General features: G+C 50.3%; 1 protein-coding gene across 1 annotated transcript; it reads right to left on the reverse strand.

The window, feature by feature from the left end:
- Positions 1-26644: 26644 nt before the first annotated feature.
- On the reverse strand, positions 26645-27631 carry LOC126231822 (uncharacterized). The gene has a single exon (XM_049942420.1). The coding sequence runs from the start codon at positions 27629-27631 to the stop codon at positions 26645-26647; it is 987 nt and encodes a 328-aa protein (XP_049798377.1).
- Between the last annotated feature and the right edge of the window lie 44458 nt (positions 27632-72089).

Raw genomic sequence — 72089 nt, forward strand, 5'->3', positions numbered from 1 at the left:
ACCTATCTCGCTTACCAGCTGTGTCTGTAAAGTGATGGAGCGAATGGTTAACTCTCGATTGGTTTGGCTGCTCGAGTCTCGACGCCTACTTACCAATGTACAATGTGGATTTCGAAGGCGCCGCTCTGCTGTCGACCATCTGGTTACCTTGTCGACCTTCATCATGAATAACTTCTTGCGGAAGCGCCCGACCGCGGCTGTGTTCTTTGATTTGGAGAAGGCTTACGACACCTGTTGGAGGGCGGGCATTCTCCGCACCATGCATACGTGGGGCTTTCGCGGTCGCCTCCCTCTTTTTATTCGTTCCTTTTTAATGGATCGACAGTTTCGGGTACGTGTGGGTTCTGTCCTGTCCGACACCTTTCGCCAGGAGAATGGGGTGCCACAGGGCTCAGTTTTGAGCGTCGCTCTCTTCGCCATCGCGATCAATCCAATAATGGATTGCCTCCCAGCTGATGTATCAGGCTCCCTTTTCGTGGACGATTTTACCATCTATTGCAGCGCGCAGTGTCCACGTGTCTTGGAGCGCTGTCTTCAGCGTTCTCTTGACCGTCTTTACTCCTGGAGTGTCGCCAATGGCTTCCGTTTTTCTGCCGAGAAGACGGTCTGTATTAACTTCTGGCGCTACAAAGAGTTTCTCCCACCGTCCTTACGACTCGGTCCCGTTGCTCTCCCACTCGTGGAGACAATCAAATTTTTAGGCCTTACCTTTGACAGGAAACTTAGCTGGTCTCCACATGTGTCATATTTGGCCGCCCGTTGTACCCGTTCTTTAAATGTCCTCCGTGTTCTCAGTGGTATGTCGTGGGGAGCGGATCGAACCGTCCTACTTCGTCTATATCGGTCGATCGTCCGCTCCAAGCTGGATTATGGGAGCTTCGTATACTCCTCTGCACGGCCATCCATCTTACGCCGCCTCAACTCCATACAACATCGGGGTTTACGACTTGCGATCGGAGCATTTTATACCAGTCCCGTAGAGAGTCTTCATGCTGACGCTGGCGAATTGCCACTCACCTACCGGCGCGATATACTGCTTTGTCGGTATGCCTGTCGGCTACTGTCAATGCCCGACCATCCTTCTTATCGTTCCTTTTTTGACGACTCTCTTGACCTTCAATACGGGTTGTATGTCTCTGCCTTGCTACCCCCTGGAGTTCGCTTTCGTCGCCTCCTTCAACACCTTCATTTTTCACTCCCTGCAACCTTTCGAGTGGGCGAGAGCCGCACGCCACCTTGGCTCCAGGCTCAGGTCCGCGTTCACCTCGACCTCAGCTCGCTCCCAAAAGAGGTCACCCCCGGTTCGGTCTACCACTCCCGTTTTTTGGAACTTCGTTCGAAGTTCAACAACATGACTTTCATTTATACAGATGGCTCTAAGACCAATGACGGGGTCGGGTGTTCCTTTATTGTCGGGGCACAAAGTTTCCAATACCGGCTCCATGGCCATTGTTCGGTCTTCACAGCTGAGCTCTTTGCCCTCTACCAGGCTGTTCTGTACATCTGCCGCCACCGATATTCTGCTTATGTCATCTGCTCAGATTCCCTGAGCGCCATCCAGAGCCTCAGTGATCCGTACCCGGTTCACCCTTTCGTACACCGGATCCAACGCTCTCTTCAGCAGCTGGTGGACGTCGGTACGCCGGTTAGCTTTATGTGGGTTCCTGGCCATGTCGGTATCCCTGGGAACGAAGCTGCAGATGCCGCGGCCAAGGCTGCGGTCCTCCAGCCTCGGACAGCTTCTTGTTGTGTCCCTTCGTCCGATTTTAGCAGGGTCATTTGTCGGCGCGTTGTGTCGCTGTGGCATGCCGATTGGGCTGCACTTACCGACAACAAGCTTCGGGCCTTAAAACCTCTTCCCGTGGCTTGGACGTCCTCCTCACGCCCTTCTCGGCGGGAGGAGGTCGTTTTAGCAAGGTTAAGAATTGGACACTGCCGGTTCAGCCATCGCCATCTGCTGACGGCTGCGCCGGCGCCGTTCTGCCCATGTGGGCACTTGCTGACGGTTCGTCACATTTTAATGTCCTGTCCCGATCTTAAAACACTGCGCCTCGATCTTAACCTGCCTACTACTTTAGATGCCATTTTAGCGGATGACCCACGAGCAGCTGCTCGTGTTCTTTGTTTTATCAATATGACAAACCTCGCTAAGGACATTTGATGTTTTTTAATCCTATGCCTGTCAGTCTGTCTTTTATTGTGTTTTCCCTTTTAGTTGTTGTTGTCAACTTGTGCCTCGCGGTGCATTCTTAGTCAGGGCGCTAATGACCATTGAAGTTGTGCGCCCGAAAACCACAAAAAAAAAAAAAAAAAAAAAAAAACAGCTGAGCTCTTTGCCCTCTACCAGGCTGTTCTGTACATCTGCCGCCACCGACATTCTGCTTATGTCATCTGCTCAGATTCCCTGAGCGCCATCCAGAGCCTCAGTGATCCGTACCCGGTTCACCCTTTCGTACACCGGATCCAACGCTCTCTTCAGCCGCTGGTGGACGTCGGTACGCCGGTTAGCTTTATGTGGGTTCCTGGCCATGTCGGTATCCCTGGGAACGAAGCTGCAGATGCCGCGGCCAAGGCTGCGGTCCTCCAGCCTCGGACAGCTTCTTGTTGTGTCCCTTCGTCCGATTTTAGCAGGGTCATTTGTCGGCGCGTTGTGTCGCTGTGGCATGCCGATTGGGCTGCACTTACCGACAACAAGCTTCGGGCCTTAAAACCTCTTCCCGTGGCTTGGACGTCCTCCTCACGCCCTTCTCGGCGGGAGGAGGTCGTTTTAGCAAGGTTAAGAATTGGACACTGCCGGTTCAGCCATCGCCATCTGCTGACGGCTGCGCCGGCGCCGTTCTGCCCATGTGGGCACTTGCTGACGGTTCGTCACATTTTAATGTCCTGTCCCGATCTTAAAACACTGCGCCTCGATCTTAACCTGCCTACTACTTTAGATGCCATTTTAGCGGATGACCCACGAGCAGCTGCTCGTGTTCTTTGTTTTATCAATTTGACAAACCTCGCTAAGGACATTTGATGATGTTTTTTAATCCTATGCCTGTCAGTCTGTCTTTTATTGTGTTTTCCCTTTTAGTTGTTGTTGTCAACTTGTGCCTCGCGGTGCATTCTTAGAGTAGTCAGGGCGCTAATGACCATTGAAGTTGTGCGCCCGAAAACCACAAAAAAAAAAAAAAAAAAAACTAACTTTTCTTCCCGATTTGGAGGCGTTGGCTCGGTTTTTCACTTCTAAAAGAATTAACATCGTTGTACAGTCAACGAAACGTGTATTGCGTACTGACAGGAAAAGTTTTGTTAAAACTATTTTGGTTTAATTTGTCATTTATGGAATTGTTTTTGATCTGACACTCAGTCATTAACTGATTGACGAATGATCACAAGATAACGTCTAGAACTTAGTTCTTCTTGGAGGATTACTGTTTTATACTGCGAACTTTACACCCATTTTCTATATAAGCATCCGTTGGCACAGCTGTAGCAGTAAAGACAGCAGTGAAAAGGTTTTCACAATCGTCACTATTTCTACCAGTGTCCTTCTGCATCCTGTATCAAATTTTAGCGTCAGATTTGGAGGTAATTGGTCAACAGTTTTGCTTCCTTATCCGCATTTTAACTAGCCAGTGCCATCAAAGGGGGGTGGCGGGGTTAGGGGGAGGAAGAGTTATCTACTTCCTTCGTTCTACTGCCCCCTGCGGGTCCGGGGATAGGAATAGGCAAGCGGTATTCCTGCCTGTAGTAAGAGGCGACTAAAAGAAGTCTCAAATGTTTCGGCCTTATGTCATGGTCCCCTCTCCGGTTTGACCTCCATCTATCTAAATTCTTCCGGAGAGCGAGCCAATCGGGGAAGGGCACATTACATAGTGCACTGTATACGTCATGCATTGAGACTTTTAGCCGGCTTTCTCGTCGTTGCAATGGTCTCCCGCTCGTTTTCTATCTCTTGGGCGAGGATACGACCCTGGGTGCGATTACCACGCTACATTTTGCAGTGTTGGTTTTTGCTGCAACGACGACCTTGGACATTTTTGCACCTAAGATCCAGCACGGTAGCCACTCCGTTGTGGTGGGGCCGCCATGTACCCTGTTGGTTGTAGCTCCCTGACAACACAGGGATCGCTCTACTGATGCCTGCGCTATTAAATCCCCACGTATGCCAAAGAGTAGATGCCTATCTGCCTGGGCCATCAGGACTCCCAGCAATGGCCATCCTGCCAGGTGGCCCTTGCTGTGGCTGGGTGGCGCCCATGGGGAGGGCCCTTGGTCAGAGTAAGTGGCATCAGGGTGGGTGACACGCAATTAAGCGTGGCACATCACCTCTAGCTGGTGGCCAGCCACCAGCAGTCTCTAAGCGTTCGAGGGCTCATTTTAAAGCTAACGTTTATGACCCCAAATCGTTACCCTCCCTGGCCACACCATGGGAGGAACGAAACGCAATGAATGACAGTGGCGTGTATTCGCCCAGGTATCTCGTCTGTACCAGAGCTGATGGTGACTCGTTTCTATCTGTGAAGCCTCAGTTCTTTGTAGAGCATGTAGAGGACAAGTCTGGGGAGATGGAGGGCTTGTCCAAAATGCGCTCTGGATCAGTTTTGATAAAAACGGCATCCTCTGCCCAGTCACGCAGGTTACTTGCTTGTGACAAGTTGGGGGATGTTAACGTTACCATCACCCCACATAAGAGTTTAAATATGGTCCAGGGTATTATTTTCCATCGGGATCTACTTTTGCAGTCTGATGACGAGCTGCGCGCCAATTTAGAGCGCCGTGGTGTACATTTCGTCCAGCGCGTTCATTGGGGTCCGAGGGACAATCCGGTAGCTACCGGTGCCTTCATCTTGGCCTTCGAAGGTGATACATTACCAGAGAAGGTCAAGGTGAAGCTCTACCGATGTGACGTCAAACCCTATATCCCTCCCCCGATGCGGTGCTTTAAGTGCTGGAAGTTCGGTCACATGTCCTCTCGCTGTACTTCTAGCCTCACATGTCGAGATTGTGGACGCCCATCTCATCCCAGTACTCCATGTGCCCCGCCTCCCATCTGTGTCAACTGCGGGGAGCACCATTCACCTTGCTCGCCAGACTGCAGAATCTTCCAGAAAGAACGCAAAATCATGGAATATAAGACCCTGGACCGACTGACCTACACTTAGGCTAAGCGGAAATTTGAACGGCTACATCCCGTGCGCATGATGTCATCTTATGCCTCCACTGTCACTCCTGCTCCAGCTCCTTCAGCTGCAAGTCATACTGTCAGCTCTCAGTCAGAGGACCTCACCTGCCCCCTTGACGATGGGGGCCCCTTCACTCGCTGTTGCTCCCACACCATCTACCTCGGGAGCAGCACCCACTAAACCACTGGGGACACAAGTCCCCGCTTCTAAGCCGGAGAAGCGTAAGTCTCCTTTGGCTTCTCTCGCTCGGAAGGGATTCCTTGCGTCACTCCCTTCCCAGGTTCCTACCAGCGGCAAAGCAGACACCAACCAGTGGCTGAAAAAGCCACAGGTCGCTGGTCGTCGAGCTTCGTGATCATCTTTGGTCCTGGAGACTCACTGCAATAAGCCCTCTCAGCAACGGCAACCAAAGGAACAGCGAGAGAAAATCGATATTGAACACCCGTAAGACCAAGGCAACTTGGGTGGCACCTACTCCACCATTACCTACAAGCTCTGCATCTGAGAATGAGGTGGAGATTCTTGCGTCCACTGAGGACCTCGATCTCGCCGGTCCCTCAGACGCAATGGATAGCACTTGCACAGATGCTCCATCGGAGCAGGGGACCCGGTGGCGTTATCTGCTTCCTCAGTCCCGTCACGCCTTTCTCCGCCATGGACAATACCATTCTCCAGTGGAACTGCAGCGGTTTCTTCCACCATCTAGCTGAGCTCCGACAACTTATCAGCCTTCACCCTTTCTTCTGCATCGCTCTTCAGGAAACTTGGTTTCCAGCAATGCGAATCCCCGCCCTCTGTGGCTATCGGGGTTATTATAAGAACCGGGCAGCTTATGAAAGGGTGTCTGGTGGCGTCTGCATCTATGTCCTTCACTCTCTTCACAGCGAGTCTGTCCCTCTGCAAACACTTTTAGAGGCTGTCGCTGTCCGGGTGTGGACGCCAGAGGCTGTTACTGTCTGCAGTCTGTATCTTCCACCGGATGGTGATGTCCCGCAGCATGTCCTGGCTGCGCTGATAGCGCAGTTGCCGCAGCCTTTCCTGTTACTGGGCGACTTCAATGCCAATAACCATCTGTGGGGTGGGTCAGTGGCAACAGGTCGAGGTGCCAACGTTGAGAATTTATTGGCACAGCTCGACCTCTCCCTTTTAAACGATGGTGCCTTCACACGTTTCAGTGTGGAGCATGGCATGTACTCTGCCATCGACCTTTCGATCTGCAGCCCTAGCCTCTTACTGTCTATCCAATGGAGAGTGCATGACGACCTGTGTGGTAGTGACCACTTTCCGATCTTTCTGCCACTGCTACAGCGTCTGGGCGTCCTTGCAGTTGAGCTATGAATAAGGCTGATTGGGACTTGTTCTCCTCCACTGCCGTTATTGTGCCTCTCTCTAATGACGACATTGATGCGGTGGTCCACTCAGTCACCACGGGCATCGTTACTGCCGCAGAATCTGCCATTCCCAGTTCTTCTGGGTCCCCACGGAGGAGTACTGTGCCTTGGTGGTCGCCTGAGATCGCTGAAGCGATTAAAGATCGCCGGCGGGCGCTGCAGCGTCACAAGCGACATCCGTCCGTAGAACACCACATCGCCTTCAAACGGCTGCGTGCGCGGGCCCGCCGCCTTATCTGCCAATGCAAGCAGGAGTGCTGGGATCGGTATGTCTCCACCATTGGCCTCCAAGTCTCTCGTTCGCAGGTCTGGGCCAAGATTCGACCCCTCTATGGCTATTGGACCCCTGTCAGCATCCCTGCGCTCTCACTGAATGGAGCAGTTCGTACTGATTCCGATGTAATTGCAAACCGCTTGGCAGAGCATTTTGCTCTGAGTTCCGCTTCTGCGAATTACCCACTGGCTTTCCACTCCATTAGAGCAAATGGAACGTTGGAGCCTTTCATTTCGGATCCGCCATCCTGAATCGTACAATGTTCCATTCAGTGAGTGGGAATTTCGCAGTGCCCTAGCCGCTTGTCCTGATACCGCTCCTGGGCCAGATGGCATCCACTGTCAGATGCTGAAACACCTTTCAATGGACTGCAAGCGACGCCTCCTCGACCTTTACAACCGTCTCTGGGTCGAGGGTGAGTTTCCGTCGCAATGGCGGGAAAGCATTGTCATTCCCGTTAGGAAACCTGGCAAGAACCCTTTGGAGGTGGACAGCTACCGCCCCATTAGCCTCGCCAACGTTCTTTGCAAGTTGCTCGAATGGATGGTGAGCCGGCGGTTGAATTGGGCACTGGAGTCTCAGGGCCTCCTGGCTCCGCCTCATGGTGGGTTCCGTATAAAGGCCGCACCGCCGCCGACAATCTGGTAAGCCTGGAGTCCGCCATCCGTACGGGCTTTTCCCGCCGACAGCACCTCATCACTGTTTTTTTTTTTTTTTTTTTTTTTTTTTTGACATGAGAACGGCGTACGATACGACGTGGCGCCATCACATCCTCTCTACAATTCATGATTGGGGTCTTCGGTGTCCGCTGCCGATTTTCATACGGAATTTTCTGGCGAATCGTACCTTCCTCGTGCAAGTCGCGGCCTCCCATAGTTCCTCCCAAGTTCAGGAGAAGAGGGTACCACAGGGATCAGTCTTATGTGTCTGCCTGATTTTGTTATTAACGGGATCGCTGCGGCGGTGGGAATGTCTGTCTCCGCTTCGTTGTATGCTGACGACTTAAGCCTCTATTATAGCTCCATTGGCATTGCCACTGCTGAATGTCAGCTGCAGGGCGCTATCCGCAAGGCGCAGTCTTGGGCTGTAGCGCACGGCTTCCATTTTACGACTGCCAAAACCTGCGTTATGCATTTCTGCTGGCGAGACACTGTTCATCCGAAGCCTGCCCGCTTTTAGCTATGGTCAGGCATACATTTTGCGCCGCCTGATACGCACCCTGCCCTTTTAACTAATGACTCTGCTATGGCAGGCTTAGTTTTACGTTTTATTCGGGCAGAGGGTTTTTATCAGTTGCTCTAAGTGTTTATCTTTAGTATTGAGTCTGGCTTTTGGCCTACAGTTTTAGCCTGAGTTTTTAATGTTTCTCGGTGATTGGTTTTTCCTTTTTTTCTCTCTGGTCGGCCAGCCACCGTCACACTGTGTGATTTTAATTCGTTTTGTCTGGTCTTTGTCTAAGTTTCTCTTGTCATATGTCGTCTGTCATCTTTTCCTTATTCGCTTTTATTCTGTGTGGGTGTTTTCAAGTTTTGGAACACGGGACTGATGACAATAGCAGTCTGGTCCCTTTAATCCCACAAACCAACCAGTCTTTTTTAGATCATCTGAACAAGGCCTCAGGGCTCATCATACTTGTATGACATGTTGGACGATGCCAGTTGAATGCTGTCCACGTCTTCAAAGACGGCAATGTGCTACTGATACCACACGCATGCCCAGACCGCACAAGTTTCCTAAGCGTGACCGTTATAGATATGGATCCACGGTCTAGAAGCTTTTATGACCTCATCACACATGCAGTAATTATTACTTAGTTCACAAGCATTATCTGCTAGATTTCTAACAGAGGATGAGCGAGTTACGTTTATAGATCTTAATGTCTCTCCTATTCTGGATATATTCTGTGGTGTCACCGCCAGACACCACACTTGCTAGGTGGTAGCCTTTAAATCGGCCGCGGTCCATTAGTATACGCCGGACCCGCGTGTCGCCACTGTCAGTGATAGCAGACCGAGTGCCACAACACGGCAGGTCTAGAGAGACGTACTAGCACTCGCCCCAGTTGTACAGCCGACGTTCATAGCAAAGGTCCACTGACAAATACGCTCTCATTTGCCGAGACGATAGTTAGCATAGCCTTCAGCTACATTTGCTACGACCTAGCAAGGCGCCGTATTTAATTGATAATTAATATTACGAAGCATGTATCATCAAGAGAGATGTTCTACAGTTGTGGATTAAAGTTAAGTATTACATCATCTACGTACTTTATTTGCAATTCTCAAGATATTGTCCTGTTACAGACCTCACGCCAGTCAGCGTGTAATTAAACGCGTGCATTTCGGCCTCTTCCAGAAACACATTGTTGGCTCTTCTGCCAACACTACATATTCCTTCACGACCGACAAGCATGCGATGGATGGACTCTCTACCGACTCGACGTCTTCATTCATCTTCGCCGAAATGCTAACAGGGAGAGAACCTCTGACTTGCGGAAGTCCTGCGTTGATAGTAGTCTATGCCTTCGTTCTGCGTCCCTTTGCATCTTGTTAGGTGGTATGTAGTTGGAGATCTTACTAAGCGTTGCCATAATCGCTTCTTCGTATTTGATGCTTCAAAAACATTGGATACATAACGAACTGCCTGCCAATAGTATTAGATATACATTTTCTTTTTTTTTACAAAGGAAGGTCTGGTGGTTTCCTTGCAGTAGGTCATGTTTTTCTATACAGTACATCCTTGCTACAGTGGGCAAAACCTGAAATCTTATTTCGATCATGCATGCATGCATGCATGCATACATGTGAGTAATCCTCAGATATGGTGTATTTTGGAACTGCTACATGATGTTCAATAAATACAGTACTTTAGCAACTATATATTCTCCAAGTCTTGACTATTTGTTTTCTGATATTTTCTGGAATTTCGGTAGCACGTGGAACTGTATGCCGTTGTGCTGTTACTAACTTGAATCATAACTCTGATTGTATTACACAGTTTTGTTTACATGCTCTGTTCAGTATTTTGACTATAAACTCAGTCAGTGAGGTCATCTGCTTCCTGAAGGTCATGTAGCAGCTCCAAAATGCGCAATGTACGAGGGTTACTCACTTGCAGCTATATGTGGTACACACAAGAACTCAGATTTTACGCACTGCAGCGAGGAGTGACATCATAGAATGTCATACCGTATATTGTCTTTAAAATTAGTTTTCTGGGATGTTCACAAACTAAGTTTCCCTTAAGTTCACAAGCGAACTTCTCCTCTATTGTGGTATTGTTTAACAATTTCTCAATGCCTTGTTGTTTTTCACCTTCTACGAAGTGTGCATTTTTGCAGTACAAATTGCTTTGATTCATATATTGTCAATTTTTGGGTTAACACCCTTTTCAGAATTGTCATTGATATTTTTTTTAATATTCGCATTTACCTGGTTTCATTAATAGTATGGGTATACTTCGTTGTATATTGGCTTTAATTTGGTCTTGTGGTGTTGGTTTCGGTGCCTGTATGGCAGCAGCTGCAACATACGACGTTGGTGCTGGCCCAGTGTTAAGCGTTGGCGAGGATTTGAATTCCCGCCGCAACTGGTAGCGCTGCGCTGTTTACATTTGCGGCGAGCGCGGTCGTTTTTTCCTGAAGCGGTAGACGGACCGAGACAGAGCCGCCTAGTCCCTCCTGCTCTGCTGACTAGTGTGGAAGCGGCTGTCAGTCGACATCGCCTGCCACGTTACCGAGCCGTGTACTTTACGATTAACCGTGGACGTCGTTCGTGGCATATGTATAGGTCGTGCTGATTGATTTCCCACGTGCTGTTGGATGTAGGAGAGTGCACTTGCGGATTCAGTAGAACCAGGCATGTGCATGAAGGGTTCCGAAGGTGGTTTCGGTGGTCTGTGACTTGTGTACATGAGGTATGTTTCCGAGGTGGAGTCCATGTCAAGGCTGTTATTGCGTACTTGAGTAAGTTTTCGTCGGGCACGGTATGATCAAGTCTTCGGAAGTAGTTTGTTTAATCGTGATTTCCACAGTTGAGCTAGTTTGGTCGCATGCCAGTCGTTTTGTATTATCACGTAATGGGGGAGGGTGTGTGGCAGATATGATACGTGAGTTGGGATGGAAGTCATTAAAGGAAAGACGTTTTTGGTCGCGGCGAGATCTATTTACGAAATTTCAGTCGCCAACTTTCTCTTCCGAATGCGAAAATATTTTGTTGAGCCCAACCTACATAGGTAGGAATGATCATCAAAATAAAATAAGAAATCAGAGCTCGAACAGAAAGGTTTAGGTGTTCATTTTTCCCGCTGTTCGGGAATGGAATGGTAGAGAGATAGGATTGTGGTTCGATGAACCCTCTGCCAAGCACTTAAATGTGAATTGCAGAGTAGTCATGCAGAACTAGCTGTAGATGTGCGCGTGAGTGCATGTTCCGGAGCACAGTGAAATCATGTTTTGGAAAATCGGGTACTTTAGTTGGTGTCATTTCCACAGTTACGTGACTTGGGTTTCGGTGATTTATTGTCCGACTTAAGAATCTGTTGTAAGTTGAATTTCTCCGTTGGTCGCAGTTGTTAGTTTGTACTCTCCGCTGTTGACTACGCATCGTAGGCATTCGCATCTGAACTGTATTCTATTCCTCGATTACGGTCGCTGTGAGTACTCAGCAGGCTGCCGATCGGTGAAGAGGTATCCTGCACATCGTACAAGGGCAACGTCATGATAGTATTGGTCGTCTTTATTTCAGAAAGTAGCGACGTTGTGTTGTCACGGGACTGTTGGCAAGTGTGCTCCGGTCTGTCATCTGGGCGAGGTCCAATGCGAGTAGTATGTATGAGGTACGTGACACTGTTTGGATTCTGTTGTATCTTGGCTTAATGCCTGCATTTGTTTTATCAAATTTCACTTGTGCTGAGAAATCTTAAGAGCTGTTCAGCGCCACTGGATGGAAAAATCCGTTGTTCAGATGCGACTCTTTTATTCCTGTCCTACAGTTCTTGGTGGAATTCTTGTCTGTTGTGTTGGTTGGGTAGTGTCCAAGACATGAATTACTGTGTGCTGTATGATCACCGTGTTCGTCTCAATGTATCTTACGTAATACGCGCTTAAGTGGAAAACATTTCAATGGCAAGCAGCGTTAGTAAGAAAACTGCCGAGCTGCGACTGAAGTTTTACCGCAACAAATACTCGAGCTAAAATCTGCTTGGGAAGAGAGGGGCTAATCCCTACAAGTAACGAAGATACCAGTACAGTAGGCTAATGGTACCTGAGGACAGGCGGGAGAGTCCCAGGTGGGCTATGTGCAAACTAGCCATAAACGGCTAGTACGGCTCGTTACCAAAATTTGTCTTCAGTTAAGAACTGTGAAGTGCGCAATGGAATAAGTACTAGTTGCATCATTTTGTAGCAAATTTTTTCGTGCTGGGTGGTGATATCAGTAATTTAATTACTGCAGTCATAATGAAAAGGCTGTGCGTGAGCTAAACCTTATTATCGTTTACCTGTGTTTATTCTTGTATGGTGTTGACATGTTGGTTACATTCCCGTTTTATGGGGATACTTAATATTTAAATTTAGCCACGTGTCACAGTTACGACCTTGCTGTAGGCTAGTAGTTAGGAAGGCCATGTTACTGCTGTTTCTACGTAGACTGCGTCTCTCCTGTGGTTGTTCTCCACCACTGCAGTGGCGTCGTCGCCCACGATCAGCGATCGGGAAGCAGGAAGTTGAGATCGCGAAGACGTGAGCAGAGCTACCTTGCTGTTAAGGTTTAAAATGAAAGTATTCAGCGCAACCGTCTACCAGTCACTGAAGCACCTCTCTCCACTTCCGAGCTAATTAATATGGTGCAGTACTGCTTGCTGCTGTCGAAGACTTTCGTTCTTTTTCTTAAGTGGGCCATAGACTAATTCGTTTTAAGTACTCAGGTCAGCCCTGGATTGTTTCCATATCCTACACAGCTGTTAGGACATCATACAATTTTTTTCGAGTTATCACGTGATTACTCTCGACTCGAGCATTATGTACGGAAAGTGTTGCATGACGTTGCCCTTGTACGATGTGCAGAATTCTTCACTAATCGGCACCATGCTGACTACTCACAGTTGGGGCTGGCGCCAGCCAGCATTATCTCTTCATTATCTTCTAATGGTTGAGTTTAAAGTTTTTTCTATTCTCGCTTCCAGTTGCGTCGCATTTGTGCAGCGCCTCTCTATTCCAGAAGGCAGTTCAGCGCGAGTGCACTATACAGCTTAATGTAGTACACCTGGCTACATTAAGAAAACTGTTGTTCCAAGTTTCTAATCAAATTTTTATCTGTAGGCCTCTCTTCATTAAAGGCTGTATTCTATACAGCTTAAAAAGCTTGAATACTCAACCTTTAACTTACGTAATTAGTTTTACAACATCATGTTAGCTATATGCATTTCTAAGAATAATTCTGCGATTCATGTCCCTCTGTTGTATGCGGAACGCGATCTGTGGAGCGGAGAAACCTGAAAGCTGACGTAAAGCAGCTGACTTAATTCACTACTTGCCTATCTAAAATTGCACTGTAGCAGGATAGGGCAGAGGAGTTGTTCTTACTATGGTGTGTTAATTTCAGCAAGTAACAGTTCGTAATTTACAAATAATGGATCTGAGAATATATATATTATAGCCTACTCTCTGCTACCTCAAACTCAGTTTTTGCTTGTTTCTCCTGGAAAGCTGAAAAACAAAATATTCCGGACAGAGCATCGTCAAGAAACCATGGAGCTACCAAACGACCTCTACCTCTGATGAAAGTTTCTGGTTGTTCAACACTGAAACGAGCAACAGCAACATCTCTCTCCCATCTGAACGCTTATTCGTCCTCAGTGTAAGAGCTCCATACTGACTGCCGTCAGATGGCACTACAGCTTCTGATTATACACAGTACGTGACTCTTCAGAGAGTGAGGGTGGAGAAAATGTCTCCTTCGTAGCCAGGACACATTCTGCTGACGGTCCTATCACCTTACCTTTCATCACTAATTTTTCTTCCTTATTTGGAGGCGTTGGCTCGGCATTTCACTTCTAAAATAATTAACATTGTAGTACAGACGACGAAACCTGTTGCGTACTGACAGGGAAAGTTTCGTTAAAACTATTTAGGTTTAAATTGTCATTTATGGAATTGTTTTTGACCTGCCACTCACTGGAATTAACCGATTAACGAATGATCACAAGAATCCGTCTAGAACTTAGTTGTTCTTGCAGGATTTCTGTTTTTTACTGCGAACTGTTACTCCCATTTTGCATATAAGCATGCGTTGGCACAGCTGTAGCAACAAATACAGCAGTAAAAAGGTATTACAATCGTCACTATTTCTAGCACAGTGTTCTTCTGCATCCTGACGTTCGTATCAAATTTTAGCGTCAGATTGGTGGGTAACGGATAGCAGATCAACAGCTCTGCTTCCTTATCCGCATTTTAACCAGTCAGTGCCATCAAAAGGGGGGGGGGGGGTTAGGGCTAGGAAGAGTTGTCTTCTTCCTTCGTTCCGCTGGCGTTCATAACAGGACCTACCATTGCCGCATCAGCAATCACAAAAGAAGCGAAAGCAGATGGGTTAACCATGGTTTTCAACAATGCCCGGTTTTCAGTCCTTCGACCTCCGAAGTTTGGTCAGAAATCCGTGGCAACTGTGGAGTGGAGCAATGAATAATACACCAACTGTTTGCGTGCTTGTCTGCAGTGCTAACACCGTTCCACTACATACTACTGCCTCACTTGCACAGCACCAGTGGATCCATGCTGGGTCCAAATCACAGATGACTGGATCGCAGCAACACTACTACCATTGTATTGAAACAAAGATTTGGAGTGGTGCTGCTGGGTTCAGGGTTGTGTGCAGATTTGTAAACCCATTAATTTACACGAGAATCGAATACCACCCAGAAGGTATGTGCCCCATGGGTGAACTTCCTGCACGCACTTCAAATTGGTTTAGTTTTGCACAGTGTCCACCCATGCAACGAGGAAGTTAACTGAAAAATACTTCCTAATTCTGTACATTACAATCAGTGTCTTGACCCGCTGTAGACTGTCGCTGTCGATGCCCATCGACTATTCTCATCAACCGGCCTTCAGCCCTCTCTAGGTAACCAACGCAGTCCGCTTGATCACTGGCCTCATTTCGATGCCTCAGCAGTGAGTTTTTGTGGTATGTATTTTAGACTTCTTGACTGTGGGTCCAGGCAGCCTCCCAGGCCCAGTCGCACGAGTTACTGGCCTGTGACAACCTGGGAGATATCCCTGTCTGGTTCATTCCTAATGAAAGCCTTAACATTTTCCAGGGTCTTAGGTTCCATAGTGACCACCTCTTGCAGTCAGATGAGGAGCTACACGCCAACTTAGTGCGAAAGGCGCGTTCATAAGGGGACCCAAAGACCACAGATTTGCTACAGGTGCCTTCATCTTGGCTTTTGAGGGTGACTCGTTACCTGAAAAGGTGAAGGTGATGGTCTATCATTGCTACGTGAAACCGTACATCCGTCCTCCTATGCAGTGCTTAAAGTGCCTGAGGAGAACCACAGGAAGAAACCGCTAGGTAGGAAGGCCAAGTTTCGGGTTACCTCTGTGCCACCTGTTACTACCAGCTCTGCGTCTGAGAATGATTTCTAGATTTCGGCGTCTCCCGACGACCTCGAACTCGCATCTCCCTCAGACGCAATGGTTCTCGATTATGGCTCTCCTTCGGTGGCTGTAAATGACCCAGTGGCGTAATCTGCTTAATCGGTCGCTTACGCCTTTTTTGGCTGCTGACAGTGTCATCCCCCAGTGGAATCTCCTCCACCTTGCTGAGCTCCGACAGCTTGATAGCTTTCACCCTTTCTTCTGCATTTCTCTCCAGGAAACCCGGTTTTCAGCGATTCGAACCCCCTGCCATTCATGGCTGTCAGGGTTATCATCACGATCGGGCAGCCTATGAGAGGGTATCTTGTGGAGTGTGCATCTGCGTCCTTAACTCTCTTTACAGCGAATGTGTACCTCTTCAGACACCTTTAGAGGCTGTCGCTGTTACGGTGTGGACGCCTCAGGCTGTTACTGGCTGCAGTCTCTTTAACCAGACGATGTCCTGCGGCATGTATTGGCTGCACTGATACACCAGCTGCAGCCACCTTCTCTGTTATTGGGAGACCGCAACACCCATAACACTCTGTGGGGTGGATCAGTGGAAATAGGCCAGGTCGCATTGTTTAGCAAGTTTGGCACAGCTCGAACTTTCTCTTTTAAATAATGGTGCCTCCTCACATTTCGGTGTGGAGCTTGGCACGTACTCAGCCTTTGACCTTTTGGTCTACATACCTGGACTTTTACCATATGTCCAATGGAGTGCGCGTATGACTTGGGCGGTAGTGATTACTTCCACATCTTTCTGTCACTGCCCCAGCGTCACTCCCCTGGGCGACTCCCTGGATAAGCTATGAATAAGGCTAATTGGCACTCGTTCACCTCCATTGTCTCTATTGAGCCTCTTTCTCATGACGCCATTGATGTGGTGATTCACACGATCATCACCGGCATTGTTTCTGCAGCAGAATCTGCAATTTCCTGTTCCTCTGGGTCCCCTCGGCGGAGGACTGTACCTTGGTGGTCTACTGAGATCGCTGTGGTGATCAAAGATCGCAGGCGGGCACTCCATCGCCACAAGTGGCATCCCTCATTGGAACACCTCATCGCCTTCAAACAGCCCCGTGCACAAGCCTGCATCATTCGCCAACACAATCAGGAGTACTGGGAACGGTATGTCACCACCATTGGCCTCTGTACGTCTCCATCGCAAGTTTCGGCCCAGATTAGGCGAATCTATGGCTATCGGACCCTTGTCAGCGTCCCTGTGCATTCAGTGCTTGGAGCAGTCTGTAGTGACTCCGACACAACTGCAAACCACTTAGCGTAGCATTTTGCTCAGAGTACTGCTTCCGCAAATTACCCACTGGCCTTCTCCCTGAAAGAGCGGTTATAACGTCGGAGGCTTTCAATTCACTCGTGCCACCCTGAATCGTGCCATGTTCCATTCAGTGAGTGGGAATTCCAAAGTGCCCTAGCCACTTGCCCCGATAAGGCTCTCGGGCCAGATCGCAACCATTGTCAGATGCTTAAACACATCTCGGTTTACTGCCAGCGACGGCTCTTTGCCATTTCCAACTGTGTCTGGGCTGAGGGAGAGTTCCCGTTGCAATGGCAGGAAAGCATCGTAATCCCGGTTTTTAAACCTGGCAATAACCCACTAGAGGTGGACAACTATCGACCCATTAGCCTCACCAACGTTCTTTGCAAGTTGCTCGAACGCATGGTGAGCTGGCGTTTGAATTGGGCACTCGAGTCTCGGGGCCTTGTGGCTCCGTCTCAGGGTGGGTTCAGTAAGGGTCGCTGTGCCGCCGATAATCTGTTGAGCCTGGAGTCTGCCATCTGTATGGCCTTTGTCAGCCGTCATCACTTGGTCAGTCTTTTTTGCCATGCAGAAGGCATTCGATACGACATCACATCTTCACCAAGCATCATGGGTGGGGTCTCCGCGCCCCACGTTCTATTCTCATTCAAAGTTTTCAGTCGCTGTGTTCCTTCCGTGTGCAATCTGGTCCATCTCCAGGAGAGTGGGGTCCGACAAGGATCTTTCCTGAGTGTGTGCCTCTTAAGTTCCTATCAATGAATTATATTGTTTGCTGGTGACTTCTGCATGCTCTACAGCTCCGCTGGCATTGCAGTTGATGAACGGCTACTGCAGGGCGCTATCTGCAAGGCGCAGTCTTGGGCTATAGTGCACGGCTTAAATTTCAGGCCGCCAAAACCTGCGTTACGCATTTCAGCCCGCGTCGCACTGTTCACCTTGTGCCACGGCGTTATCTTTACCTCTTGCTGTGGTGGAGACGCATCGGTTTTTGAGATTGGTTTTTGGGGTACCCGGTTGACTTGGCTCCCTCATATTCGGCAGCTTACACAGACGTGCTGCCTACATCTTAACGCTCTTCGTTGCTTGTCACACACAAGCCGTGGTGCCGATCGGCCTATCTTTCTACGACTGTATCAGGCGTTGATTCAGTCCCGTCTAGGTTATGGGAGCCTGGCTTACAGATCGGCATCATCTACCACTTTGGAGTTGCTTGACCCCATCCTTCACAGTGGGATACGACTCGCCACTGGAGCTTTCTGCACAAGCCCTGTCAACTTCATACTTGTGGAGGCTGGTGTCCTCCATTGCGGATCCGGTGCCTACGTCTACTTGCCACTTATCTGCACACGTTTGCAACTTGCCCGGGCATCCAAATTATCGGCACCTGTTCCCCAACTCGGTCGTCCATCTTCCAGAACGGCGGCCCTGGTCAGAGTGTACGATCGCAGTTCGCGTCCCGTCTCTCTCTCTCTCTCTCTGGGTTTCAGTTTTTACCTCTCCCAACTCTCTTTTGGGCCAATGTATGTATATCCCCATATTGTGTGCCCATACCATGCCTTCGTCTGGAACTGCCACAGGCCTGAACGACTCAGTCCGAGGTTTTTTGCCTCCGCTTTCTTTCCATCCTTGGCGCGTTTCACGGTTCTGATGTGGCCTATACCGACGGTTCGATAATTGCGGGCAGAATAGGTTATCATATTAATCTTGGGATCTTCCTGAACAACGCTCATTGCCGTCTGGCTGGAGTGTTTTCACTGCAGAGCTTGTAGCCATCTCTCGCGCCCTAGAGTATATCCGCTCCTGCTCAGGTGAGTCCTTCGTTATCTGTAGTGACTCCGTGAGCGGTTTACGAGCTATCGACCAGCGATTCCCTCCCTCTCGTCTCGTGATGGCTATCCAGGAGTCCCTCCATAATCTTGCCTGTTGAGCGACCCTGGGTCATGTCGGCATCCCGGGTAATGATCGTGTTGATGTGCTGGCCAAACAGGCTGTCGGTGCGCCGGCCTTGGGGATTGGCCTTTCGGATTGTGATCTCCAATCAGTTTTGCAGCAAAGGTCCTTGGTACCTGGGGTGTTGAATGGCGCACCCTGCCTTCACCCTACAGACTTCTGGTCGTCAAGGAGACTACAGGTGTGTGGCGCTCCTCCTTGTGGGCCTCCCACAAGGACTTAGTTGTTCTCTGCTGTCTATGCATTGACCACACCTGGCTGAGAGACGGTCATCTCCTGCGCCGCGAGGACCCACTTTTGTCGCTGTGGGTCAGTGGAACAAGGGATGGATGGCCTTCGTAGTCTGGTCCCTGCAACCCCCACAACCCACCACCACTACCACTACCACTACCACCACCACTCGGCGATGGCGCTTAGCATTGTGTTCACCCGAGCCGCTCATTTGTCACAGTCACGTGTATAAAATATACAGTTTACGTACCATACGCATAATAAGCTATTTTGCGCTTCCTTTTCATAAATTTCATTAATTCGTTTAGAGTGGGATGAAAACCGAGAAAAATGACAACTTAGTTCCTTTGAATAAAACAGGCAACCAACAGATGATTGCTTCCACATGCTTTGAACTAGCTCCACGTAATATCAAGAGTTCATTAATATTTCTACTGGTTTTGCAGATGTCCCGTTGTTTAAGTGAATAACAAATGCAGCATGAAATGTCTCCCTTCTAACACCCTCCCACGGATGGGAATGCTGGGTGGCATGTCTCACCACCCTCTGAGGGATCTCAATCTGCGTTCACTGGACTGCGCCCTGTCTATCTCATCCTGTACCAGGCTTGGATGGTACGTAGACCACGGAATAGGACCACTCTCTTCCAGGGTCCTAGGGTCTCTGTTGCTGCTATGGTTCACCGACGTCTTACATGTGCCATCCTTGCAGAGTTCAAGGGTGCCACCGTCTTTTACACTGATGGTTCTAAGACTACTGATAAGGTGGGATACGATTTCACGTCTCCTACCAGCTTCGAGCACCATTTGTTGCCAGGTTCATGTAATGTATTTACAGCATAGCTTCTAGCCCTTTACAGGGCGCTTCTTATTGTTTCTAAGGGTCCCTCCATAGTTTTTTAATTTGTCCCGACTCCATGAGCAGCCTTCAGGCTGTCGATTGATGCTACCCTCATCAACCCTTGATCTCTGCTATCCAAGAGCTTCTCTCTGCCCTTGAGCATGCCGCCTGTTCAGTTGTCTTTCTCTGGGTCCCAACTCGTGTGGGAATACCAGAGAATGAATTGGCTGAGCGTTTGGCTAGAGATGCAGATATTTACCCCTTTTCCTTTCATGATTCCAGCTGCTGATATGCAGATCTACATGAAAACTCTCTTTGCCCAACAGTGGAATGTCATCTGGAGCACTAATGCTCATACCCCCCAGCAGGTTTGGGGGTAAGAATAGGCCCGCAGTATTCCTGCCTGTCGTAAGAGGCGACTAAAAGGAGTCTCAAACGTTTCGGCCTCAATGTGCTGGTCCCCTATGGGGTTTGACCACTCCATTTCAAAATTTTCTGTTAGTGCGTACCATTTGAGGAAGTACGCCTTATGTGGTGCGTTCTATATCCATCTTGCCCTAAGATCTAGCATATTCGCTACTGACATGGAGTTGGACTTACACTGAGCTTCCGGCCACATCACCTGCAGTGTGATCCGGGTAGCCTACATTTTCTCCATTGTGCACTTCCATCTTTGCTCCCTTTATTAATGGATATTCGACACCCAACAACCAGCACGGTAACCAGTCCGTTGTGGTGGGGTCGTCATTTACCCTCTTGGTGGTAGCCCCCCTGACTACACAGGGATCGCACTGCGGATGCCTGAGCTGCTACCTCCCCACGTATGACGAGGAGTAGATGCCTATCCCTCTGGGGCATCGGGAATCCCGGCAAAGGCCATCTTGCCAGGTGGTCTTTGCTGTGGCTGGGTGGCGCCCATGGGGAGAGCTCCTGGTCGGAGTGGGTCGTATCAGGGGGATGACCCGCAACGAAGCCTGGTACATCATCTCTCGCTGGTGGACCTCCACCAGCAGTCTCTAAGCGATCGAGGTCTAACCTCATCAGGAAGAAATTTGATCAGAGATCATTTCCGTCCCTGGCCACTTCATGGGAGGAACACATGGCTAAAGACAGCAGTGGAGATTACTCACCCCGGTACCTTTTCTGTACGCGGGTTGATGGTGAATCTTTTATGCCAACCAAGCCCCAGTATTTTGTGGAGCATTTAGAGGACAAGTTCGGGGAGGTGGAGGGCTTGTCCAAAATGCACTCAGGGTCAGTACTCATCAAACCAACATCATATGCCCAGTCACGGAGGTTGCTCGCTTGTGACAAGTTGGGGGATGTTGCTGTTAGCATCACTCCCCATAAGTCTCAACATGGTCCAGGGTATTATGTTCCACAGGGATCTTCTTCTGCAGTCCGATGATGAACTACGCTCCAACCAACAACGACGGGGTAATCACTTCGTCCGACGGGTCCATCAGGTCAGAGGGACAATCAGGTAGCCACCGGTCTCTTAATCTTGGCCTTCATCTTGGCCTTCGAAGGTGATGTTTTACCCGAAAAGGTAAAGGTGATGGTTTACTGTTGTGATATGAAGCCATATATCCCTCCTCCGATGCAGTGTTTTAAATTCTGGAATTTCGGGCACATGCCATCTCGCTGTACTTCGTGCTTCACGTGTAGAGATTGTGGACGTCCATCGCATCCCAATACTCCATGTGCTCCGCCTCTCATCTGTGTTAACTGCGGAGAACACCATTCCCCCTGCTCGCCGGACTGTAGGATATTCCAGAAAGAAAGGAAGATAATGGAATAAAAGACCCCGGACCACCTGACCTAAACAGAGGCAAGGCGGAAATATGAGCGGCTACATCCTGTGCCCATGACGTCTACCTATGCCGCTGCTGCAACACTGGTTCGAACCTCTACAGGGTCATCACCTACAGTTCGATGTCGGCTCTGTCAGAATTCACCGGTCCCCTTGGTTGTGGGAGCACTTCACTCACTGTTGCTCCTGCTCCATCTACTTCAGGAGCAACACCACCCAAATCACCGGGGACATCTGTTCCCCCTTCCCAGCCGGAGAAGCGTGAGCCTTCTTCGGCCCCTCTCGCCCGGAAGGGGTCCCTTGGGGCCCTCCCATCCCAGGCTTTGCCCAGTGCCAGAACGGACACCCGCAAGTATCTCAAACAACCACCAGTCGCTGGTCGTAGGGCGTCATGGTCGTCTTCAGTCCCGGAGACTGACCCAGTGAGGCCCTCCCAGCCAGAACCACCTAAGGCACAGCGCGCAAAGCAGTCCAAGAAAAAGGCTCCCAAGCATCCTGACATTGCGGTGGCACCTGTCCCACCGCAACCTTCTCACTCTGTGTCCGAAGATGAGTTGGAGATTCTGGCATCCGCTGAGGACTTACGACGCCATCAATTACTGGCTGCTTATGCTGCCCATGTTTTTAGCTTGCCCGGTCATCCAAATTACTGTGTCCTGTTCCTGCAGTCAGTCGTCCATCTGCCAGACCGTCGGCCCCGGTCGGGTTGTCCGATCGCCGTACGCATCAAGGAGCTTCTCTGCTGGCTTGGGTTTTTCCCTGTTCCACCTCCTTTCCGGGCGCCTCTGCATACACCCCCGTGGTGTGTTCCTCGCCCTTGCCTTCGGCTCGACTTGGCACAGGGCTCGAAGGACTCGGTCCCTCCAGAGGCCTTCCGCCGCCGCTTTTATTCCATCCTGGCCACGTATCAGGGCTCTGGAATTGTTTACACCGACGGTTCGATGGTTGCTGGTCGTGTCGGGTATGCGCTAACTCTAGGGGACCATTCTGAACAACGGTCCTTGGCGGCTGGCTGCAGCGTTTACACTGCTGAGCTAGTCGCCATCTTTCGAGCCCTAGAGTATATACGCTCCTGCTCAGGTGAGTCCTTCGTTATCTGTAGCGATTCCCTGAGCGGTTTACGAGCTCTCGACCAGTGTTTTACTCGTTCTCGTCTGGTGATGGCTATCCATGAGTCCCTGCATACTCTTGCGCGTTGCGGCCGCTCTGTGGTCTTTGTGTGGACCCCCGGTCATGTCGGTATCCCGGGCAATGAACATGTTGACTGCCTGGCGAAAGAGGCCACGAGACAACCGTTTCTGGCTGTTGGCCTCCCAGATACTGATTTGCGGGCAGTCCTCCGCCGAAAAGTTTTTGCGCTTAGGGACGCTGAATGGCGCGATCGGATCACGCCCAATAAACTCCGTGCCATTAAGGAGACGACGACTGTGTGGCGGTCGTCCATGCGCGCCAACCGCAGGGACTCAGTCGTCCTTTGTCGGCTCCGCATTGGCCACTCGCGGCTGACACACAGTTATTTACTGCGCCGGGAGGACCCTCCTGTATGTCGCTGCGGGGCGGCTTTGACAGTGGCACACATTTTGTTGGGCTGCCCCCTTTTAGCTGTGGTCAGGCAGACATTTGCGCTGCCTGATACGCTCCCTGCCCTTTTAACTGATGACCCTGCTATGGCTATCTTAGTTTTGAGTTTTCTTGGGCAGGGGTTTATCATTGAATCTGAGTGTTTGTTTTATTTTATTGTTTAGTGTTGATTCTGGCCTTTGGCCTACAGTTTTTGAACTGAGTTTTTAATATGTTCTCGGTGGGTGGCTTATCCTTTATCTCTATGGTCGGCCAACCACCTTCACACTCGGTGTGATTTCAATTTGTTTCGTCTGATCTCTGAGTCTTTCTTGTCCTGTGACGTCTGCCGTCTTTCCTGTTGTTCGTTGTTATTCTCATTGGGTGGTTTTAGTTTTTTGGAAAAAGGGACCGATGACCGTCGCAGTCTGGTCCCTTTAATCTCCCAAACCAAGCAAACTGTTTTGTCGTTCACGCATTGGCCATACCCGGCTCACCCATAACGACCTGACCCCCACAATGTGATTGAGGTGTCAGACTGACGATATCTCACATATTGGTGGCTTGTCCCCTTCTTTCGACCCTTCGTGCTAAGTATAGTCTTCATGCTTCCTTAAATTTAATATTAGCTGACGAACCATGGATGGTTGACGTGTTCCTCGGTTTCCTCCGTGAAAGCGCTTTTTATTTCGAGATATAATATTCTCCTTTAGTCTTGGAGCAGGGGCGGGTTGTTTGTGATTGGGACTCCTTTTGCAGGAGCCTTCACGGTCTGTCACCCCATGACTGTCCCACCTTTTTGCAGTTGTTAGATTTGGTCTTACTTTTTATTCTTATACTGAGTCTGTTCAGTGTTCATTCTTACATTATTTGACTCCTGTGATTGAATCCGTTCATTTTCAGTGGATTCTTTTTTTTATGTACTCCCCTTTGGAATCGTGGGACTGATGAATTCGCCATTTGGTCCCATACTCAGTCAAATGCAGCATGAAAAGAAATCTCAGTAGTTGGTGTTGGTGATCTAAGAGTTAAAATAATGAAATAATTCAATGATCAGTATGCATATAATACATAAATGAAAAATTTTATTGTGAAACAGCTCTTCCTGACATGGACATCATTTCAACTGTACCAGCTGAGTGTCACAATTAAGTCTAAAGAGGACAACCTGAACCTTGTTGCAACATATAAATGTATGGTGTAACAAAGCTGTCACAGAAAGTATGTTGCACACCATTTCCTGGTCTGTTGTCATCCAATTTTGCTTGCATTGAGGCAAGTCCGTTATCCATCTTCTGTCTTTGGCTGTCATGGAAATCCTTTTGTGACGAGAGGATCCCTCACCCATGGTATTAGTTTGTAACGGTGCACCACATACAGTGGTGGAGCTCAAGCAAAACTGTCATACAGGCCAGCACTTCTTTTCATTAACAGATTCAGAAAGCTTACAGGTTGCAATGTCCTTTGTGTATAAAATGCTGACAATAACCAGTATACAGATAATAAAGGCAGAACCAGCACAGGGTAGAATAACTGCTGTTACAGAGTTATCATCCACACTGTTGACTACGATAATATTTCTCTATTTTATGTTACTATACAATCTGATTATTCTGTGTCATTTCAGTCATAAACTGCCAAACGATGAGTCAATAGTGAGATAGTAATATCGGCCTTTGATATATGAGCTTCACCATCTTCAAGGACTAGTTTTTCACTACCGACCATCTTCCCTAAGAACACACACACTTCAGCCTTACTGCTGCTAATTACAGAAAAGTTTATAAATATTTTGTAAGATGTGAACTCATACTTATATCATTCTCATATCGAACAACAATTCTGAGTTCTTTTTCAAGACTGCTTTCAAGTGATGTGCCGAAATTTCCATAAAAAAACTGATGTCAAGAGCTTGAACTGAACCAGACAGACATTTTTGAACCTCTGAAGAGTAGAAAGCTAATTAGGAACCTAATTCCCAGTTTCATCAACACACAAGCAACGGATAAATTGTTCAGAATTCCGTGGGTAGCACGATGGGTTCGAGAAAATCTGCCGTTACCATTAACTCGACTAATACGCAGATTTGGTACCGCATAATTGTTCTTTCTCCTTGGCATCTTCTTTTAAAACCATCTTCAGACATGTAGCTATTCTATTCACTAACAATAACGTTGGGGTATATTCTTCTTGAGCAGTTAATTAAGACACTTCCTTAGAGGGCTTTTCTCCCGACGCATCTTCCGCCACATCCATTCCTGTGCGAGCGTGCCAGGAAATCATATAAGCAGAACCATGACGTACACATGATCCCTTCACAAGTTCGCCAATTTTATTGACACTATCAGACACCTATACTCTCCAAGCACGGCACTGGCTCCCAGATTCCTATAATAGGGTTACAATTTGGAATGAAAGTAGGTTTCTTAAACATTTCATGCAGATTTACGACGACTCACCTGGAACTTCAACGTCCGTATCACCACGGAACATTTCCTCGAAAGTGTGTAAGTCAGTCTGACTCTAGTCCGAATTACACAGCTACCTTGCTGAATTTATCTATTGTCCAGCGTTTTTAGAGACAACAAACTGATAATTCAGGTCTGAGCGACATTATCATATGCTTCGACGTTGTACTGTTCCTACTAGAGCCAATGAAGATCCTCGAGAGCAATTTGTTGCTAATCGTCAACAAAGATGAACGAGCTCACCTCGTCCCAGTAATCTGTAATATTTAAATCACGTTGTCGTAGATCAGACCGCAGTATGTCACTCACTGTGACTGTATCAGAACTTACTGCCGACTCCTGATACGTAAACGAACTGTCTTCGTACACAACGCTCATAGTGTGCCCGACTTTTAATTCAGCTGTGACGTGATCATTTTCTCCACGTTAGCTGCATAAATTAGTTCTGGAACTGCCTCAATTCCGTCTTCAGAAACATTAATATTGCCCTCAACGTCTGCTGCCCAAAGCTGCACTACAGTCTGTGTCGGTTTGCTGGGACTACCGCTGAATTACCAGTCTTCCTCTGAGGTTTCTTGATCAAACAGGTAACGTCAATTCAGATCAATGGCATGATTTTTTCTACGTTCCTCCGTCTGACGTCGTTCATATGGCCTCAGGCCCCCCGACAATTTACCGTATCGGAACATAGCATCCATGTGAAAAACTCCAACCTCTCTTAAACCAGTATCACCAAAAACCACAATTTTCATGACCTCTTTCGTTCCTGAATTATTCATTAAATTGCGGCCTCCCTCCCCCTCCCCCCCCCCCCCCCACCACCACGGATCGTAGCAGGGAGAACATAAAGTTCTTTAGCAGCTCCAGCTGCTGATTGCCAGTTAGATTCTCATTGCTGCCTTGTCTGTTATCAGTTGGTCTTCCCCCTATTAGACTGATTTCCCCTCTTCTGATTATGCTGTGGGTTGCTAATACTGCGCTGGTGGCACACCCTGTAAAGTTTTGAAATTGATGCCACGTTTGTCTCTCCTAATGGTTCCGAAGCTCTTTCCCTTGCCCGCCCTCTTTCCCTTGCCCGCCCTCTTTCCCTTGCCCGCCCTCTTTCCCTTGCCCGCCCTCTTTCCCTTGCCCGCCCTCTTTCCCTTGCCCGCCCTCTTTCCCTTGCCCGCCCTCTTTCCCTTGCCCGCCCTCTTTCCCTTGCCCGCCCTCTTTCCCTTGCCCGCCCTCTTTCCCTTGCCCGCCCTCTTTCCCTTGCCCGCCCTCTTTCCCTTGCCCGCCCTCTTTCCCTTGCCCGCCCTCTTTCCCTTGCCCGCCCTCTTTCCCTTGCCCGCCCTCTTTCCCTTGCCCGCCCTCTTTCCCTTGCCCGCCCTCTTTCCCTTGCCCGCCCTCTTTCCCTTGCCCGCCCTCTTTCCCTTGCCCGCCCTCTTTCCCTTGCCCGCCCTCTTTCCCTTGCCCGCCCTCTTTCCCTTGCCCGCCCTCTTTCCCTTGCCCGCCCTCTTTCCCTTGCCCGCCCTCTTTCCCTTGCCCGCCCTCTTTCCCTTGCCCGCCCTCTTTCCCTTGCCCGCCCTCTTTCCCTTGCCCGCCCTCTTTCCCTTGCCCGCCCTCTTTCCCTTGCCCGCCCTCTTTCCCTTGCCCGCCCTCTTTCCCTTGCCCGCCCTCTTTCCCTTGCCCGCCCTCTTTCCCTTGCCCGCCCTCTTTCCCTTGCCCGCCCTCTTTCCCTTGCCCGCCCTCTTTCCCTTGCCCGCCCTCTTTCCCTTGCCCGCCCTCTTTCCCTTGCCCGCCCTCTTTCCCTTGCCCGCCCTCTTTCCCTTGCCCGCCCTCTTTCCCTTGCCCGCCCTCTTTCCCTTGCCCGCCCTCTTTCCCTTGCCCGCCCTCTTTCCCTTGCCCGCCCTCTTTCCCTTGCCCGCCCTCTTTCCCTTGCCCGCCCTCTTTCCCTTGCCCGCCCTCTTTCCCTTGCCCGCCCTCTTTCCCTTGCCCGCCCTCTTTCCCTTGCCCGCATCTCACACCTATTCCCATTTAGACCTCTGTATATGTACTACCCAACTTGCACGCCGGTTTGAGTGGTATGCACTTTCTGATACATATTAGAGCGACCACTTCCCGTGTGTTATCCGTCTCCTGCATCATAACCCCTCTGTGTGCTGAACTAGTTGGAACATCTCCAAAGCAGACTGGGGGCTCTTCGCTTCCAGGGCGACCTTTCAGGATCAAACCTTCACAAGCTGCGATAGTCAGGTCGCACACCTCATGGAAGTCATTCTCACTGCTGCTGAATATTCCATCCCTCGCACTACTTCTTCTCCACGTCACGTACCGGTCCCCTGGTGGACCGCAGCATGTAGACGCTTTACGTGCTCGTCGACGTGCTTTACGCACCTTTAAACGCCACCCTACAGTGGCGAATTGTATCAATCATAAACGATTACGTGCGCAGTGTCGTCTTATTATTAAAGAAATCAAGAAAGCCAGCTGGGCTGCTTTCACAAGCACCTTCAACAGTTTGCTCCTTCTGTAGTCTAGGGTAGCCTGTGCCGGTTATCTGGCACTAGGGTCCACTCACCAGTTTCTGGCTTGATGGTCGCGAATGACGTCCTTGTGGCCCCTGAGGATGTCTCCAATGTCTTCGGCCGCTTTTTCGCAGAGGTTTCCAGCTCCCCTCATTACCAACCTGCCTTCCTCCCCCGAAAACAGGCAGAGGAGGCTAGCCCACCTAACTTCCGCTCCTCGAATCGTGAAAGTTATAATGCCCCATTCACCATGCGGAAACTCGAAAATTCACTTGCCCGGTCACGGTCCTCCGCTCTGGGGCCTGATTCTATTCATATTCAAATGCTGAAGAACCTTTCTCCTGCGGGTAAAGGTTTCCTTCTTCGTACTTATAATCGCATCTGGATTGAGGGACATGTTCCCTCATGCTGGCGCGAGTCTATTGTACCGATTCCTAAGCTGGGGAAAGACAAGCACTTGCCTTCCGGATATCGACCCATCTCGCTTACCAGCTGTGTCTGTAAGGTGATGGAGCGAATGGTTAACTCTCGTTTGGTTTGGCTGCTCGAATCTCGACGCCTACTTACCAATGTACAATGTGGATGTCGTAGTCGCCGCTCTGCTGTTGACCATCTGGTTACCTTGTCGACCTTCATTATGAATAACTTCTTGCGGAAGCGCCCGACCGCGGCTGTGTTCTTTGATTGGGAGAAGGCTTACGACACCTGTTGGAGGGCGGGCATTGTCCGCACCATGCATACATGGGGCCTTCGCGGTCGCCTCCCTCTCTTTATTCGTTCCTTTTTAATGGATCGGCAGTTTTGGGTACGTGTGGGTTCTGTCCTGTCGGACACCTTTCGCCAGGAGAATGGGGTGCCACAGGGCTCAGTTTTGAGCGTCGCTCCCTTCGCCATAGCGATCAATCCAATAATGGATTGCCTCCCAGCTGATGTCTCAGGCTCCCTTTTCGTGGACGATTTTACCATCTATGGCAGCGCGCAGTGTACACGTGTCCTGGAGCGCTGTCTTCAGCGTTCTCTTGACCGTCTTTACTCCTGGAGTGTCGCCAATGGCTTCAGTTTTTCTGCCGAGATCACGGTCTGTATTAACTTCTGGCGCTGCAAAGAGTTTCTCCGACCGTCCTTACGACTCGGTCCCGTTGCTCTCCCATTCGTGGAGACAACAAAATTTTTAGGTCTTACATTTGACAGGAAACTTAGCTGGTCTCCACATGTCATATTTGGCTGCCCGTTGTACCCGTTCTCTAAATGTCCTCCGTGTTCTCAGTGGTATGTCGTGGGGAGCGGATCGAACCGTCCTACGTAGTCTATATCGCTCGATCGTCCGCTCCAAGCTGGATTATGGGAGCTTCGTATACTCCTCTGCACGGCTGTCCATCTTATTCCGCCTCAACTCCATACAACATCGGGGTTTACGTCTTGCGATCGGAGCGTTTTATACTAGTCCCGTCGAGAGTCTTCATGCTGAAGCCGGTGAATTGCCACTCACCTACCGGCGCGATATACTGCTTTGTCGGTATGCCTGTCGGCTACTGTCAATGCCCGACCACCCGTCTTATCGTTCCTTTCTTGACGACTCCCTCGACCGTCAATACGGGTTGTATGTCTCTGCCCTGCTACCCCCTGGAGTTCGCTTTCGTCGCCTCCTTCAACACCTTAATTTTTCACTCCCTGCAACCTTTCGAGTGGGCGAGAGCCACACGCCACCTTGGCTCCAGGCTCAGGTTCGCGTTCACCTTGACCTCAGCTCGCTCCCAAAGAAGGTAACCCCCGGTTCGGTATACCACTCCCGTTTTGTCGAACTTCGTTCGAAGTTCATTAATATGACCTTCATTTATACAGATGGCTCTAAGACCAATGACGGGGTCGGGTGTTCTTTTATTGTCGGGGTACAAAGTTTCAAATACCGACTCCATGGCCATTGTTCGGTCTTCACAGCTGAGCTCTTTGCCCTCTACCAGGCTGTTCTTTACATCTGCCGCTCCGACATTCTGCTTATGTCATCTGCTCCGATTCCCTGAGCGCCATCCAGAGCCTCAGTGATCCGTATCCGGTTCACCCTTTCGTGCACCGGATCCAACGCTCTCTTCAGCAGCTGGTGGACGACGGTTCTCCGGTTAGCTTTATGGGGGTTCCTGGCCATGTCGGTATCCCTGGGAACGAAGCTGCAGATGCCGCGGCCAAGGCTGCGGTCCTCCAGCCTCGGACAGCTTCTTGTTGTGTCCCTTCGTCAGATTGTAGCAGGGTAATTTGTCGGCGCATTTTATCGTTGTGGCATGCCGATTGGGCTGCACTTAGACAACAAGCTTCGGGACATGAAACCTCTTCCCGCGGCTTGAACGACGTCCTCACGCCCTTCTCGGCGGGAGGAGGTCGTTTTGGCCCGGTTACAAATTGGACACTGCCGGTTCAGCCATCGCCATCTGCTGACGGCTGCGCCGGCGCCGTTCTGCCCATGTGGGCAATTGCTGACGGTCCGCCACATTTTAACGTCCTGTCCGGATTTTAATACACTGCGCCTTGATCTTGGCCTGCCATGTACTCTTGATGCCATTTTAGCGGATGACCCAGGAGCAGCTGCTCGCGTTCTTCGTTTTATCAACTTGACAAACCTGTCTAAGGACATTTGATTATGCTGTTTTTTTAATCCTATGCCTGTCCATCTCTCTTATATCGTGTTTTCCCTTTTAGTTGCTGTTTTAAACTTGTGCCTCGCGGTGCATTCCTAAGGTAGTCTGGGCGCTAATGACCATTGTAGTTGTGGTCCCTAAAACGACAAAAAAATGTGGAAGTGTCAGTAGGAAGTGTTGTCTACTTCCGAGATGTTACCGGATTGTGTGAGCCCGTGGTCTAGTGGTAATCGTCGTGCATTCTAAACTTATACTGCCTCGGGCATGGATGTGTGAGATGTCCTTAGGTTAGTTCGGTTTAAGTAGTTCTAAGTTCTATGGGACTGATGACCTCAGATGTTGAGTCCCATAGTGCTCAGAGCCAATTAGCGATAAACGGCTAGCACGGGTCTGCTTACCAATATTTATTCAGTTAAGAACTGTGAAGTGCGCTATGGAATAAGCACTACTTGTGATCTTGCAGCTAAGTTTTTGGTGCTGGGTGGTGGTATCATAAATTTAATTATTGCAGTCATAGTGAAAAGGCTGCGCGTCAACTAAACCTTATCGTTTACCTGTATTCATTTATTCTTGTCGGGTGTTGACATGTAGGTTACCTGCCTGTTTTATGGGGATAATTAATATTTAAATTTAGCCACCTGTCACAATTACGACCTTGCTGTAGTTTCACAGTAAGGCCATGTTACTTGTATGTTTCTACGTAAACAGCGTCTCTCCTGTGGTTGCTTTCCACCACTGCAGTGGTGTCGTCGCCCACGATGAGCGATCGGGAAGCAGGAACTAGAGATCCCCAAGACATGGGCGGACCTAACTTGCTGTTAAGGTTTAAAATGAAAGTATTCAGCGCAAGCGTCTACCAGTCACTAAACCCCCTGTCTCCATTCCCCAGCTACTTCATATGGTGCAGTACTGCTTGATGCTGTCGAAGCCTTTCGTTTTTGTCTTAAGTGGGCAATAACTAATTTGTTTTACGTACTCTCGTCAGCCCTGGATTGTTTCCATGTCCTACACTGCTGTTAGGACGTCACATAATTTTTTCCGGGTTATCACGTGATTACTCTCGACTGGAGCATTATGTACGGAAAGTGCTGCTTGACGTTGCCCTTGTACGATGTGCAGAATACCTCTTCACTAATACACACCCTGCAGAGTACTCACAGTTGGGGCTGCCGCCTGCCAGCATTCTCTCTTCACCATCTTCTAATGGGTGAGTTTAAAGTTTTTTCTATTCTCGCTTCCAGTTGCTTTGCATTTGTGCAGCGCTTCCCTATTCCAGAAGGCAGTTGTTCAGCTAGAGTGCACTATTTGGCTTAATGCAGTAGATCTGGCTACATTAAGAAAACTGTTGTTCCAAGTATCTAATCAAATTTTTACCTGTAGGCCTCTCCTCATTAAAGGCTGTATTCCGTACAGCTTGAAAAGCTTGAATGCTCATCCTTTAACAATTACGTAATTAATTTTACAACTACATGTTAGCTATATGCATTTCTAAGAATAATTCTGCCGTTCATGTCCCTCCGTTGTATGGGGAATGCGATCTGTGGAGCGGAGAAACCTGGTGGCTGTCTTCATTTACTACTTGACTATCTAAAATTGCACTGTAGCAAGATAGGGCAGAGGAGTTCCTTTTACTAGGGTGCGTTAATTTCAGCAAGTAACCGTTCGTAATTTACAAACAATGGATCTGAGAATATATGTATTAGACTACTATCTACTATCTGAAATTGTTTTTGATTGTTTCACCAGGAAGGCTGAAAAACAATCTTCCAGACAGAGCATCATCATGAAATCATGTAGCTACCAAACGACCTCTACCTCTGGTGAAAGTTTCTGGTTGTTCAACACTGAAACGAGCAACAGCAACATCTCTCCTCCTGAGTGTAAGCCGGCCGAAGTGGCCGTGCGGTTAAAGGCGCTGCAGTCTGGAACCGCAAGACCGCTACGGTCGCAGGTTCGAATCCTGCCTCGGGCATGGATGTTTGTGATGTCCTTAGGTTAGTTAGGTTTAACTAGTTCTAAGTTCTAGGGGACTAATGACCTCAGCAGTTGAGTCCCATAGTGCTCAGAGCCATTTGAACCTGAGTGTAAGAGCGCCATACTGACTGCCGTCAGGTAGTACTACAGCTTCTCATTATGTACAGTACGACGTGACTCTTCAGTGAATGAGGGTAGGGAAAATGTCTCCTTCGTAGCCAGGACACATTACGCTGGCGGTTCTTTCACCTTACCTTCAATCACTACCTTTTCTTCCTTATTTGGAGGCGTTGGCTAGACTCTTCACTTCTAAATGAATTAATATCGTAGTACAGACGACGAAACGTGTGTTGCGTACTGACAGGAAAAGTTTCGTTAAAACAATTTTAGTTTAAATTTTCATTTGTGGAATTCTGTTCGATCTGGCACTCACTGTCATTAACTGTTCAATGAGTGGTCATAAGAATCCGTCTAGAAGTTAGTATACTTGCAGGATTACTGTGCCATGCTGCGAACGATTCGGCCCATATATGCTGGTCCCCTCTCGGGATTGACCTCCATATTTCCAAGGTCCACTCCCCTCCCCACTCCCGAATGCCGCTCCCCCCCTCCCTATTATAGCACTGTATGATTGGATGGCCATCGGTCTAGTGACTTCAATCTGAGTATTCTCCTTTTTGCTGAACCGTAAGCACTTGTCTGATGGGATGATACCATGGGCAGAAGACATCACCATTGCTCTTTCTATGCATCCATTTAATTACACACATTTGTCATAATTTACAGGCATATGTCACGACCCTCAGCTTGCCATATTAAGTTCCTTGTCAGTTTTGAGTCTTGCATCCTAGGGTATTCTGTTTTTCTGGATAGTGCCTGATGAAGTGAAACCTTTATTCAGAAGCTCACATACCAGCTTGAGACTGCAGAAAATCTCACGACAGATTGTATGTCCAGGGGTAAGACTTCCGGTCAGCTGGATTACGGCCGTTTCACCTAAGTCAAATCCTTGATTAGTCACGGTAAGTGGTTTCCCTCTGATAAAATGTAAAGTCTGTGGAAATACGGAAGCGTCCAATCCCACCCGTCTGCTTTGACCCATGACGTCACAAATATGGCGGAAACGACCATAAACGACAATTCCAATATGGCGCATATAAAGTCGTTACATACTACTCATTAGGAAATTGTTACTGAAGCGGGGTTGAAAGATCTTAGTCAGTAGCTCCTCAGTGCAGTTGGAGGAGGAGCATATAATTTAAAATTAATTCAATCTGAATAATAATTGGCCCCTAATCTGTTCATACATGAGCACTTACAACAGGAAGGGGAAAACCTTTGCGCACACGTTCTGGACAGTGAAAGTATTGTTAAATTGCTGTTCTACAGCTACGTTACAGCAGATTCCACCTCTGATTCTTCACTGTCAGGGGAACAGCACGTCAATGATCGGAGGGACAGTTCATAATTTTGTGTCAAGTCTCTCCCACTTCAAAAGCTGTAGCTCTTCAGATTCTCGCCGTTTAACATCCTGAGCTTGGACTATTCACTGTTTCTGTTCCGCCACTTTTTTTAGGTCAGAGCACCTTCTGGTTTTCATACTAGTTCTGTTTCGTTTTTGACGAGCTGTTCACTGGGCCACCTACCAACTAAATTGTGAGGGTTGCGAAAAGTAGTTTCCATTGTTAGCATTTACTTCACAGAAAAGCTTTTAACTTTCGCGTCTTCGGATTCACTCACGTTTCCCACTAAAGTATCTGATTTTGAGGAAACTATGCGGAAAAAAAATTCCACCTTTCACATCAGATTGAACTGGTTATCTGTTCTTTACTGCGCTAGCTACTGTGATCGTTCAAACTACAACGCTGTACATACATTCCAAATTTTGCAGTGGAAAACGTTGCTACCAGCCACTTCACTTGTGATACATTTTGGCATTAGGTCGCGATTAGATGCGGCACTCCACACCATGCAGGTTTTGTAACATGTTCAGCGTGTTTCGTAAAATTATTGGGATACTTCCTTTGTACGTTAACAGGGTGACTGGCTTACCTGTCTTCCGTAAATGGTCACCCAGTCACATTTTCCTGTATCGTTATTCTAGGTAGTCTGTCGTTTTACTTAAAATTTTGTCCCAAGTATAGCTTCCTTCTCCTATGGCGTGTGTGGATCAGCACGAGTAGAGAGAGAGAGAGAGAGAGAGAGAGAGAGAGAGAGAGAGAGAGAGAGAGAGAGAGAGAGAGAGAGAGAGTGAAAGACATTTTGTATGTTTACTTTTCTCTGTGTGATAACATTTTTAACCATTTTCGCCACATTTGGCTGCCTCATTATTTGTAAGGGTGTACCCAACCTTGCCACTGAGAATGTGTAAACACCCACATGACACTAACATTCTCATGTTTCCGCTGACAACTCTTCCTTATTGTTCTCTCATCACCGTAATTTGTTTTCGATTTTGAAATGCCGACTCAGTTCTCCACCATAAAGAGAAAATTTTCGCTATTACTATTTTGCTTTAGATTTTCATTTAAGGAACTTCATTTGTTTCAGGAAGTACTCATAACGATCCGTCAAGAACATTATTTGCTCTTGCAGGGCTTTGATCTTATGCCGTGAGTAAACAAAATCTTTTCGAGAAGCACCAGTTCGCAGAGCCACGGCAACTAAGACAGCAGTAACAAACGCATTTAAAATCGTCACTGTTGGTAGCACAGTGTTCCTCTGAAAGCTTATCTTCGTACCAAACACAGCGTTGGATATGTGGCTAACGAATGATTGGTCAATGCCTCCTTCTTTCCTGCCTTTCAATTAGCTGGTGCATCGTCAAAGATGTGAAACACTCCGTCAGGCTTCGTTCCACTAGTGTGCACACCAGGACTTAGAATCGTGGCGTCAGAAATCGCAAAAGAAGCGAAGACTGGAACGTGGCAGCCATGATTTGTGTCACACAGCCAAGTCCGTGGTAACAGTGCATTGGGTTCTTATTTCACATCCAGCTGTTGACACGTCTGTCTACATTGCCAACGCTGTTGCTCTAATCATTGCTGCCACAATTGCAGCACCTGTGGAAACGTGCTGGAGACCGTCACCCAGAGGTGCGCAGGTCGCTACCACTATCTGGTCACTCACTGCTACCAACTGAACTAAATTTGGAGCCGTGTTGGGCGGTTGAGAGATAATTACACAAAAGAAAACGAAAAAATTAATCAAATAACACACAGAAGATGTCTTCTCAGTCGTAGCTTGACTACTTGGGTCCAAATTGCAGAATGAATGCCTTGAATGCATTTACTTTAAATATTGTCTCTTAATGCTCTTGAAACGGATCCAAACTCCGTCCAGAAAAGTCCCGAGACATTCGCAAATACAGTTTAAGGTACAAAATCCACAAATTACGGCCTCATACCGTATTAAATATTAATAACAAAAGGAACGAGTACCAAAATATGGAATGACAAGAACTGACGTTAAACGAACAATGCAAGGGCGTCATAGAATAACTCAGTAATCAGCTATCCACAGAAAATAATACACTCTTCCAAGACTTGTGCCCACTGAAATACTGAGATTGAAACGCGGTAAGATACTATGCTCACTGCTTATGGTGAACTAATCAGTTTAAAACACACTTCAGTCCTGATATACGCAGAAATAATAACCTTCATAGCTAATCAGCAAAAGAATGAAAACAAAGAGGTTCTTATACAAAGCCTTGCGAAACACACAAACTGAAGTAGATATATACCAACTCAAACCAGATTGTTATGAAGCCAGATGATGGGTCCAACGCGGAGACCACTAGACACCGCTCTCTCTCATTCCAAGCTATGCATACTGTCACGTGGCTGCAGCGGTCCAAGTCTTGGCAGCGTGGCAACAAGTCACTCGGGCGACCCCTGCAGGAAACCCCAAATCGGCAGCGGAAGTATTGAAGTAAGTGCTGGTCGCTAGTGACTCGATGGTACTGTCGGTACGCCCCACCCACACACCCCGCCTGCAGGTTCGGGGGTAAGAATAGGCCCGCGGTATTCCTGCCTGTCGTAACAGGCGACTAAAAGGAGTCTCAACTGTTTCGGCCTTTAATGTGATGGTCCCCATTGGGGTTTGACCTCCATTTTTCCAAATTCAACAGAAGTACGAACCTTTTGGGGAAGGACACCTTATGTGGTGCACCATGAGTCCTCTGTGCCCTAAGACCTTGGCACATGTTATCGTCTTGGCGTCGTAACTGCACCCTCCATCCGTCATTTTGGGCATACACACCTGATGGATTGTGTACGTAACGCCCTTAGTGCGTCTCCATCTGCACCCACGATCACTATGGACCACCCATGGCACCCAAAATCCAGCACGGTAGCCAGCCCGTTGTGGTGGGGTCGTCATGTACCCTCTAGGTTGTAGCCCCCTAACAACACAGGGATCGTACTGCCGATGCCTGAGCTGACACCTCCCCACGTAAGCCAAGGAGTCGATGCCCGTCTCTCTGGGGCATCGGGACTCCCGGCAACGGCCATCCTGCCAGGTGGCCTTTGCCGTGGCTGGGTGGCGCCCGTGGGGAGAGCCCCTGGTCGGAGTGGGTGGCATCGGGGTGGATGCCCCGCAATGAAGCGGGTGAAGTCTCAATCCGGTGGTCGCACGACCTCCAACGTCTCTAAGCGCGGTAAGACAGAATTTAATGCTGTGACATATAACCCCAAATCGTTCCCTTCCCTAGCCACGCCATGGGAGGAATGTAGGGCTGCGGACAGACAGGAGCCGTATTCACCGCGATACCTTTTATGCAGCAGAACCGATGGGGATTCGTTTTTGGGGACTAAGCCTCTCTTCTTCGTTCACCATCTTGCAGATAAGTTTGGGGAAGTGGCATCTGTTCCCAAAATGAGGGGGGCTATTTTGATACAAGCAGTTTCATCTGCACAGTCACGAGCGTTACTCGCCTGTGAGAAGCTCGGTGACATCCCCGTTACTGTCACTTCCCATAAGTCCTTAAATTTGGTCCAGGGGATTATTTTTCATCAAGATCTTCTGCTACAGTCTGATGACGAGCTACGGGAGAACCTGGCACGACAAGGTGTGCACTTTGTCCGTCGTGTCTTTAGGGGGCCCAAGGATAATAGGGTCGCAACCGGTGCCTTCATCCTGGCCTTTGAGGGTGACTGCTTGCCTGAGAAGGTCAAGGTCATGATCTACCGGTGCGACGTCAAACCCTATGTCCCACCCCCTATGCGATGCTTCCAGTGCTGGAAGTTCGGACATATGTCCTCCAGATGCACTGCCAGCCCCACGTGTCGTGATTGTGGAGGACCTTCACATCCTAATGCTCCCCCCCAGGGGATCCACAACTCTTTTGTGGATACGTGCGTAGCGAGCACGGGACCCCGAGCTGATGTGGCCTTCCTTCCTTTCCGGGCTACATACCTTCCCTTTCCGCATCCTAACCCCATCCCCCATCTTCGCCCCCCCTCACCTCTGGCTCTTTCCTTCCCTTTCTCCCCCACTGGGGGTATGGTTTGCGCCTACGTCCGGAGACGGACGCTTGTAAATGTACCACATTCTTCGCCTTCCTTGCTTGAAAGTCTTCATCCTTCGTTTGTCCTTCTCTTTTCCTTACCTCTTCTCTCTACCCTTTTCTCCGCTGCGGCGTTTGAGACCTCTTCTTTCCTTTCCCTTTCTCTTCCTTCCTCCCTGTGCGTGTCTGAAGGCCGACCCACGCACTTCCATGCGTAGCCGGTGACGGGGTAACGCGTAATTCCCCGCCCCGGGTAGACAGGTAGGACATGTACGTACCCCCTGGTAACGGCCAGGCCCAGGGAGGGGTGATTACCCGAGCTGATACCTTCCGAAAGTGCCGATTGGTCCCTCCGTCCGTTTGTCGGGAGGTGTGACCTGAGGTGTGAACAATCACCTAAGGCGGGAGTGCCCTCAGAGAGGGCCCCCACAAGGGAGGAGCGCGCCATCGGTGACGCCGGTAAACATGGGGGATTCTTCCGCAATGGTTTCCTCACCTTCCACTATGTCTGCTCACAAACGTAAGTTCACTGAGTCTCAACCACAGTCAGTTCTTCCATCGTTGCCACAGTTCCTTGTTGTTTCTCGGTCTGACGAAGGTCACGACTTCTCCACGGTCAACCCTTTCATTATTCAGAAAGGTGTCGACGCAATTGCAGGTCCTGTAAAGTCTTGTTCCAGATTACGGAATGGCACCGTGTTGTAAGAAACAGTCAGTGCCCTCCAGGCACAAAAATTGCTGCGTACCTCACTACTACACACCTTCCCTGTCCGGGTGGAACCGCACCGTACCTTAAATTCCTCACGTGGAGTCGTTTATACACGCTCCCTCGATGGACTGTCTGACGAAGAAATTCAGCACTACCTGTCTGACCAGGGCGTAACGGCTGTTCATAGGGTTATGAAAATGGTTGACACGAACATCATTCCAACCCGCACTGTCTTCTTGACATTTGGCAAAGTTCAACTCCCATCGAAAATCAAAGCAGGCTATGAGATAATTTCCATTCGCCCTTACGTTCCAAACCCTACGCGTTGCTATCGGTGCCAGCGGTTCAATCGCACCAGCCAGTCCTGTTCCAATCCGGCCAAATGTGTTACGTGTGGCAGGGATGCCCATGAGGGTGCTTGTCCACCTCCATCCCATCGCTGGATCAACTGTATGGGTGACCACGCCGCTTCCTCTAGAGATTGTCCCGTTTTTAAGGACGAAAAGCTCATCCAGGAAATTAGAGTAAAGGAAAAGGTGTCGACCTTCGCTGCTCGAAAATTATTCGCCAGTCGACAGCCCACCATGCCTCAGAAAGGAAAATACAGCGCTGTCCTTGCTTCTCATCGGCCAACAAAGGGGGCGGCCACGCAGACATGCGACCTCACCTTTAGTGCCACGGTCGTCAGATCGGCCAGCGCAAAGATCGCCCGTTCAACCTCACCACTTTCGCCTGCCCATTCTCTGGCTCACCCTTCGTCGAGTTCTGCTAAATCTCGAGCACAAAACTCAGACACCAAGACTTCGAAAAAAGAGCATACTCGTGAAGAGTTTTTACGTACGGCAACTTCCCAACCATCGGTTCCTCCTTCCTGTAAACATCATACTTCCAAGAAGGCTACAAAGAAACCCAGTTCCTCTCCTTCTCCGCCAAGGCGTGTCCCATCTACAGCACCACCTGGCGGAAGTCGCCCTCGGCCGTCTTCTGTGTCGCCGAGGCGCACTGCTGGCGGCCGATCAACCGGCCGGTCGCTGGTGGCAGGAGCTGCTCCTGACCAACCTATGGATCAGGATCTTCTGCCTTCGGCTGAATGCCATTCCATGCTGTCGGTCGCAAGCTCAGAGCAGTCGTTGAGTTGACAGCGACCTTGGTCACATTCCTCCCTTTTCTGTTCACCCTATGTCCATTATCCACTGGAATATCCGCGGTATTCGAGCCAATCGGGATGAATTGTCGACCCTCTTACAATCCTACTCGCCGGTCATCTTTTGTCTTCAGGAAACAAAGCTGCGTCCCCATTACCGCTTTGTTCTCCCTAATTTTCAGTCCGTCCGATATGATCTCCCCTCTGTTGAAGGCACTCCAGCACATAGAGGACTCATGATTCTTCTCCATGAAACTCTCCATTATCACCCAATCGATTTAAACACTTCCTTCCAAGCTGTCGCCGTCCGCCTTTCCCTTTACGGATACACGTTCTCTCTTTGTACTGTATACATTCCATCGTCCACACCAATGGCACGAGCTGATCTCCTTCATCTTCTTGGTCAGCTTCCACCCCCATATTTGCTGGTTGGGGACTTCAATGCCCACCACCCGCTTTGGGGATCTCCACATCCTTGTCCACGTGGCTCACTATTGCTAGACGTCTTCCACCAAGCAGATCTAGTTTGCTTCAACACTGGGGTCCCTACATTTTTGTCTGCCTCCACGACAAATTTATCTCATTTGGACCTTGTGGTCGGTTCTGTTCCGCTAGCTCGGCGCTTCGAATGGTTCGCCCTTGATGATACACACTCGAGTGACTACTTTCCATGTGTCCTTAGACTGCAGCCTCAACAGCCATATATGCGCCCGCGACGCTGGAAGTTTGCCCAAGCCGATTGGACACTTTTTTTCGTCTCTAGAGACATTCGATGACCGTCACTTTCCCAGCGTCGACGATGAGGTCACCCATATTACCGACGTTATTCTTACAGCTGCGGAACATTCAATACCACGCACCTCCGAATTGCCCCGGCGCCGCCCAGTTCCTTGGTGGAACGAGGCATGCCGTGATGCACTACGTGAGCGGCGACGTGCTCTCCGCGTTTTCCGCCACCATCCTACTTTGGCCAACTGTATCCGCTATAAGCAGTTCCGTGCGCGATGCCGTCGCGTCATCCGCGATAGCAAGAAGGCAAGCTGGAAATTCTTTATTAGCTCATTTAACACCTTCACTCCCTCCTCGGAAGTTTGGAGTCGGCTTCGACGGTTCTCAGGCGCGCCTAGTTTCTCCCGGGTCTCTGGGCTCACTGTCGCGCATGACACATTAGTGGACCCCGTCGCAATTTCTAACTCGTTGGGTCAGCACTTTGCCGAGATTTCGAGCTCTTCAAATTACCCGCCAGCGTTTCTCCCGAAGAAACGTGCAGCGGAAGTGCGACATCTTGCTTTCTCCTCTCAAAATCGCGAAAGCTACAATACTGTTTTCTCCATGCGGGAACTCCAACATGCACTCTCTTCTTCTCGCTCCTCCGCCCCAGGACCGGATGGTATCCACGTCCAAATGTTGCTGCATTTATCAACCCATAGTCTGCGTTACCTCCTTCGCCTTTATAATCGAATTTGGACCGACAGTACTTTTCCCAGACGATGGCGGGAAGCTATCGTCGTTCCTGTTCCGAAACCTGGAAAGGACAAACGTCTTCCCTCTAGCTATCGCCCCATTTCTCTCACGAGTATTGTCTGTAAGGTTTTGGAGCGTATGGTGAATTACCGTTTAGCGTGGTGGCTGGAATCCCGCAGTCTTTCAACACCTGCCCAATGCGGATTCCGAAAGCATCGTTCTGCAGTTGACAATCTTGTTGCTCTCTCCACTTATATCATGAACAATTTTCTCCGGAAACGCCAAACGGTAGCAATATTTTTTGATCTGGAGCGAGCATACGATACCTGTTGGAGGACAGGCATCCTCCGCACACTGTTCTCTTGGGGCTTTCGAGGCCGGCTGCCCCTTTTTCTTCGCGAATTTATGGCAGAGCGCACATTTAGGGTGCGGGTGAACACTACTCTCTCCCGCACTTTCTCCCAAGAAAACGGGGTACCCCAGGGCTCCGTGCTGAGTGTTGTACTGTTTGCCATCGCTATAAATCCAATTATGGATTGTCTCCTTCCTGATGTCTCGGGCTCCCTCTTTGTGGACGATTTTGCGATCTACTACAGCTCTCAACGGACCAGCCTTCTTGAACGACGTCTTCAAGGATGTCTCGATCGCCTCCACTCTTGGAGCATAGAAACAGGCTTCCGTTTCTCTCCCAGTAAGACCGTTTTTGTTAATTTTTGGTGACGTAAGGAGTTTCTTCCGCCCTCCTTACATCTAGGACCTGTCAACCTTCCGTTCTCAGACGTCGCTAAATTCTTGGTTCTTATGTTTGACAGAAAACTGTGCTGGTCCTCCCACGTTTCCTATCTTTCGGCTCGCTGTCTGCGATCGCTTGACACCCTCCGTGTCCTGAATGGAACCTCCTGGGGAGCGGACCGAGTGGTCCTTCTCCGCCTCTATCGCGCCTTAGTGCGCTAGAAATTGGATTATGGAAGCATAGTCTACTCCTCTGCTCGGCCGTCTATTCTTCGTCGTCTCGACTCTATCCACCACGGTGGATTACGTTTAGTGTCTGGAGCTTTTTACACTAGCCCTGTGGAAAGCCTTTATGCTGAGACTGCTGAACCTCCGCTGTCCAATCGGCGAGCAGTCCTTCTGAGTCGTTATGCTAGCTATCTGCATTCCATGCCTGCTAATCCAGCCCATGACCTTTTTTCGACGCCTCCTTTGATGTAGGGTATGCAGGCCGCTCCTCCTCCCTACTACCCCCGGGAGTCCGCTTCCGTCAACTGCTCCATTCTCTTTCCTTCCGCTTTCCTAAAACCTTCTTGACAACTTGGGGTACAGCACCGCCTTGGCTCCGTCCCCGGATCTGCCTGCTCCGTGACCTTTGTCGATTTCCCAAGGAAGGTACCCCTATACTTGTTTATCGTCGGGCATTTGCTGCTCTATGTGCACAAATGACGGACGCCACATTTAATTACACCGACGGCTCGAAAACATCGTTAGGTGTAGGGAGTGCCTATATTGTTGGCGACACCCCAAATCACTTTCGGCTTCCCGACAAGTGTTCGGTGTATACTGCGGAGCTTTACGCTGTTCTCCAGGCTGTCCACTACATCCGCCGCCATCGGCGGATACAGTACGTTATCTGCTCCGATTCTCTCAGCTCTCTCCTCAGTCTCCAAGCTCTTTATCCTGTGCACCCTCTGGTCCACCGGATTCAGGACTGTCTGCGCTTGCTCCACCTGGGGGGCGTCTCGGTGGCGTTCCTCTGGCTCCCGGGACACGCTGGTATCTGTGGGAATGAGGCGGCCGATATAGCGGCCAAGGCTGCAGTCTCTCTTCCTCGGCCAGCTATTCAGTCGCTTCCCTTCACCGATCTACGGAGCGGTTTATGTCGCAAAGTTGCTCATTTATGGCATGCGCATTGGTCAACGCTTCCCCATAATAAATTGCGGGAAGTGAAAGCCCTTCCTTGCGCTTGGACCTTTTCCTCCCGAACGCGTCGTCGGGAGGAGGTAATTTTTGCTAGACTCCGGATAGGGCACTGTCTTTTTAGCCATCGACATCTTTTAAGCGGCGATCCTACCCCACTCTGTCCCCACTGCTCTCAGCTGTGGACGGTAAGACACCTCTTAATTGAGTGCCCCTATTTTAATCCGTTACGTTCCCGTCTCCAGCTATCGCCTGATCTCTCGTCGATTTTAGCAGATGACACGCGCTCAGCCGACCGCGTTCTCCGGTTTATTAGTGACAGTGAAATGACGTCAGTCATTTAAAGCTTTTTTTGGGGACAACCAACCCCTTTCTGTAGTGGATTTTTAAGCATTCCTTCTGCTTTTAGTTTCTCCAATTTTATGACTTTGTTCCCATTGCTGTTTGTTTTCAATTTCGGTTTTTTACTGTTTCATAAGTCACGGGCTGGGCGCTAATGACCATAGAAGTTTTGCGCCCTAAAAAAAAATCCTAATGCTCCATGTGCTCCGCCTCCCACCTGCGTTAACTATGGGGAGCATCATTCTCCCTGCTCGGCAGACTGTGCAGTCTACCAAAGAGAGCGGAAGATACAAGAAATTAAGACCGTGGACCGTTTAACTTACCAAGAGGCAAGGAAGAAGCTAGACCGGCTCAACCCTACATCTATGTTGAGGAGTTATGCTGCTTCAACTCTGCCGCCACCAGTTCCTGCAAAGACTCCCTTCTCAGTTGGCCCACAGAACAGTAAAGTTACGCCTGCCCCACCGCTGGTAGGGGCCACACTCTCTTCCACTGCACCCAAAGCATCCGGTTTGGGGGCAGTGGACCCCAAACAACTGGGGACATCCATCCCTACCCCTCAGCCGGAGAGGCACCAGCCTCCTCCGGTTGCTCAGCTGGGGAGGAAAGAGCCTCTTCCGGCTCATCACCCGGAGAGGCAACAGCCTCCTCCGGCTGCTCAGCCGGAGAGGCAACAGCCTCCTCTGGCCTCACTCGTTCGGAAGGGGTCCCCTGGGGAGTCCCTTCCAAGGATTTTACCAGTGTCTCGCTAGACGCTAGCCAGTGGCTGAGGAAGCCACCACCTGCTGGTCGAAGGGCTTCACGCTCTTCCTCTGTTCCTGACAATGCATCCGGAAAGCCCTCCCAGCATGGGAACCCTCCTCCCAAAGACAAGAGAGAGAAGGGGAAGCTTTCTAAGAAGCCTAAGGACCCAGTGGTTCCCGCGCCAACGCTTCCTGTCAGCTCAGCCTCTGAGGATGAGGTCGAGCTCTTTGCGTCCCCAGATGACCTCGATCTCGCCGTCTCAGAAACGATGGCAGTTGCGACGTCAGTCACTCAGTCGGTGGCAGCATGTGACTCTGTGAAGTAATTTGCTTTTTCAGTACCTTCATGCCCTTACAGGACACGCGTTGTACGATCCTCCAGTGGAATTGTGGCGGTTATTTTAGCCATCTACCTGAGCTACGTCAGCTTCTAAGCATGACACCTGCTTTATGCATTGCTCTCCAGGAAACCTGGTTCCCGGCAATGCGGACCCCTGTCCTCTGTGGATACAGGGGTTATTACTGCAACCGTAGCACTTACAATTGTGTGTCAGGTGGAGCCTGCGTGTATGTCCTTACCTCTGTATATAGTGCTCCTGTGCCCCTTCAAACATCATTGGAAGCTGTGGCTGTGGCTGCGTAAAGACTACCCAGGACATAACCGTCTGCAGTGTCTATCTCCCTCCAGGTGGTACAGTCTCCCTGACCGAATTGGCTGCACTTGTCGCCCAACTCCCCACGCCTTCTCCTGGGGGATTTTAACGCCCACAATCCCCTGTGGGGTGGAACGAAGGTTACTGGCAGAGGCAGAGAGGTCGAGAATCTCATCTCCCAACTCGACCTCTGCCTCTTAAACACTGGCGCTGCCCCGCATTTCAGTGTGGCGCATGGCACGTTCTCGTCCATAGATCTGTCGTTGTGCAGCCCAGGGCTTGTACCATTGGTCCACTGGAGAGTCCATGACGACTTGTGTGGTAGTGACCATTTTCCCATCTTCCTTTCACTACCCCAGCGTCGATCCCATGAACGCCTGCCTCGATGGGCAATTAGCAAGGCAAACTGGGAAACGTTCTCCTCTGCTGCCACTGTTGAATCTCTCCCCCACGGTACCATCGATGTGGCGGTTGAGACACTGACTGCAGCGATTGCTTCCGCTGCGGAACGTACCATTCCTCGTTCGTTAGGGTGCCCCCGACGAAAGTCATTGCCTTGGTGGTCTCCGGAGGTCGCTGAAGCCATTAAAGAACGTCCACGGGCTCTTCATCGACATAAGCGGCACCCGTCTTTGGAGAACCTCCAAGCGTCTCCGTGCTCAGGCACGGCGGCTCATCACTAGGCGGAAACAGGAGTGCTGGAAGAGGTACGTTTCCACCATTGGTTCCCGTACTTCGCACTCCCAGGTGTGGAAGATTCGGCGCATCTTTGGATTGCAGCACTCTACAGGTGTCGCAGGGCTTATCATCAACGGGGCGGTATCCACCGATGCCGATGTAATCGCCGAGCATTTCGCTCAGCACTATGTTCGGGCCTCTGCGTCGGGGAATTACCCGCCCGCGTTTCGCGCGCTCAAACGCCGGGAGGAAGGCAAACGGCTTTCCTTTGCTTCTCGCTACCCTGAGACGTATAACACCCCATTTAGTTTGTGGGACCTCCAAAGCGCCCTGACACAGTGCCCCGATACAGCCTCTCTGCCAGATGGCATCCACAATCAGTTGATCAAACACCTGTCCCCGGACTGTCAGCGGTGTGTTCTTGCCATCTTCAACCGCATATGGGGTGTTGGTGGCTTTCCGTCACAGTGGCGGGAGAGTACCGTCATTCCGGTGCTGAAGCCTGGTAAGGACCCGCTTAATGTGGATAGCTATCGGCCCATCAGCTTGACAAATACTCTGTGCAAGCTATTGGAACGCATGGTGAGTCGACGGCTGTGTTGGCTGCTCGAGTCTCGGGGTGTTCTGGCTCCGTGCCAGAGCGGCTTCCGTCAGGGCCGTTCCACCGCCAATACTTCGGTCTTTCTTGAGTCTGCAATCCGCACTGCATTTTCCAGGCGCCAACACCTCGTCTCCGTGTTTTTCGACCTCTCCAGAGCATATGACACTACGTGGCGGCACCATATTCTCGCCACGTTGCACGGGTGGTGTCTCCGGGCCTCTCTCCCCATTTTTATTCAGAATTTTTTATCTGTTCGGACATTCCGCGTTTTAATTGGCACATCCCATAGTTCACTTCATATCCAGGAGACCGGTGTTCCACAGGGCTCTGTATTGAGCGTGCCCCTTTTCCTTTTGGCCATTAATGGCCTTGCAGCAGCAGTAGGGTCGTCTGTCTCACCCACGTTATATGCTGACGATTTCTTCATCTTTTTCAGCTCCTACACCATTAGTGTTGCAGAACGTAGGTTGCAGGGAGCCATACGCAAGGCGCAGGCGTGGGCTCTAGCACATGGGTTTAAATTTTCCCCTGCGAAGACTTGTGTTATGCAGTTTTGTCGGCGTCGAACTGTCCATCCCCACCATGAGCTTTATCTTCAGGATGCCATGCTCAGGGTTGTTGACACTTACCGTTTTCTGGGATTGCTGTTCGATGCCCGGCTTACTTGGCTTCCACATATTCGTCAGCTCAAGCGTCAGTGCTGGCAGCATCTGAATGCCCTCTGCTGCCTCAGCAACACAACTTGGGGTGCAGATCGTAACACGCTGCTGCAGCTCTACAAAGCCCTTGTGCTGTCCCGACTGGATTATGGGCGTGTGGCGTATGGCTCAGCGTCGCCCTCTGCGTTGCAAATGCTGGACCCCATTCACCACTGTGGGGTTAGACAGGCGACAGGACCCCCCTGCGGGTCCGGGGATTAGAATAGGCCCGAGGTATTCCTGCCTGTCGTAAGAGGCGACTAAAAGGAGTCCATCCCCCTCACGGGGGTAGTTAGCGCCTGCGTCCGGAGACGGACGGTTTCACGACCTATAATCGTGGTCTTTTTGGTTTTTCACTTCTCGTTTCTTCCTTCCTTTTGTTGGTTCCTTTCTTTGCTCTTCTCCACTTCACTGTCTTCCTTACTCTTTCCCTTGACTCCTCCTTGTCTTCTCATTGCCTTTTTCTCCTTGCCTTCTCCTTGCCTTCTCATTGCCTTTTTCTCCTTGCCTTCTCATTGCCTTCTTCTCCTTGCCTTCTCTGGTCTCCGCCTCGGCGTTTGAGACAGTCTGTCCTCTTTCTCCCTCTCTCTTCTTTTTCCTCTTCTTCCTTCCTCCCTGTGCGTGTCTGAAGGCCGACCCACGCGTTCGCACGCGTAGCCGGTGACGGGGTAACGCGTAAGTCCCCGCCCTGGGTAGACATGTAAGGCACGCGCGTACCCCCTGGTAAAGGCCAGGCCCGGGGAGGGGTGATTGCCTGAGCTGATACCTTCTGACCATGCCGATTGGTCCCTCCGTCTGTTTCTCGGGAGGTGTGACCTGAGGTGTAAACATTCACCTAAGGCGGGAGTGCCCTCTGAGAGGGTCCCCACAAGGAAGGAGCGCGCCATCGGAGACGCTGGCAATCATGGGGGATTCCTCCGCAATGGATTCTCCTCCATCGCTTTCGACTTCGACCCATAAACGGAAACGTGACCAGCCAACAGCGACAAAAATACTACCGCCTGCCCCGCAGTTCCTCGTAGTTTCTCGATCTGAGGACGGAAAGGATTTTTCCTCTGTCAACCCTTTCGTTATCCAGAAGGGCGTAGATGCCATAGCCGGATCTGTCAAATCTTGTACCAGGTTGCGTAACGGTACCTTATTACTAGAAACTGAGAGCGCCTTTCAGGCACAAAAACTGCTTCGGGCCACACTCCTGTACACATTCCCTGTCCGGGTGGAGGCTCACCGAACTTTGAATTCGTCTCGTGGTGTGGTCTACACTAGATCCCTCGACGGTTTGACTGACGAGGAGATTCAATCTTTCCTCGCTGAGCAGGGCGTGACGGCTGTCCATCGGGTCATGAAAAAGGTCAACAATGACCTTGTACCGACCCGGACACTTTTCTTAACCTTCGATAGTGTTAAGCTGCCATCGCGCATCAAGGCGGGCTACGAGGTTATTTCTGTTCGCCCCTATGTCCCGACACCTACGCGCTGCTACCAGTGTCAGCGTTTCAATCACACTCGACAGTCTTGTTCCAATGCGGCTAAATGTGTCACTTGTGGCAGGGATGCCCATGAGGGTGACTGTCCACCTCCGTCTCCTCGTTGTGTGAACTGTCAGGGTGACCATGCCGCATCCTCCCGCGACTGTCCTGTCTATAAGGAAGAACGCTGTATCCAGGAAATTAGAGTCAAAGAGAAAGTGTCCACCTCGGCTGCTCGCAAGCTATTGGCTAGTAGGAAGCCCACGCTGCTCCCAGCGGGGAAATACAGCACTGTCCTCGCCTCTCCTCGGACTACCCGGGAGGTCGCAACCCAGACATGCGATCTGACCTTCAGCACCACGGTCGTCCGTTCGGCCAGTGCTAAGATCGCGCGGTCGACGTCTCCTCTTCGTCCCATCACCCCACAGACACCAGCCCCTTCATCAGCTTCTGCTAAGATGAAGACCCGGAAGTCAGATGCACGGGCCTTCAAGAAGGAACCGTCCCGTGCAGACTTCCTACGTACCTCGACCTCCCAGCCTTCGTCCGGTACTTCCACCAAACGACCATCCAAGAAGGCTAATAGGAAGCACAGTTCTCCTTCTCCGCCACGGCGCATTTCTTCTCCTGCGCCACCCAGCGGTTGCCGCCCCAGGCCGTCATCCCTTTCGCCTGGCCGCACCGCTGGTAGCCGAACATCTGGCCGTTCACCGGCGGAGGAAGCTCCCCCTCCCGGCCATCTTCCCAAGATGGCCGATGAACCTATAGAACCAATGGACGATGACTGTCCGCCTACTGATAGCGGCGGCAGTGCTCGCTCGAAGCCAGGCCCTCAGCGGCCTTCGAGGTGACCCCTTCTCTCATCTTCCTTTTCTTACGATGGCACTTATTAACTGGAATATTCGCAGCGTTCGCTCCAACCGCGAGGACTTGAAGTTGCTGCTCCGCTCGCATCGTCCGCTCGTCGTAGCCCTCCAGGAAACGAAGCTACGCCCATGCGATCAAATTGCCTTGGCACACTACACCTCTGTGCGTTTTGACCTACCCCCTGTGGTAGGTATCCCAGCTCATGGAGGGGTTATGTTGCTGGTCCGGGATGATATTTACTACGATCCCATCACGTTGCACACCGGCCTGCAGGCAGTTGCCATCCGCATTACTCTCCCCACTTTTACGTTTTCCTTTTGTACCGTTTACGCTCCATCGTCATCTACCGTTACCAGGGCAGACATGACGCAACTTGTTGCTCAGCTCCCTGCACCATTTTTGTTAACTGGAGACTTCAATGCCCACCATCCTCTTTGGGGCTCTCCAGCATCCTGCCCGAGGGGCTCCTTGTTAGCAGACCTTTTCAACCAGCTCAATCTTGTCTGCCTCAATACTGGCGCCCCTACTTTTCTTTCGGACACATCTCATACCTATTCCCATTTAGACCTCTCTATATGTACTCCCCAACTTGCACGCCGGTTTGAGTGGTATGCCCTTGCTGATACATATTCGAGCGACCACTTCCCGTGTATTATCCATCTCTTGCAGCATACTCCCTCTCCGTGCTCCTCTCGTTGGACCATCTCCAAGGCAGACTGGGGGCTCTTCTCTTCCAGGGCGACCTTTCAGGATCAAACCTTCACGAGCTGCGATCGTCAGGTCGCACACCTCACGGAAGTCATTCTCGCTGCTGCTGAATATTCCATCCCTCACCCCACCTCTTCTCCACGTCGCGTACCGGTCCCCTGGTGGACCGCAGCATGTAGGGACGCTATACGTGCTCGTCGACGTGCTTTACGCACCTTTCAACGCCACCCTACAGTGGCGAATTGTATTAATTATAAACGATTACGTGCTCAGTGTCGTCGTATTATTAAAGAAAGCAAGAAAGCCAGCTGGGCTGCTTTCACCAGCACCTTCAACAGTTCTACTCCTTCTTCTGTTGTCTGGGGTAGCCTGCGCCGGCTATCTGGCACTAAGGTCCACTCCCCAATTTCTGGCTTGAAGGTCGCGAATGAAGTCCTTGTGGCCCCTGAGGCTGTCTCCAATGCCTTCGGCCGCTTTTTCGCCGAGGTTTCGAGCTCCGCTCATTACCACCCTGCCTTCCTCCCCCGCAAACAGGCCGAGGAGGCTAGGCCACGTGACTTCCGCTCCTCGAATTGTGAAAGTTATAATGCCCCATTCACCATGCGGGAACTCGAAACCGCACTTGGCCGATCACGGTCCTCCGCTCCAGGGCCTGATTCTATTCATATTCAGATGCTGAAGAACCTTTCTCCTGCGGGTAAAGGTTTTCTTCTTCGTACATACAATCGCATCTGGATTGAGGGACATGTTCCCGCATGCTGGCGCGAGTCTATTGTTGTCCCGATTCCTAAGCCGGGGAAGGACAGGCACTTGCCTTCCAGTTATCGACCTATCTCGCTTACCAGCTGTGTCTGTAAAGTGATGGAGCGAATGGTTAACTCTCGATTGGTTTGGCTGCTCGAGTCTCGCCGCCTACTTACCAATGTACAATGTGGATTTCGAAGGCGCCGCTCTGCTGTCGACCATCTGGTTACCTTGTCGACCTTCATCATGAATAACTTCTTGCGGAAGCGCCCGACCGCGGCTGTGTTCTTTGATTTGGAGAAGGCTTACGACACCTGTTGGAGGGCGGGCATTCTCCGCACCATGCATACGTGGGGCTTTCGCGGTCGCCTCCCTCTTTTTATTCGTTCCTTTTTAATGGATCGACAGTTTCGGGTACGTGTGGGTTCTGTCCTGTCCGACACCTTTCGCCAGGAGAATGGGGTGCCACAGGGCTCAGTTTTGAGCGTCGCTCTCTTCGCCATCGCGATCAATCCAATAATGGATTGCCTCCCAGCTGATGTATCAGGCTCCCTTTTCGTGGACGATTTTACCATCTATTGCAGCGCGCAGTGTCCACGTGTCTTGGAGCGCTGTCTTCAGCGTTCTCTTGACCGTCTTTACTCCTGGAGTGTCGCCAATGGCTTCCGTTTTTCTGCCGAGAAGACGGTCTGTATTAACTTCTGGCGCTACAAAGAGTTTCTCCCACCGTCCTTAAGACTCGGTCCCGTTGCTCTCCCACTCGTGGAGACAATCAAATTTTTAGGCCTTACCTTTGACAGGAAACTTAGCTGGTCTCCACATGTGTCATATTTGGCCGCCCGTTGTACCCGTTCTTTAAATGTCCTCCGTGTTCTCAGTGGTATGTCGTGGGGAGCGGATCGAACCGTCCTACTTCGTCTATATCGGTCGATCGTCCGCTCCAAGCTGGATTATGGGAGCTTCGTATACTCCTCTGCACGGCCATCCATCTTACGCCGCCTCAACTCCATACAACATCGGGGTTTACGACTTGCGATCGGAGCATTTTATACCAGTCCCGTAGAGAGTCTTCATGCTGACGCTGGCGAATTGCCACTCACCTACCGGCGCGATATACTGCTTTGTCGGTATGCCTGTCGGCTACTGTCAATGCCCGACCATCCTTCTTATCGTTCCTTTTTTGACGACTCTCTTGACCTTCAATACGGGTTGTATGTCTCTGCCTTGCTACCCCCTGGAGTTCGCTTTCGTCGCCTCCTTCAACACCTTCATTTTTCACTCCCTGCAACCTTTCGAGTGGGCGAGAGCCGCACGCCACCTTGGCTCCAGGCTCAGGTCCGCGTTCACCTCGACCTCAGCTCGCTCCCAAAAGAGGTCACCCCCGGTTCGGTCTACCACTCCCGTTTTTTGGAACTTCGTTCGAAGTTCAACAACATGACTTTCATTTATACAGATGGCTCTAAGACCAATGACGGGGTCGGGTGTTCCTTTATTGTCGGGGCACAAAGTTTCCAATACCGGCTCCATGGCCATTGTTCGGTCTTCACAGCTGAGCTCTTTGCCCTCTACCAGGCTGTTCTGTACATCTGCCGCCACCGACATTCTGCTTATGTCATCTGCTCAGATTCCCTGAGCGCCATCCAGAGCCTCAGTGATCCGTACCCGGTTCACCCTTTCGTACTCCCCCTGCGGGTCCGGGGATTAGAATAGGCCCGAGGTATTCCTGCCTGTCGTAAGAGGCGACTAAAAGGAGACCATCCCCCTCACGGGGGTAGTTAGCGCCTGCGTCCGGAGACGGACGGTTTCCCGACCTATAATCGTGGTCTTTTTGGTTTTTCACTTCTCGTTTCTTCATTTCTTTTGTTGGTTCCTTTTTTTGCTCTTCTCCACTTCACTGTCTTCCTTACTCTTTCCCTTGACTTCTCCTTGCCTTCTCATTGCCTTTTTCTCCTTGCCTTCTCATTGCCTTTTTCTCCTTGCCTTCTCATTGCCTTCTTCTCCTTGCCTCCTTCTCCTTGCTTTCTCATTGCCTTCTTCTCCTTGCCTTCTCTGGTCTCCGCCTCGGCGTTTGAGACAGTCTGTCCTCTTTCTCCCTCTCTCTTCTTTTTCCTCTTCTTCCTTCCTCCCTGTGCGTGTCTGAAGGCCGACCCACGCGTTCGCACGCGTAGCCGGTGACGGGGTAACGCGTAAGTCCCCGCCCTGGGTAGACATGTAAGGCACGCGCGTACCCCCTGGTAAAGGCCAGGCCCGGGGAGGGGTGATTGCCTGAGCTGATACCTTCTGACCATGCCGATTGGTCCCTCCGTCTGTTACTCGGGAGGTGTGACCTGAGGTGTAAACATTCACCTAAGGCGGGAGTGCCCTCTGAGAGGGTCCCCACAAGGAAGGAGCGCGCCATCGGAGACGCTGGCAATCATGGGGGATTCCTCCGCAATGGATTCTACTCCATCGCTTTCGACTTCGACCCACAAACGGAAACGTGACCAGCCAACAGTGACAAAAATACTACCGCCTGCCCCACAGTTCCTCGTCGTTTCTCGATCTGAGGAAGGAAAGGATTTTTCCTCTGTCAACCCTTTCGTTATCCAGAAGGGCGTCGATGCCATAGCTGGATCTGTCAAATCTTGTACCAGATTGCGTAACGGTACCCTATTACTCGAAACTGAGAGCGCCTTTCAGGCACAAAAACTGCTTCGGGCCACACTCCTTTACACATTCCCTGTCCGGGTGGAGGCTCACCGAACTTTGAATTCGTCTCGTGGTGTGGTCTATACTAGATCCCTCGACGGCTTGACTGACGAGGAGATTCAATCTTTCCTCGCTGAGCAGGGCGTGACGGCTGTCCATAGGGTCATGACAAAGGTCAACAATGACCTTGTACCGACCCGGACACTTTTCTTAACCTTCGACAGTGTTAAGCTGCCATCGCGCATCAAGGCGGGCTACGAGGTCATTTCAGTTCGCCCCTATGTCCCGACACCTACGCGCTGCTACCAGTGTCAGCGTTTCAATCACACTCGACAGTCTTGTTCCAATGCGGCTAAATGTGTCACTTGTGGCAGGGATGCCCATGAGGGTGACTGTCCACCTCCGTCTCCTCGTTGTGTGAACTGTCAGGGTGACCATGCCGCATCCTCCCGCGACTGTCCTGTCTATAAGGAAGAACGCTGTATCCAGGAAATTCGAGTCAAAGAGAAAGTGTCCACCTCGGCTGCTCGCAAGCTATTGGCTAGTAGGAAGCCCACGCTGCTCCCAGCGGGGAAATACAGCACTGTCCTCGCCTCTCCTCGGACTACCCGGGAGGTAGCAACCCAGACATGCGATCTGACCTTCAGCACCACGGTCGTCCGTTCGGCCAGTGCTAAGATCGCGCGGTCGACGTCTCCTCTTCCTCCCATCACCCCACAGACACCAGCCACTTCCTCAGCTTCTGCTCAGTCGAAGACCCAGAAGTCAGATGCACGGGCCTTCAAGAAGGAACCATCCCGTGCAGACTTCCTCCGTTCCTCGACCTCCCAGCCTTCGACCGGTACTTCCACCAAACGTCCTTCTAAAAAGGCGCATAGGAAGCACAGTTCTCCTTCTCCGCCGCGGCGCCTTTCTTCTCCTGCGCCACCCAGCGGTTGCCGCCCCAGGCCGTCATCCGTTTCGCCTGGCCGCACCGCTGGTAGCCGAACATCTGGCCGTTCACCGGCGGAGGAAGCTCCCCCTCCCGGCCATCCTCCTGAGATGGCCGATGACCCTATAGACCCCATGGACGATGACTGTCCGCCTCCTGCTAGCGGCGGCAGTGCTCGCTCGAAGCCAGGCCCTAAGCGGCCTTCGAGGTGACCCCTTCTCTCATCTTCCTTTTCTTACGATGGCACTTATTAACTGGAATATTCGCAGCATTCGCTCCAACCGAGAGGACTTGAAGTTGCTGCTCCGCTCGCATCGTCCGCTCGTCGTAGCCCTCCAGGAAACGAAGCTACGCCCATGCGATCAAATTGCCTTGGCACACTACACCTCTGTGCGTTTTGACCTACCCCCTGTGGTAGGTATCCCAGCTCATGGAGGGGTTATGTTAATGGTCCGGGATGATATTTACTACGATCCCATCACGTTGCACACCGGCCTGCAGGCAGTAGCCATCCGCATTACTCTCCCCACTTTCACGTTTTCCTTTTGTACCGTTTACGCTCCATCGTCATCTGCCGTTACCAGGGCAGACATGACGCAACTTATTACTCAGCTACCTGCACCATTTTTGTTAACTGGAGACTTCAATGCCCACCATCCTCTTTGGGGCTCTCCAGCATCCTGCCCGAGGGGCTCCTTGTTAGCAGACCTTTTCAACCAGCTCAATCTTGTCTGCCTCAATACTGGCGCCCCTACTTTTCTTTCGGACACATCTCATACCTATTCCCATTTAGACCTCTCTATATGTACTCCCCAACTTGCACGCCGGTTTGAGTGGTATGCACTTGCTGATGCATATTCGAGCGACCACTTCCCGTGTGTTATCCATCTCCTGCAGCATACTCCCTCTCCGTGCTCCTCTCGTTGGACCATCTCCAAGGCAGACTGGGGGCTCTTCTCTTCCAGGGCGACCTTTCAGGATCAACCCTTCACAAGCTGCGATCGTCAGGTCGCACACCTCACGGAAGTCATTCTCGCTGCTGCTGAATCTTCCATCCCTCACCCTACTTCTTCTCCACGTCGCGTACCGGTCCCCTGGTGGACCGCAGCATGTAGGGACGCTTTACGTGCTCGTCGACGTGCTTTACGCACCTTTAAACGCCACCCTACAGTGGCGAATTGCATTAATTATAAACGATTACGTGCTCAGTGTCGTCGTATTATTAAAGAAAGCAAGAAAGCCAGCTGGGCTGCTTTCACCAGCACCTTCAACAGTTCTACTCCTTCTTCTGTTGTCTGGGGTAGCCTGCGCCGGCTATCTGGCACTAAGGTCCACTCCCCAGTTTCTGGCTTGAAGGTCGCGAATGAAGTCCTTGTGGCCCCTGAGGCTGTCTCCAATGCCTTCGGCCGCTTTTTCGCCGAGGTTTCGAGCTCCGCTCATTACCACCCTGCCTTCCTCCCCCGCAAACAGGCAGAGGAGGCGAGGCCACCTAACTTCCGCTCCTCGAATCGTGAAGGTTATAATGCCCCATTCACCATGCGGGAACTGGAAAACGCACTTGGCCGATCACGGTCCTCCGCTCCAGGGCCTGATTCTATTCATATCCAGATGCTGAAGAACCTTTCTCCTGCGGGTAAAGGTTTTCTTCTTCGTACTTACAATCGCATCTGGATTGAGGGACATGTTCCCGCATGCTGGCGCGAGTCTATTGTTGTCCCGATTCCTAAGCCGGGGAAGGACAAGCACTTGCCTTCCAGTTATCGACCTATCTCGCTTACCAGCTGTGTCTGTAAAGTGATGGAGCGAATGGTTAACTCTCGATTGGTTTGGCTGCTCGAGTCTCGACGCCTACTTACCAATGTACAATGTGGATTTCGAAGGCGCCGCTCTGCTGTCGACCATCTGGTTACCTTGTCGACCTTCATCATGAATAACTTCTTGCGGAAGCGCCCGACCGCGGCTGTGTTCTTTGATTTGGAGAAGGCTTACGACACCTGTTGGAGGGCGGGCATTCTCCGCACCATGCATACATGGGGCTTTCGCGGTCGCCTCCCTCTTTTTATTCGTTCCTTTTTAATGGATCGACAGTTTCGGGTACGTGTGGGTTCTGTCCTGTCCGACACCTTTCGCCAGGAGAATGGGGTGCCACAGGGCTCAGTTTTGAGCGTCGCTCTCTTCGCCATCGCGATCAATCCAATAATGGATTGCCTCCCAGCTGATGTATCAGGCTCCCTTTTCGTGGACGATTTTACCATCTATTGCAGCGCGCAGTGTCCACGTGTCTTGGAGCGCTGTCTTCAGCGTTCTCTTGACCGTCTTTACTCCTGGAGTGTCGCCAATGGCTTCCGTTTTTCTGCCGAGAAGACGGTCTGTATTAACTTCTGGCGCTACAAAGAGTTTCTCCCACCGTCCTTACGACTCGGTCCCGTTGCTCTCCCACTCGTGGAGACAATCAAATTTTTAGGCCTTACCTTTGACAGGAAACTTAGCTGGTCTCCACATGTGTCATATTTGGCCGCCCGTTGTACCCGTTCTTTAAATGTCCTCCGTGTTCTCAGTGGTATGTCGTGGGGAGCGGATCGAACCGTCCTCCTTCGCCTATATCGGTCGATCGTCCGCTCCAAGCTGGATTATGGGAGCTTCGTATACTCCTCTGCACGGCCATCCATCTTACGCCGCCTCAACTCCATACAACATCGGGGTTTACGACTTGCGATCGGAGCATTTTATACCAGTCCCGTAGAGAGTCTTCATGCTGACGCTGGCGAATTGCCACTCACCTACCGGCGCGATATACTGCTTTGTCGGTATGCCTGTCGGCTACTGTCAATGCCCAACCATCCTTCTTATCGTTCCTTTTTTGACGACTCTCTTGACCTTCAATACGGGTTGTATGTCTCTGCCTTGCTACCCCCTGGAGTTCGCTTTCGTCGCCTCCTTCAACACCTTGATTTTTCACTCCCTGCAACCTTCCGAGTGGGCGAGAGCCGCACGCCACCTTGGCTCCAGGCTCAGGTCCGCGTTCACCTCGACCTCAGCTCGCTCCCAAAAGAGGTCACCCACGGTTCGGTCTACCACTCCCGTTTTTTGGAACTTCGTTCGCAGTTCAACAACATGACTTTCATTTATACAGATGGCTCTAAGACCAATGACGGGGTCGGGTGTTCCTTTATTGTCGGGGCACAAAGTTTCCAATACCGGCTCCATGGCCATTGTTCGGTCTTCACAGCTGAGCTCTTTGCCCTCTACCAGGCTGTTCTGTACATCTTCCGCCACCGACATTCTGCTTATATCATCTGCTCAGATTCCCTGAGCGCCATCCAGAGCCTCAGTGATCCGTACCCGGTTCACCCTTTCGTACACCGGATCCAACGCTCTCTTCAGCAGCTGGTGGACGTCGGTACGCCGGTTAGCTTTATGTGGGTTCCTGGCCATGTCGGTATCCCTGGGAACGAAGCTGCAGATGCCGCGGCCAAGGCTGCGGTCCTCCAGCCTCGGACAGCTTCTTGTTGTGTCCCTTCGTCCGATTTTAGCAGGGTCATTTGTCGGCGCGTTGTGTCGCTGTGGCATGCCGATTGGGCTGCACTTACCGACAACAAGCTTCGGGCCTTAAAACCTCTTCCCGTGGCTTGGACGTCCTCCTCACGCCCTTCTCGGCGGGAGGAGGTCGTTTTAGCAAGGTTAAGAATTGGACACTGCCGGTTCAGCCATCGCCATCTGCTGACGGCTGCGCCGGCGCCGTTCTGCCCATGTGGGCACTTGCTGACAGTTCGTCACATTTTAATGTCCTGTCCCGATCTTAAAACACTGCGCCTCGATCTTAACCTGCCTACTACTTTAGATGCCATTTTAGCGGATGACCCACGAGCAGCTGCTCGTGTTCTTTGTTTTATCAATTTGACAAACCTCGCTAAGGACATTTGATGATGTTTTTTAATCCTATGCCTGTCAGTCTGTCTTTTATTGTGTTTTCCCTTTTAGTTGTTGTTGTCAACTTGTGCCTCGCGGTGCATTCTTAGAGTAGTCAGGGCGCTAATGACCATTGAAGTTGTGCGCCCGAAAACCACAAAAAAAAAAAAAAAAAAAAAAAAACCCTTTCGTACACCGGATCCAACGCTCTCTTCAGCAGCTGGTGGACGTCGGTACGCCGGTTAGCTTTATGTGGGTTCCTGGCCATGTCGGTATCCCTGGGAACGAAGCTGCAGATGCCGCGGCCAAGGCTGCGGTCCTCCAGCCTCGGACAGCTTCTTGTTGTGTCCCTTCGTCCGATTTTAGCAGGGTCATTTGTCGGCGCGTTGTGTCGCTGTGGCATGCCGATTGGGCTGCACTTACCGACAACAAGCTTCGGGCCTTAAAACCTCTTCCCGTGGCTTGGACGTCCTCCTCACGCCTTTCTCGGCGGGAGGAGGTCGTTTTAGCAAGGTTAAGAATTGGACACTGCCGGTTCAGCCATCGCCATCTGCTGACGGCTGCGCCGGCGCCGTTCTGCCCATGTGGGCACTTGCTGACGGTTCGTCACATTTTAATGTCCTGTCCCGATCTTAAAACACTGCGCCTCGATCTTAACCTGCCTACTACTTTAGATGCCATTTTAGCGGATGACCCACGAGCAGCTGCTCGTGTTCTTTGTTTTATCAATTTGACAAACCTCGCTAAGGACATTTGATGATGTTTTTTAATCCTATGCCTGTCAGTCTGTCTTTTATTGTGTTTTCCCTTTTAGTTGTTGTTGTCAACTTGTGCCTCGCGGTGCATTCTTAGAGTAGTCAGGGCGCTAATGACCATTGAAGTTGTGCGCCCGAAAACCACAAAAAAAAAAAAAAAAAAAACAGGCGACAGGAGCATTCCGCACCAGCCCTGTTACTAGCCTCCTTGCTGAGGCTGGGGTTCCTCCACTTCGTATTCGGCGTCAACAACTGTTAGCCAACTATGCTGCCCACGTCCGTTGTTCGCCCCGTCACCCTAACTATCGTCTCCTTTTCACTAATGCGGCAGTCCATATCCCACACCGGCGGCCGCGATCGGGCCATACAATTGGGATCCGTGTTCGGTCGCTCCTTAATGAACTCGAGTGACTCTTCCATCTGCTTTCCAGGTCCGCCCACATACACCACCTTGGTGTATTCGTCGGCCGCAGCTTCGGCTGGAACTTTCCCGATGGCCAAAGGATTCCGTTCCTCCTGCAGTCTTGCGCCGCCAATTCCTTGCTCTCCTAGGCGCATACCATGCCTGGGAGGTTATCTATACCGATGGCTCAATGGTTGATGGCCGTGTGGGGTACGCTTATGCTCATGCGGACTCTGTCGACCAGCGCTCCTTGCCAGAAGGCTGCAGTGTTTACACCGCAGAACTGACAGCCATTTTTCGTGCCCTTGAGCATATTCGTACCAGCACTGGAGAGTCCTTTGTCATTTGCAGTGACTCGCTCAGTAGTCTGCAGGCTCTTGACCAGTGCTACCCACGCCATCCCATTGTTGGTGCCATCCAGGGGTCCATTCACGCTCTTGAACAGCGTGGTCGTTCGGTGGTGTTCATATGGACCCCGGGACACGTTGGGATCACGGGAAACGAACTCGCCGACACATTAGCCAAAGAAGCTACCCGCAAACTGCCGTTGGCGATCGGCCTCCCGGCAACTGATCTCCGAACGGTTTTGCACCATCGGGTCTTTGGGTTGTGGGGAGATGAATGGCGCACACAACAAGCTGCGGCAGGTAAAGGAGACCACGACTGTGTGGGGTTCCTCCATGCAGGCCTCTCGCAGGGATTCTGTTGTTCTGTGTAGGCTCCGCATTGGTCACTCTTGGCTGACGCATGGTCATCTGCTGCGTCGAGAGGACCCCCCTCATTGTCGCTGTGGTGCGAATATGACGGTGGCCCATATATTGTTGGACTGTCCTCTTTTAACCGCCCTCAGGCGAACTTTTAATCTCCTGGGTGATTTATCAACTCTTTTGGGTGACGATGTCTCTATGGCAGATCGTGTTTTAGGTTTTCTTCGAGCAAGTGGGTTTTATAGGTCCCTCTAATTTTATTGCGTCACCCTATTTTGTGCTGTATCTTTTACTTTGTTTTGTGTTGTAATTCGACTCCACCCTATTCATTTAGGCTGGAGGTTTTAACGTGTTGCAGAGTGGCTGGCTCATCATATTATTTTCGTGATCAGCCAGCCACAGTCCTCTGCTGTGCAGTTTTAATTCCTTCTGCCTTTCTTCTCTATGTTTTTGTTGCTGTGCTCCGTTTTCCATGTTTGTTTATTATTGACCTTGGGGATTTTCTTCCCCTGGGATTTTTATCTTCTGCTTCGAATGACTAATGGATGGTTTCCCTGTGCTCTGTGTGTTTATGAAACAAGGGACCGATGACCTCTGCAGTTTGGTCCCTTTAATCGTCAAACCAACCAACCAACCATCAGTGAGTGGGAATTTCGCAGTGCCCTCACTGCTTGTCCTGATACCGCTCCTGGGCCAGATAGCATCCACTGTCAGATGCTGAAACTCCTTTCAGTGGACTGCCAGCGACGCCTCCTCGACCTTCACAACCGTATTTGGGTCGAGGGTGAGTTTCCGTCGCAGTGGCGGGAATGTATTGTCATCCCCATTCTGAAACCGGACAAGAATCTTTTGGAGGTGGCAGCTACTGTCCCATTAGCCTCACCAACGTTCTTTGCAAGTTGCTTGAACGGATGGTGCGCCAGCGCTTGAATTGGGTACTGGAGTCTCGGGGCCTTCTGGCTCCATCTCAGGGTGGGTTCCGTAAAGGCCGCTCCGCTGCCGACAATCTGGTTAGCCTGGAGTCGGCCATCTGTACTGCCTTTGCGCGCCGTCAGCACCTGGTCGCATGTCTTTCTCGACATGCGTAAGGAGTACGATACAACGTGGCGTCATCACATCCTTTCTACGCTTCATGGATGGGGTCTTCGGCGCCCTCTGTCGATCTTTATCCGCAATTTTCTGTCGTATCGTACCTTCCGCGTGCAAGTCGCGGCCCCCCATAGTTCCTCCAGAGTCCAGGAGAACGGGGTACCACAGGGTTCTGTCCTCCGTGTCTGCCTCTTTTTAATTGCCATAAACGGGCTCACTGTAGTATTGGGAAATTCTGTCTCCGCTTCCCTGTATGCTGACGACTTCTGCCTTTACTACAGCTCTACTGGCATTGCAGGTGCTGAACGTCAGCTACAGGGCGCTATCCGCAAGGCGCAGTCTTGGGCTGTAGCGCATGGTTTTCAGTTTTCGGCTGCCAAGACCCGCGTTATGCATTTCTGCCGCCGCCGATCAGTCCATCCTGAACCGCGGCTTTATCTTGACGACGAACTTCTTGCTGTGGTGCAGACCCACAGGTTTTTGGGTGAAGTTTTTGATGCCCAGTTGACTTGGCTGCCTCATATTCAGCAGCTTAAACAGACGTGTTGGCGGCATCTAAATGCTCTGAGATGTTTGAGCCACACCTGCTGGTATGCCGACCGATCCACCTTATTATGGCTCTACGAGGCGTTAATCCAATCCCGCGTGGATTATGGGAGCCTGGCTTATGGGAGCCTGGCTTATGGGAGCCTGGCTTATGGGAGCCTGGCTTATGGGAGCCTGGCTTATGGGAGCCTGGCTTATGGGAGCCTGGCTTATGGGAGCCTGGCTTATGGGAGCCTGGCTTATGGGAGCCTGGCTTATGGGAGCCTGGCTTATGGGAGCCTGGCTTATGGGAGCCTGGCTTATGGGAGCCTGGCTTATGGGAGCCTGGCTTATGGGAGCCTGGCTTATGGGAGCCTGGCTTATGGGAGCCTGGCTTATGGGAGCCTGGCTCATGGCTCAGCATCCCCATGTGCGTTGAAGGTGCTAGACCCAATCCCCCACAGCGGGATACGCCTTGCCACTGGTGCTTTCCGTATCAGCCCTGTGGACAGCTTACTAGTGCAGGCAGGTGTCCCTCCCCTGCAGTTACTGCGGCAACGTTTGCTGGCTGCTTATGCTGCCCATGTTTTAAGCTTGCCCGGGCATCCAAACTATCGTCTCCTGTTCCCGCAATCGGTCGTCCAGCTGCAAGAACGTCGGCCCCGGTCCGGTTGTACGATCGCGGTCCGCGTCCAAGAGCTTCTCTCCGGGCTTAGGGTTTTCACTGTTCCACCTCCTTTCTGGGCCACTTTGTGTTCACCCCTATTGTGTGTTCCTCGCCCTTGCCTTCGGCTCGACTTGGCACAGGGCCCAAAGGACTCAGTCCCTCAAGAGCCCTTCCGCTTCTGCTTTTATTCCGTCCTGGCCACGTATCAGGGCTCTGGCGTTGTATACACTGACGCTTCGATGGTTGCTGGTCGTGTCGGTTATGCGCTAACTCTAGGAGACCATCGAACAACGTTCCTTGCCGGATGGCTGCAGCGTTTACACTGCTGAGCTGGTCGCCATCTTTCGTGCCCTAGAGTATATCCGCTCCTGCTCAGGTGAGACCTTCGTTATCTGTAGCGATTCCCTGAGCGGTTTACGAGCTCTCGACCAGTGTTTCCCTCGTTGTCGTCTGGTGATGGTTATCCAGGAGTCCCTGCATACTCTTGCCCATTGCAGCCGCTCTGTGATCTTTGTGTGGACCCCCGGTCATGTCGGTATCCTGGGCAATGAACATGTTGACCGCCTGGCGAAAGAGGCCACCAGTACACCATCTCTGGACATTGACCTCCCGGCAACTGATTTGCGGGCACTATTATGTCGCAACATTTTCGACCTCTGGGACACTGAATGGCGCAACCTGCCCATGCCCAACAAACTTCGCCCTATCAAGGCGACGACGACTGTGTGGCGATCTTCCATTCGGGTCTCCCGCCAGGAGTCTGTTGTCCTCTGCCGGCTGCGCATTGGGCACACTCGGCTGACACACGGCTACTTACTGCGCCGTGAGGACCCACCTCTGTGTCGCTGCGGCTCCGTTTTATCTGTGGTGCTCATTTTATTGGAGTGTCCTCTTTTAGCTGTGCTCAGGCAGACATTCGCACTGCCTGACACGCACCCTGCTCTTACAACAGATGACCCTGCTATGGCCGGCTTAGTTTTGCGTTTTATTCGGGCAGGGGGTTTTTATCATTTACTCTGAGTGTTTGTTTTTTATTGTTGATTGTGGCTTGTGGCCTCCGATTTTAAACTGAGTTTTTAATGTGTTCTCGGTGGTTGGCTGTTCCTTTCTCTCTCTCTCTCTCTCTCTCTCTCTCTATGGTCGGCCAACCACTGTCACACTCTCTGTGATTTTAATTTGTGTTGTCTGATCTCTGTAGGAGTATTTATTGTCCCGTGTCATCTGACGTCTTTCCTGCGGTTCGTTTTTATTCTCTTAGGGTGGTTTTAATTTTTTGGAACAAGGGACCGATGACTGTCGTAGTCTGGTCCCTTTGATCTCCCAAATCAACCAACCAACCTAGGCGGGACGAAGTGACCCTTACACGTCTTCGCATAGGGCACTGTCCTCTTACGCATGCCTTCTTACTACGACGAGAGAAACCCCCGCTGTGTGATGCCTGTGGCGGAGGAATCACTGGACGCCACATTTTAGTTGAGTGTGATTTCTATCGTTCTGTCAGGGCGGAAGTTAATATTAGTGGGGATCTGCCCTCGATTTTAGCCGATGACGAGGCGAGTGTCAAAAATGTTTTAAGGTACTGTGATGTTTCTGGGCTTCAGCCTAAAATTTTAGGTTGAAATTTTTAGTGTGTTGCCGAGTGGCTGACCACTCCTTTTTATTCTTGTAATAGGCCTGTTCCAAACGTGTGCTATGTGTTCCATTTTAACCCCTTCCCCTACGTTCTCTTCACGTGCTGCTTTCCACTTTGCTGCTGTTGACGTGCACACTGCCTATGTGGACTGCCACCTTTAATTTTAGTCTTATTTTTGCACTTGCTGGATTTTAGTGACACTCGTCCATTGTTTCCGTTCGGGCGCTAAAGACTACACGGTTGAGCGCCCATAATACCATATCCATCCATCCATCCATCCATCCATCCATCCATCCATCCAGTAGCCTCTGCCTTCGTTCTGCGTCCCTTTGCCCCTTGTTAGGTGGTATGTACTTGAAGATCTTACTAAGCGTTGCCATAATCGCTTCTTCGTATTCGGCGCTTCAAAAACATTGTGTACATGAGGAACTGCTTGCCAAGAGTATTACATATAGTTTTTCTACAAAGGTCCGTCTGGTGGTTTTCTTGCAGTAGGACATGTTTTTCTATAATGACCCTCCTTGCTGCAGTGGGAAAAAACTGAAATCTTACTTGGATCACACATGGGTACATGTGAGTAATCCTCAGACATGGTGTATTTTGGAACTGCTACATCTCGTTCAATAAATGCAGTACTGCAACCACTGTATATTCTGCCAGTCTTGACTATTTGTTTTCTGATATTTTCTGGAATTTCGGCAACATGGGGAACTGTATGCAGTTCTGCTGGACCTTAACTTAAACCATAACTCTGATTGTATTATAGTTTTGTTGACATGCTCTGTTCACCATTTTGACTATAAATGCACTCAGTGAGGTCATCTGCTTCCTGAAGATCATGTAGCAGCTCGAAAATGCGCAATGTACGAGGGTTACTCACTTGTACCTATATGTGGTGCATACAATTCAGTTTTTACCCACTGCAGTGAAGAGTGACATCATAGAATGTCATACCGTATATTGTCATTTTGTTTTGTGTTTTATTCGGGCAGGGGCTTTTTATCGCTTAACGTAAGTGTTTGTATTCTTGTGTTGATTCTGGCCTGTGGCCTGCGATTTTAGTCTCATTTTTTAGTGTGTTTCTCGATGGTTCGCTTTTCCTTTGTCTCCATGGTCGGCCAACCACTGTCACACTCCGTGCGATTTTAATTCCTTTTGTCTGGTGTCTGTCTTTCTTATCCTGTGTCGTCTGTCGTCTTTTCCATTGTTCCTTTTTATTCTGTGTGGGTGTTTGAAATTTTGGAACAAGGGACCGATGTCCGTGGCAGTCCGGTCCCTTTAATCCTCCAAACAAACCAACCAACCAACCCATACTGTCATTAAAATTCGTTTTGTGGGAAGTTCACAAGCGAACTTCTCCTCTATTCTGGTACTGTTTAAGAACTTCTCAATGACTAGTTGTTTTTCAGCTTCTAAGAAGTGTGTATTTTTGCAGTACAAATTGCTTTGATTAATATTGTAAATTTTTTGGTTAACACCCTATACAGAATTATCATTGATATTTTATTTGAATCATCGCATTTACTTGGTTCCAGAAATAGTATGTATATACTTCGTTGTATATTGGATTTAATTTGGTATTGTGGCGTTGGTTTCGGTGCCTGTATAGCAGCAGCTTTAACATATGACGTTGGTGCTGGCCCAGTGGTCAGCATTTACAAGGATTTGAATTCCCACCGCAACAGGTAGCGCTGTAGCGCTGCGCTGTTTACATTTGTGGCGAGCCCTGGCGGTCGTTTTCCTGGAGCTGTAGACGGACCGAGACAGAGCCGGCCAGTCTCTACTGTCCCACTGACTGGTGTGAAAGCGGCTGTTAGTCGACATCGCCTCCCACGTTACCGAGCCGTGTACTTTACGATTAGCTGTTGACGTCGTCCGTGGCATATGTATACGTCGTGCTGATTGATTTCCCACGTGCTGTTGGATGTAGGAGAGTGCACTTGCGGATTCAGTAGAACCAGGCATGTGCATGAAGGGTTCCGAAGGTGGTTTCGGCGGGCTGTGACTTGTGTACATGAGGTATGTTTCAGAGGTGCAGTCCACGTCAATGCTGTTAATGCGTACTTCAGTAAGTTTTCGTGGAGCGCGGTATGACCACGTCTTCGGAAGTAGTTTGTTTGAGGGTGTGATTTCCACAGCTGCACGAGTTTGGTCGCATGCCAGTCGATGTGCGCGTGAGTGCATGTCCTGGAGCACAGCGAAATCATGTTTTGGGATTTTGGAGTCATTTCTACAGTTACGTGACTTCGGTTTCGGTTATTTATTGTCCGACTTAAGAATCTGTTATAAGTTGAATTTCTCCGTTGGTCGCATTTGTCTGTTAGTTTCTCTCCGCTGTTGACTATGCATCGTAGGCAGTCGCATCAGAACTGTATTCTATTCCTCGATTACGGTCGCTTTCAGTACTCCAAGGGAACCTCCCCATCGCACCCCCCTCAGAATTAGCTATAAGTTGGAACAGTGGATAGGCCTTGAAAAACTGAATACAGATAAATCGAGAAAACAGGAAGAAGTTGTGTGGAACTATGAAAAAAATTAGCAAAATATACGAACTGAGTAGTCCACGTGCAACATATACAACTTCAAGGGCGCTGTGCAGTCAGGAGCGCCGTGGTCCTGTGGTTAGCGTGAGCAGCTGCGGAATGAGAGGTCCATGGTTCAAGTCCTCCCTGGAGTGAAAAATTTATTTTCGCAAAGTTATGAGCTGTCCGTTCGTTCATTGACGTATCTGTTCACTGTAATAAGTTTAGTGTCTGTGTTTTGCGACCGCACCACAAAACCGTGTGATTGGTAGACGAAAGGACGTGCCTCTCCAATGGGAACCGAAAACATTTCATCGCAAGGTCATAGGTCAACAGATTCCTCCACAGGAAAACACGTCTGATATATTCTGTACGATGCTGTTGACGGCATGTGCTTAACATGACAGTAATATGTTGTCGACCCACCTAACTTGTACACTTGGCGAATGGGTAAAAAGATTCTTCTACCTTGCCCGATTTAGGTTTTCTTGTAGATGTGATTATCACTCCCAAAAAAGTGATCGCATCGGACGGACAGACGGACAGATAATAGTCTGAAAACAAAAAATTAAAATTTTCGGTCGGGGGAAGACTTGAACCAAGGACCTCTCACTCCATAGCTGCTCACGCTAACCACAGAACCACGGCACTCCTGAGTGCACATCACCCTTGAAGTTGTATATGTTGCACGTGGACTACTCAGTTCGTATATTTTGCTAATTTTTTTCATAGTTCCACACAACTTATTCTTGTTTTCTCGATTTATCTGTGTTCAGTTTTTCAAGGCCTATCCCCTGTTCCAACTTACAGCTAAATCTGAGGGGCGTGCGATGGGGAGGTTCCCTTGTCAGCAGGCTGCCGATCGGTGAAGAGGTATCCTGCACATCGTACAACCGCAACGTTATGATAGAAACGTTATTTCAGAAACTGGCGACGTTGTGTTGTCACGGAACTGTTGGCAAGTGTGCTCCGGTCTGTCATCCGGGCGAGGTCTAATGCGAGTAGTACGTATGAGGGACGTGATATCGTTTGGATTCGTTTGTAAGTATCTTAGACTAATGCCTGGATTTGTTTTATCAAATTTCACTTGTGCTGAGCGCCAGTAGATGGAAAAATTCGTTGTTCAGATGCGACTCTTTTATTCCTATCCTTCAGTTCTTGGTGGAATTCTTGTCTGTTGTGTTGGTTGGTTAGTGTCGAAGACATGAATTACTGTGTGCTGTATGATCACCGTGTTCGTCTCAATGTATCTTAAGTAATACGCGCTTAAGTGGAAAACGTTTCAGTGTCGAGCAGCGTTAGTAAGAAAACTGCCGAGCTGCGACTGAAGTTTTACCGCAACAAATACTCAAGCTAAAATCTGCTTGGGAAGAGAGGGGCTAATCCCTACAAGTAACGAAGATACCAGTACAGTAGGCTAATAGTACCTGTGGACAGGCGGGAGAGTCCCAGGTGGGCTAAGTGTAAACTAGCCATAAACGGCTAGTACGGCTGCTTACCAAAATGTGTCTTCAGTTAAGAACTGTGAAGTGCGCTATGGAATAAGCACTACTTGTGATCTTGCAGCAGAGCTTTTGGTGCTAGGTGGTGGTATCAGAAATTTAATTATTGCAGTCATAATGAAAAGGCTGCGCGTCAACTAAACCTTATCGTTTACCTGTATTCATTTATTCTTGCCGGCTGTTGACATGTTGGTTCCCTGCCTGTTGTATAGGGATAATTAACATTTAAATTTAGCCACCTGTCACAGTTAAAACCATGCTATAGTTTCACAGTTAGTAAGGCCACGTTACTTGGATGTTTCTACGTAAACTGCGTCTGCCCTTTGGTTGCTTTCCACCACTGCAGTGGCGTCGTCGCCCGCGATCAGAAAGCAGGAAGTAGAGATCCTCAAGACATGAGCGGACTTGCCTTGCTGTTAAGGTTTAAAATGAAAGTATTCAGCGCTACCGTCTACCAGTCACTAAAGCCCCTCTCTCCATTCTCAAGCCACTTCATATGGTGTAGTACTGCTCGTTGCTGTCGAAGCCTTTCGTTTTTTTCTTAAGTGGGCAATAGACTAATTCGTTTTAAGTACTCTGGTCAGCCCTGGATTGTTTCCATGTCCTACACAGCTGTTAGGACGTAATACGATTTTTTCCGGGTTATCACGTGATTACTCTCGACTGGAGCATTACGTACGGAAAGTGCTGCATGACGTTGCCATTGTACGATGTGCAGAATACCTCTTCACTAATCAACACCCTGCTGAGTACTTTGATCTTAGTAAGTTCTTTCAGAAACGAGGCATCTATTGGCACAGTCACTGCAACTAGTGCAACAGTAATAAACGCATTTAAAATCGTCACTGTTGGTAGTACAGTGTTCCTCTGGAACCTCACCTTTGTACAAGAGTCGTATAGGTGGCTAACGAATGATCCGTCAATGTCTTTCCTTCTCGTCAAAGGCGTGACACCTCAGGAGGCTCCGTTCCACTAGTGGGCACACCAGGACGTTGAATCGTGGCGTCAGAAATCGCACAAGAAGCGAAGACAGGAACGTGGCATCCATGGTTTTCACAAACAGTTTCCTTTTTTGTCATTTGTGCCACAGATCCAGGTCACAACTCCGTGGCAACAGTGCAGCGAGGTCCTATTTCGCATCCACCTGTTGACAGGTCTGTCTACATTGCCATCGCTGTTGCATTAATCATTGCTGCCTCAATTGCAGCACTTGTGGAAACGTGCTGGAGCCCGTCACCCAGAGGTGCGCAGGTCGCCACCACTATCTTGCTTACCCACTGCTACCAACATAGCCGAACTAAATTTGGAGTGGTGTTGCGGGGTTGAGAGATAATTACACAAAAGGAAACGAAAACATTAATCAAATAACACACAGAAGGGATCTTCTCAGTCGTAGCTTGACCAGTTGGGTCCACATTGCAGAATGAATGCCTTGAATGCATTTACTTTAAATATTATGTCTCTTAATACTCGAGAAACGGTTACTAACTCCCGTCTAGAAAAGTCAAGAGTCATACGCAAATACAGTATAAGGTACCAAATACACAAATTACGGCCTCATACCCTATTAAATATTAATAACATAAGGGAAGTGTTGTGTCGATTCCCTAAGGTCTCGACACAATGAGTGGCTAGGTGCACGCGAAACTAACGCAGACGGGCGTAAATTCTGAAACAGGAGACTGGATGAAAACTATAAAGAAAAGAAGAGAGATTTTAATATACTTAACTTTAATGTAGTCTTGTTCTTGTTGAAATACATCTCTTGCATAGAAGTAAGCAATTAGCAATGATACACATGGCGCCTTGCTAGGTAGTAGCGATGGACTAGCTGAAGGCTATTTAATCTGTCTCTCGGCAAATGAGAGGAAGACGTGATACGTGTGGTCGCAAGCTATGTCGTCCGTACAACTGGGCTGAGGTCAAGTCCGTGTCTTGTGACCTGCCCTGTGGTGGCGCTACGTTTGCGAATACACAGTGGCGACACGCGGGTCCGACATGTACTACAGGACCGCGGCCGATTTAAGTTACCACCTAGCAAGTGTGGTGTCTAGCGGTGACACCACATTCCTCCCCCGCAAATCGGCGAACGGTCGGGAGATAAGGCTTCCGCCCGCCGTGGGGAGGACCCCATGTTGACGTATGCGATGAGGTGGGGAGCCTAACAACAGGCGAGGCTGTGCCACCCGCACCCGGCCATTCGGTCCGAGGGGAGCTAGGAAACGCCTGCAAACCTAGTCCAGGGTGCACGTCAACATGAGGTGTTTGCGCACGGAATGATATAAGAGGAGCCGCGGGGTCGACCTCCATGTGGTCGGAGCACCCGACGGGCGAAGACGACATCTGGTCCGGAGCGGGCAAGAGGTCCATGGCGGAGGACGGCTGGTCACGGGAAGCAAGCGGCGGCGCGTGACCCAGGGAGGCGCGAGGCGGCTGCAGCGAAGCGTCCGCTGCTGGCGGCGCCGGCGGCGGCTGCGGCGGCGCGACGCCATGAGGCAAAATGGAAGGCATCGTCGGTAACACCTGGGGATGAGGCGAGCCAGTAGATGGGTCCCCAAGGCGCTGACCTGACGGCTCCGTCGCTGAAAGCAGACGGGGAGCGGCAGAACCCAGGCGACGACAGAGGCGCAGCTGATTGAGATGCCGACGCACCTCACCAGAGGCCCCCAAAACCAAATACATCGCGCGGCCGAGGCAGCGAAGAATGCGCCCTGCGAGCCAACGCTGTGAACCGCGATAGTTGCGATAATAGACAACGTCGCCAGGAGCAAAAGCAGGAGTCTGCCGCTGCACAGGAACCTGATGTGGCGGATGCAGCAAAGACATCAGAGTTCGATGAGGACGACCATGGAGCAACTCAGCCGGCGAGCGACCATCGCGGGGCTGAGAGCGATATGAGGACAAAAAGAGCAACAAAGCGTCCTCCCGAGAATGCGACTCTTTCAATTTCAACATCTGCGACTTGAAAGTCCGGACCAATCGTTCAGCGGCACCGTTTGACTGAGGCGAAAACGGCGCGGATGTCAGATGTTGAATACCATTGGCCTTGCAGAACGACTGAAATTCGGCGGACATGAATTGTGGGCCATTGTCGGAAACAATAGTCTGCGGAAGACCTTCAATGCAAAAGATAGCAGACAAGGCTTGGATTGTGGCAGAAGACGTCGTGGAAGACATCCGGACAACAAAAGGAAAATTACTGAAAGCATCGACCACAACCAACCATCGAGCATTCCAGAACGGACCAGCAAAATCGATGTGCAAGCGTTGCCAAGGGGAAGTGGCTTTCGGCCATGCAAAGAATTTCCGCGGCGGTGCGGATTGTTGTTCGGCACACGCCACGCAAGAGGAGCACATATTCGTAATCGCAGCATCGATTCCGAACCAAGTACAGTGCTGACGAGCAAGTTGTTTCGTACGCACTATACCCCAATGTCCTTGGTGAAGAAGCTTTAAGACAGAGGACTGTAACGAACGTGGGACCACGACTCGGGATTGATCATTATCGGAACGCAACAACAAAACACCACGTCGTACAAAAAGTCTCTCCTTGTGAGCAAAAAAACGGCGAACCAAAGGATCCTCGATCCGTGACTTTGACAAGGGCCATTGCGTAGCAACAAAACGCAAAACAGTAGCAAGGACAGGGTCAGCAGCTGTGGCTGTAGCTACACGACGAAAATCAATCGGAAACGATGCGACCACGTCATCGGCTTCCGAATCAATGAACATGCAAGCAAGTTCGGAAGAATCGAATGCTGTATCCTCAGCAACAGGCAAACGGGACAA

This window comes from Schistocerca nitens, unplaced genomic scaffold (assembly GCF_023898315.1).
Source record: "Schistocerca nitens isolate TAMUIC-IGC-003100 unplaced genomic scaffold, iqSchNite1.1 HiC_scaffold_412, whole genome shotgun sequence".
Taxonomy (NCBI): domain Eukaryota; kingdom Metazoa; phylum Arthropoda; class Insecta; order Orthoptera; family Acrididae; genus Schistocerca; species Schistocerca nitens.

Excerpts from the sequence above, each read along its gene's own strand:
- LOC126231822 (XM_049942420.1), bottom strand. The coding sequence starts at position 27,631 with ATGGGAATAGGTGTGAGATGCGGGCAAGGGAAAGAGGGCGGGCAAGGG.